Source organism: Siphateles boraxobius, unplaced genomic scaffold, assembly GCF_051911475.1.
Source record: "Siphateles boraxobius isolate OS27281-9 unplaced genomic scaffold, OSU_SipBor_1 25, whole genome shotgun sequence".
In the NCBI taxonomy this organism is placed as follows: Eukaryota; Metazoa; Chordata; class Actinopteri; order Cypriniformes; family Leuciscidae; genus Siphateles; species Siphateles boraxobius.
Window position 1 is genome coordinate 949,284 of NW_027508866.1, and position 71,266 is coordinate 1,020,549.

General features: G+C 42.7%; 5 protein-coding genes across 5 annotated transcripts; all 5 read right to left on the reverse strand.

The window, feature by feature from the left end:
- Nucleotides 1-1,191: 1,191 nt before the first annotated feature.
- Nucleotides 1,192-34,645, reverse strand: LOC143750707 (uncharacterized). The gene is made up of 3 exons (XM_077243885.1): nt 34,562-34,645; nt 4,035-4,226; nt 1,192-2,816 (listed from the first exon to the last, which is right to left on the reverse strand). Exons 2-3 carry the CDS (start codon nt 4,126-4,128, stop codon nt 1,192-1,194), a joined length of 1,719 nt encoding a protein of 572 aa, XP_077100000.1. The 5' UTR covers nt 4,129-4,226; nt 34,562-34,645.
- LOC143749626 (E3 SUMO-protein ligase ZBED1-like) lies at nt 21,603-23,891 on the reverse strand. Its single transcript, XM_077242043.1, has 3 exons — nt 23,492-23,891; nt 22,399-23,018; nt 21,603-22,278 (listed from the first exon to the last, which is right to left on the reverse strand). Exons 1-3 carry the CDS (start codon nt 23,757-23,759, stop codon nt 21,865-21,867), a joined length of 1,302 nt encoding a protein of 433 aa, XP_077098158.1. The 5' UTR covers nt 23,760-23,891; the 3' UTR covers nt 21,603-21,864.
- On the reverse strand, nt 24,161-28,722 carry LOC143749643 (uncharacterized). The gene is made up of 3 exons (XM_077242068.1): nt 26,492-28,722; nt 26,241-26,383; nt 24,161-25,367 (listed from the first exon to the last, which is right to left on the reverse strand). The coding sequence occupies exons 1-3, from the start codon at nt 27,146-27,148 to the stop codon at nt 25,364-25,366; spliced, it is 804 nt and encodes a 267-aa protein (XP_077098183.1). The 5' UTR covers nt 27,149-28,722; the 3' UTR covers nt 24,161-25,363.
- Nucleotides 34,646-39,023: 4,378 nt separating the features above from the next.
- LOC143749468 (uncharacterized) lies at nt 39,024-40,498 on the reverse strand. The gene is made up of 4 exons (XM_077241958.1): nt 40,416-40,498; nt 40,160-40,253; nt 39,496-39,583; nt 39,024-39,412 (listed from the first exon to the last, which is right to left on the reverse strand). Exons 1-4 carry the CDS (start codon nt 40,459-40,461, stop codon nt 39,050-39,052), a joined length of 591 nt encoding a protein of 196 aa, XP_077098073.1. The 5' UTR covers nt 40,462-40,498; the 3' UTR covers nt 39,024-39,049.
- Nucleotides 40,499-61,423: 20,925 nt separating this feature from the next.
- LOC143750708 (uncharacterized) lies at nt 61,424-63,338 on the reverse strand. Its single transcript, XM_077243886.1, has 5 exons — nt 63,136-63,338; nt 62,695-63,029; nt 62,081-62,500; nt 61,812-61,966; nt 61,424-61,688 (listed from the first exon to the last, which is right to left on the reverse strand). Exons 1-5 carry the CDS (start codon nt 63,245-63,247, stop codon nt 61,424-61,426), a joined length of 1,287 nt encoding a protein of 428 aa, XP_077100001.1. The 5' UTR covers nt 63,248-63,338.
- Between the last annotated feature and the right edge of the window lie 7,928 nt (nt 63,339-71,266).

The following is a 71,266-nucleotide window of genomic DNA, read 5'->3' on the forward strand; positions in this document are numbered from 1 at the left end:
CTTTAAAAATGTCTGGGATAAGAAAATCTAAAGTGTGGATGCACACCATCAGAAAGGATATTCTCCAAGGCTGGATTTAGCATCAGGACAACCATGATCGCACTTCTGCAGGCCAACGTTAACAAGTCGGTTTTCCTCGGGACATTCTAAAACGCTTAACGTGAAAAACTTTTACGTGTTTTAATGTATGTAGTACATATCTTATTAAGAAATCATGTGCAGATGAACCCAGAATATGAACGCAATGTGTTCCTCCTATATAAAGTCACGTAAAGCGTTTTCTATAACTGTTTTCAATGGGAGGAAAATTAACGTTTAATTAAACGCGTTGCTTTCATATTCTGGGCTCATCTGCTTTTCTGTAGGCTATAAAGTATTTATTAATAAGGTGTGTACAGAATTTAATCTTTTAATATAACTGTCTTATGACATTAAGCCGTTAAACATTTTTCAAGTTAAGCGTTTAGAATGTATTTTATCCACGCACATAATTTGAAAAGACTCAAATGGACACCGAGACACAGACAGAGTGAAAGACTAGATTTTCTTTCTCTCGATCAGGAAGGGTTACAAGTGATTTCAAAACATTTCAGCCGGTTCTGATTTGATTTTTGGGTGCTGTGAACAATTTTAGCTAAACTGTCAATCGAGTTTAGTGTTTAATGTTGTTTCTGCAGTTAAAAAGACAAAGTTGACAATTCTGGCTATACTTTCGTTATTTTAAGAATTTCTTTATTTTAATTGTATTTATTGATCACTCAGGGTTATCTAATTTAACTATTTGTGGCTTGTGTTTTGAATATATGTTCCCCTGCACTTTCCACACATTTGTTCTGGATCTTGTGACTTGATTCAGACTTATTTCTTTTTTGTATTTTTAATTATTAGAAAGGTATATTCTGTTCTAATTTAATTCTGTAAATTAATTGTTGATTATTTTTCGGTGCATCGATCTTGCGCTCTGTACTTAGAGCCTGCTCGTACAGGCAATTTAGGCGATTTAATCTGTCTGCAGTGTTGCCTTTCTGCAGTTATTCAAGTTATTTCTTAGTTTTATTGATCCGGAATGTTTTTATACATTTTCTTCTATATCTTTGTGTGATGTTCTGTACATCGCGGCTTTAAAATGTTAAAGCTCCGCCCCCTCCCCAACCCCACACACATATATATATATATATATATATATATACGTCAGTGTATGTGACTGTGCAAAACTCTCTCCACATGGAGGAAATGTGTGTCTCCTTTATCCACTTTCTCATGTTGTTTCAGCGTTCCAGACTCAGTAAAACCCTTTCCATAATGTGTACATGCGTATGTTTTTTCTCCAGTATGGATTCTTTTGTGTATTTTCAAGCTGCCAGCTCTAGCAAAAGCTTTACCACACACAGTGCACAAATGAGCTTTCACACCAGTATGCATTTTCTGATGATGAGTAAAATTACTAAGCCATAAAAATGTCTTGCCACAAAAAGAACACAAGTAGGGCCTCTCATTGGTATGAATTTTAAGGTGGGTCTTCAAATGTCTTGGCAGAGTACATTCTTGACTGCACTGATCACAGTTAAACGGCTTTTCTCCCGAGTGAGAACGCAGATGATTTTTGAGATATGCTGCCCGGGTAAAACCCTTCCCACACTGACAGCATGTGAAGGGTTTCTCTCCAGTGTGACTCCGTATGTGAGCATTAAGGTTTCCTTTCTGTGTGAAACTCTTTCCACACTGAGAGCATGTGAAAGGACTCGCGCCAGAGTGAACTCTCATGTGATCTTTAAAATATCCTTTATGTGTGAAACTCTTTCCACATTGAAGACATGCAAAAGGCTTCTTTCCAGAGTTAACTTTCATGTGATCTTTAACGTATCCCTCATGGGTAAAAGTCTCTCCATCCTGAGGGCAAGTGAAAGTAATTTCTCCAGCATGAATTCTCATGTGATACTTAAGGTTTCCTTTACGTGAGAACCTCTTTCCACACTGATGGCACACGTACGGCTTCTCTCCTGTGTGAATTCTCATGTGGTCTTCGAGATTTTCCTTACACGTGAAGCTCTTTCCACACTGAGGGCATGCAAAACGACTCTCTCCGGTGTGAACTCGCATGTGATCCTTACAGTATCCTTCACGCGTGAAACTCTTTCCACATTGAGGGCATGTGAAAGGCTTCTCTCCAGAGTGAACTCGTATGTGACCTTTGAGATTTCCTTTACGCCTGAAACTTTTACCGCATTGAGGGCATATGAAAGGTTTCTCTCCAGCATGAATTTTCATGTGATCCTTAAGGTTTCCTATACGTGAGAACCTCTTTCCACACTGATGGCACGCGTAAGGTTTCTCTCCTGTGTGAACCCGTATGTGGTCTTTAAGATGGTCTTTACACGTGAAGCTCTTTCCACACTGAGGGCATGCAAAACGACTCTCTCCGGTGTGAACTCTCATGTGATCCTTACAGTATCTTTCACGTGTGAAACTCTTTCCACATTGAGGGCATGTGTAAGGCTTCTCTCCAGAGTGAACTCGTATGTGATCCTTAAGATTTCCTTTACGGGTGAAACTCTTGCCACACTGAAGGCATGTGAAAGGCTTCTCACCGGTGTGAATTCTTAAATGAATCTTAAGGCTTCCCTTTTGTGTGAACATACTTCCACACTGATTGCACGTGAACGACGTTGTGGCTTCTATTCTTTTTTGTGATAAACTGTTGGCAAACACTGAGCGACTACAATTTTCTCCAGGGATAAAATTAAGCGTCTTTTGATACTGATGTTGTTCCTCTGCTTCATTCTGATATTGCTTTTCCTCTTTCACTCCCATCAGGTCTAAAATGAACATATTAAACTGTTATATATTCAGTTAAAGAGGGACAACCGTGAAATAAAGTTAAAACACTTTTTCAGAAAGCAACAGTGGTCAAGTTTCTAATTGTATGTGATTTTTTCAGGACCTTCAGTTTAGTTTATCAAACACACTTGAACAATCTACTCAAGGTCATCAAGATCTGAAAATTACAGGTCAGTAGTGTAAGATCAGGGTAAGAACTTAAAAACCCTGGCCCTCCACACCAAGAGTTTGGTTGCAGACTAGTTAGGTTCAGTCATTTGCATTTGCAGATTTGTAAAACTTTACAATAAACACATTGGGTTGAGAGCCAGTAGCCGGGCTTCCATTAAAGACTTGCGCAACATTTTTGCGAGATTTTCTAAAAGTCGCAAAAAAACTATAGCGGAATGACGGCGTTTCCATTAACCGATATTTTGCGACTAAAACATAATTTATTCCTCTCGTGATAACCATTTCAAAAATCATGGCAACGGACGTTGGTGGTTCACATATATCCCAGCAACTAGCCATTATTTTTAATGGAAGGAGACGTTGGCGTGTATCCAAGCATTAATGGCAAGGAAAACCCCTTGCACTTGAAAGTGGCACATATGACATATGTTTCTGGGTGTTTCTCCCTCATTTCTGCTTCGAGATCTTGATAAATTGTGCCATTTCTTTGTTGCTTAATGTCTAGTATTCATGTAATACTTTTGTCTTTTATGAGTTAATTAAAGAACTCTGTCTCGTCTTCTGTCTAAACACTGCGCCTTCTTTAAAGAATCATAAACTCGTACGTACGTCAGGTGAAATGAAAATGCGGAAAAACTGTTTCCATTGCAGTTTTGCAAAATATTCCTTCTTCGAATTGCCTGAAAAACCACCTCATGTGAGGGTAAAAACTTTTTTGTGATATGGGAGTTTTTGGAAAATTGATGTGTTTTCATTTGCCGTATTTTCAATGTGCAATTTCAATTTGCGCAAGGTGAAGGGTAATAGAAACGAGGCTACTAACATATAGTAGATTGAAGTGCAGCACTGAGGAAGATGTGGACTATTCAATTAATGGATTAAACAATAATAATCAATGATTGATTAAAACATTTTCCACCATAAGATCGCATAGTGTACAATTAACTTTCATCTCAAAAGATGAAAGACAATAGGATTCTCCATGATATGACAACTTTAGAGAGGAATCAAGAATGGATACCAACCTCTTTGTTCCTCAATATTTTCATTTTCCACTCTGGATGGTTCTTGATCACTCATGTCCCCACTTTCCACTTTAATAAACTCCATGATTAGCATGTCATGTAGATTCCTACAGTTACATCTGAGGTCATTTCTACTGCATCTTTATATGCGTTAGAATGACGGAATACTTCCAAGCATTTATCAGTGAGAGGCTGTGAAGAAGAGAAAAAAGAAAAAAATAATTCATGCATTCTTATTTAAACATTGTGCACACTGATAAAGAAAATGTTTCAAAAATCCCTGGTGCCAAATTCATCTCTTAAAGCCTCTTGCATCACAACAGTTAACATTTTCACAGATTTTAGTTATAATACAGTGGAGAAAATAATGATTTGATCCCTTGATGATTAGTTGATATTCGTTAAAATAAACCTACCATAAAAATGATTGACCCTTTTTTACTTTTTAAGTGGGCAAATGTACAAAATCACCAGGGGATCAAATAATTATATTGCCCACTGTATATAATACACACTGATGAGCCAGAACATTATGAGATTATATATCTTTGATAATTTGATAATCCACAGATTAAGATCTGGGTAGATTTGATGGAAAGCAAACAATCAGTTCCCAAAATCAACGTGTTGCAGGATGCAGAAGAAATGGGCAGGAATAAAGATCTGAGTGCCTTTGACAAGGGTCAAATTGTTGTGGCAAGGCGACTGGGTCTGAGTATTTCTGAAACGGAAAGACTTGTGTGTTGCTTCCAGTCAGAAGTAATGAGAATTTATCAACAGGTCTCAGGAGGGACAAACCACAAACCGGCGACACGCCTCGGTGGGACTGCACTGTTTTTACAGCACGCGGAGGGACCAACAACATATTAGGAGGTTGTCAATAGAGTTGAGCCGGATACTCGGCTGAAACGAGTATCCGGTACGGATAAAGCACTTTTGCCGAGTACGAGTATAATACGAGTAATACGAGTCAATATCTGTGCTCGGATTGAATAAAAATCCTCATTGGGTAGCTGACTGTGTCTGCGTTCTGTGATAGACTAGTCACAACGCCCCTCCCCTACACGCATACAGATTTGATTTATTGTGCTGCTGTGTCCCGCTCTGCTCACTCACACACAGAACACTCTCTCCCTCTGTCTCTCCCTCAGTCACTCAGGTTCGCGGGTCTTTTTTCCGTTAACGTTTAGGGTTTCTTCAGCTTCAGGTTTGTTTTTTACTTCGGTTTGTAGTACACTTACTTATTAACCAGTAGAGTTCTGGTAAACGTGGGGTTTGTTCAGACGTGGTGCTTGGTAGAATGCGACTCGCGTTGCGACTCTGCCAGTCGGAGTTTTTTTTTTTTTTAATCCGTTTGTTTTACTTCATGCACTGAGTGTCTGACATTTTTTGCTGGATTTCATTAAAAAAAATAAAGGAAGTAGTGGTATAAAACTATATTACAAATGAATTAGCTAGCAACACACACACACACTCTCTCTCTCTCTCTCTCTGCCGGTCATCTGAGTTTTTTTTTTAAACCGTCTGCTGGCTCTAACCAGTTTTTTTTTTACTTCACGCACTGAGTGACACTTTCTTGCTGTATTTTATAAATAAAATAAAGGTAGTTGTGTTATAAATAATATTACAAATTAAGCTGCTACACTCACAAAAACACAAACACCCCCCCCCCCCCCTCTCATGATCAGTGATACAGAATAATGAGTAAATAGTTTTCTAATCAGCAATAAATAACAATTTCTGAACAACCCATATCAATTGCATGCTTAAAATACCATACCGGTTAAAGCCCCGTCCATTTCAAGACAACCTGACCCACTTCCGGGTTAAATCCCGCCCACTTCCGGGTTAGGCCCCGCCCAGTCCGAGTACAGATACAGATACAGATAATTCATATGGTTAACAGATACAGATACAGATAATGCTGTACTCGCTCATCCCTAGTTGTCAATGTTTTGGCTCAAGAAAAATAAAATAAATAACGAAAATTCCCCCCATGTTGAAATGCAAGTGGTTGGACTATTATAACACACAAACAAATCATCCTCCTGGCGACTTTTTTGTCAAAAGTGGCTAGCCACAAGTCTAGTGACTTTTACTGGTGTTATTGGAGACTTTTGTGGTGTTTGGAGACTCGAAAGCGCGTATCACTCTGCAGTTACTGTGCTCAACACAGCACTCACAGGCGGTCAGTCTCTCAGTAGCCTCGCGCAGCAGTCCCAGCCTGCAGTCAGAGCAGAGAGACACACACCACTCCACGTCCAGGCTGCAAATGAATCGCGCATGGCCGCCGCCGTTCCCGCCCTGGCTTACAGAGCGGGGTGTAAATGTAAATGTTTCTTCACACAAAACAAATCACTGCATTAGACTCACATAGCTCTATTTACTCTAGTCTACTCTCTTGCCAAGTTCGCTTGTGCCAGCTCTCACTAGTCTATCTGTTATCAATCTCAATATCGATTTGCTTAGGCCTATACTTCAAAACCCAAACAGTCTTTTTAAAGACTAATCCCACAAACAGTCTTTTCAAAGATTATCCCCATCTCAGCCATGGCCAGTATTTTTTTAACTGATAGGCAGACTTAGCTAACTACCCCTCTGCCTTTTTCACCGTGTTGCAACACACACACACACACACACACACACACACACACACACACTGACTGACAAAGGACTACAATCGTTAAGTATTAAAATAAAATCTGCATCGTCCGCAAAATCGTTATTTTGTTCGTTGTATTAAAGATCGTGCAGAAATCCCAATTTATTAGCCCCCGATACTAGTCTCTCAACATAGCCACACACATCGTTACATCATTGCCTAAACTTTATTGAAAATACAACTAATCCACATCCAAATTATTTCAAAACCGAACAAAAATGGAGAGATTTCTAGTGAGGACCAACAAGGCAACCAACGCATCACCAGCTGCAAAAAGGCTTCGAAGGTACGATGATTTACAGTTTACAGTCACGGCTGATCTGAGACCTCAGTGTGTCATGTGTGCCGGGGTGCTGGCAAACGATAGCATGAAGCCCTGCAAACTAAAAAGGCACCTTGAAACAAAGCATGCTGGCATTAAGGATAAACCGGCTGTATATTTTAAAAGAAAGCTTGATGGCCTCCATCAGCAACAGGCAACCATTTCAGTGCACAGCAAATAAGCTGTCAATTGATATGCAGGAACAGCTTATTGAGCTGAAGAGTGACAGTAGGCTGAAGGAACTCTTCACCTCCTGCCCTCTTTCGTCATTCTGCGCAGCACTTATGCAGGAATACCCTCAACTCTGTGACGTCACCTTGAAGATTTTCCTCCCTTTCGCGTCAAAATATATGTGTGAGGCAGGATTCTCAAAAATCACTGCAAATACTGCAATCGTGCACACAAGGATGATTTGAGGCTATGTTTATCAGACATTGCGGCAAGAATTGAGGATCTTTGCAAAGCAAATCAGGCTCAGCTCTCACATTAACATCTCCTACCTGCAAGCTTCTGTAACAAATGCAGATGATATGCCTACTATTAGGCCTAGTAATTGGGGGGGGGGGGGGCCCAACTGCAATGTACCAGCTTTAGGGGGGCCCAGCTTGCAAGAGGTTGAGAACCCCTGGTCTATACAATAAAACTGACTGCATCACACTTCACTGTTATATTCCCTTTTTTTTGTGGACAAAATCAATAAAACAATGAAAAAAATGAGTATTTTCTTGAATCACAAGTGTAAATAGTGTTAGATGTTATTTATACTTATTATATTTGCAGTGTATTGTAGTACATTACAGGGCTCCAGACTGCGACCATATTTCCTGCATTTTTCCACATGTTACGGTTCGTGTCTCGTGTTTCCCTCTACTTATGATGACGTCATGACTCTGTGCTTCTTTTGTGTGTCTGAGATACTGATGGGTCTGCACCTGTGTATCATTATACACCTGCGCCTCGTTGGAGTCGTTGCTGATCCGCTATAAGACGGACGCTGACGCGGAGTATGGTAGGAGAGAGGAGAACCAGCAAACAAGCATTTCTTTCGTGTTTCATTTCTTTTATTTACTTTACTTGGTTGATCGTCTTGTTAATGTTTGTTGCCTTCATATTGTTTGAAGTTTATTAGTTATATTTATTTGTGATACGTGTTTCTTGAGTTTTGCGTGTTTGTAAGAAATAAATGTCAATGCAGCGCACTTGAGTTTCACGTGTCCTCCTTTATGTTGTGAAACCCTTACGTAGCCAGCTTTTTTTCAAAAAGGGTTCGTAACATAAATTGGGGACTCGTCGATATTTCGGATTACTTTAATTTTGTTTGATGAGCAGATAAAGATAGTGGTGCTGGGCGATCTCCGGGTAGGTAGAGTAAACCAGGGGGGCCGTGTGTAGCGCCGGTTCTCACTACGGTTTACTATTTATTGTTTTCTTTATTATTTTAGTTTGTTGTGTTTGGAGGTACTCCGGGGGGGAGGCTTGCCTCTCAACTGGTACCCTCTGAAGACTAGAGAGGTTTTAGTTAGTCTTGGTTAGGTAGGCTTAGGTCCGGAGTCCTTCGTAGCCTACTGATTTATTATGTTTGTGTTTTTGCTCATCAATTTATTATGGCGTTGTTTGATTTAAAGGAGTTTATAAGTCAACCTAGTGTTGCAGTGTTAGAAACATGTAGAAAGGACGATTTGTTCCTTATTGCTCGACATTTTGAAATACCTGTTTCGAAAACATTGCTTAAGAAAGACTTGAAAGCTTGTTTGTTAACTGGTTTAATTAATGTTGGGGTGTTGCCTTTGTTGGAGGATGTTCCTGAATCAGCAGAATCAGTTGCAGCTGTTATGGATGACGAGGAACAACCTCCGGTGCATTCTTCGACTTCATTGTGTCCTCTCGCTGGCAATCCAATTACGCCGGATGCCGGTGGTGGGGCGAAGGTAGGACCACCTTTTTCTTGGAAATGGTCAAGTACGTCCGCTTGACGCAAAAGTGACCGCTATTCTTGCATACCCTGTGCCCACTACTAGGAGAGAGTTGCGACGATTTTTAGGCATGGCTGGCTATTACAGGTGTTTTTGCAAAAATTTCTCGACTGTTGTCGCTCCCTTAACGAAGATGTGTAGCTCTAAAATTGTTTTTAATTGGACTGATGAATGTCAAACTGCATTTTTGTGTGCAAAGTCACTTCTTTGCAGTGCTCCGGTGTTGTCTGCTCCTGACCTGGCTCGTCCGTTTAAGCTTGAAGTAGACGCCAGCGCGACCGGAGTTGGAGCTTTCCTGCTTCAGAATGGGGGTGATGGAATATCCCATCCAGTATCTTATTTCTCAGCTAAATTTAATAGTCACCAGTTGAATTATTCAACTATCGAAAAAGAGACTCTAGCTATGTTGCTTGCTTTGCAGCACTTTGATGTGTATGTGGGATACAGCTCTACTTCTGTCATCCTCTACACGGACCATAATCCGTTGGTTTTTTTAAATAAAATGTACAATCATAACCAACGTTTGATGCGCTGGGCGCTTATAGCTCAATGTTATAATCTTGAGATCCACCACAAGAAAGTTTGAGCCTTTATCCCTCTCTACCGAAGAATCGCCTGTACATCAGGGAAGTGTGCGCTTGAAAGTACGTTTAGCTCGCTTACAGCTTGAGACGCAAGACAGAGCTCAAGCACGGAAGGATGAGTTGCACCATCAGCTTGAATTGCACCGTATCGATGCTGAGATGAAAGTTAAAATGCGCCAATTAGAGTTACAGTCTGTTCGAGATGATTCAAAAAGATTTAACAAATTTGCACGTGAAGATGGACCTAGTTCGGAGGTTGAAGCTGCTGTACTCGTGTCAAATATTCCTGTGATACCTACAGTTAACTCTTTACCTGTGGTAACGGATTCTCTTGATCATTCGACTTCATTTAATGTAGCGAAAAATATTGTAATTGTTCCACCTTTTCGGGAGAAAGAGGTTGAAGCTTATTTTCAGGCATTTGAAAGAATAGCATCTGCGTTGAAGTGGCCAACAGAGGTCTGGTCATTAATGTTACAATGTAAGTTAACAGGGAAAGCGCAAGAAATTTGTGCATCTCTTCCGTTGGAGGAAAGTGTTCAATATGAGACCGTAAAAAATGCGATTCTCCATGCTTATGAGTTAGTACCTGAACATTATCGGCAACGTTTTCGCTCAACGAAAAAATCCGCTTCTCAGACATATGTCGAATTTGCCCGTGAGAAGGGTGTACTTTTTGATCGATGGATAAAGGCGTGTAAAGTCGCGGATTATCAATCTTTGTGTGAACTTTTGCTCATTGAAGAGTTTAGAAATTGTGTTCCTGAGCGTACTGCTTTATATTTAAACGAACAAAAGGTTACTACTGTGCAGCAAGCAGCTGTTTTAGCAGACGAGTATGCATTTATTCATAAACCTGTGTTTTTAAAGCGTGCGAGTGAATCAGGTTACGCTCCGCAAAGAGAGAATGAAGTTAATTCTTCTGATTTTAAAGTCAGGCCTGGTCCATCTAGCCCGAAAATGCGTAAAGAGTGTGGCTATTGTCACAAGGTTGGACACATAATTGCTGAGTGTCGAATTTTAAAACGAAAGCATGAACGTCAGGATTTTCCCGCTCAACCTCGCGGTTCAGTTTTAGTGAAAACTGTGTCTCCACAGACCATGATTTCAGTAGCTCCTGATGAGTGTTTTCAGCCTTTCGTGTTTGACGTTTATGTATCACTGACTGGTCGTGTTGAGGACCAGAAGGCTGTGAAGATCTTACGTGATACGGGAGGATACGTGAAGCGCGACAAGAGTCACTTGGGTTTAGTCCGTCGGAATTGGTCTTTGGACATAATGTACGGGGTCCTTTAAAAGTACTAAAAGATGAGTTTCTCTCTACTGGTACGACTGAGAAACGTAATGTGCTTGATTTCGTTACTCGTACCCGCGAACGATTGCGAAGTGCTTGTGCAGTCGCGAAAGAAGCTCTTTCTCTTTCGCAAAAGAAAATGAAGCGTTGTTTTGATAAACGCGCGGTTGTGCGTAATTTTAAGCCTGGAGAAAAAGTATTAGTGTTGCTTCCTTTGCCCAGTTCTGCTTTAGCTGCGCGATTTGCAGGTCCGTATGTGATTAAGAGCAAGCTAAGTGGCACTGATTATATAATCCATACACCAGAACGACGACGAAAGACACGTTTGTGTCATGTAAAAATGCTGAAAAAATATGTAGCCCGAATTGGGAAGACTGATGAGGTGAATAGTTTGTCCCAGAGTGAGGCACAGCCGGTGTTAAATGTAGAACGAGTATCTCTGCTGTCCAGTACCATGGGTGCTGAGGATGTAGATGATGGGTTGAAAATGTCTATGGAGATGTTCAGCGGTGGTCATCTAAAGAATTCAGAGATTTTAAGAGTTTTACCATCTCGTTTGTCTTACTTATCTCGCGAAGAGCGTCAGGATGTGATGGACTTAGTAGAAACTTATCCTAACTTGTTTAGTGATGTTCCGTCTGGTACCTCTGTCATCCAGCATGATATTGAGGTGGGTAATGCAGGTCCAATAAAACAGCATGCGTATCGTTGTCCAGTAGGTAAACGAGAAATCATGAAATGTGAAGTGAATTATCTGGTTCAAAATGGTTTTGCCAAAAAGAGTAATAGCCCGTGGAGTTCACCGTGCATTTTAGTCCCTAAAGCGGACGGTTCGTTCCGTTTTTGTACTGATTTCCGCAAGGTGAATTCTGTTACTGTGCCGGATGCATTTCCGTTGCCTCGAGTAGAGGATTGTATTGACAATCTTGGCACTGCTCGGTACATTACGAAATTAGATCTTTTAAAAGGCTACTGGCAGGTGCCATTAACTGAACGTGCTTCTGAGGTCTCCGCCTTTGTGACTCCCGACTCTTTCTTTCAATATACGCGTATGGCGTTCGGTCTTCGAAACGCGCCTGCTACCTTTCAAAGGTTAATGTCTGCAGTTTTAGGTGATGTTCCGAACTGTAACATTTATCTTGATGATGTTGTTATTTTTTCTTCCACGTGGACAGATCACATCTCTACTTTGCACAATGTTTTTAGCCGACTAGCCGATGCCTCGTTAACTTTAAATCTGACTAAGTGCGATTTTGCGAAAGCCTCCGTTACGTACTTGGGGAAACAGGTTGGAAATGGTCAAGTACGTCCGCTTGACGCAAAAGTGACCGCTATTCTTGCATAGCCTGTGCCCACTACTAGGAGAGAGTTGCGACGATTTTTAGGCATGGCTGGCTATTACAGGTGTTTTTGCAAAAATTTCTCGACTGTTGTCGCTCCCTTAACGAAGATGTGTAGCTCTAAAATTGTTTTTAATTGGACTGATGAATGTCAAACTGCATTTTTGTGTGCAAAGTCACTTCTTTGCAGTGCTCCGGTGTTGTCTGCTCCTGACCTGGCTCGTCCGTTTAAGCTTGAAGTAGACGCCAGCGCGACCGGAGTTGGAGCTTTCCTGCTTCAGAATGGGGGTGATGGAATATCCCATCCAGTATCTTATTTCTCAGCTAAATTTAATAGTCACCAGTTGAATTATTCAACTATCGAAAAAGAGACTCTAGCTATGTTGCTTGCTTTGCAGCACTTTGATGTGTATGTGGGATACAGCTCTACTCCCGTCATCCTCTACACGGACCATAATCCGTTGGTTTTTTTAAATAAAATGTACAATCATAACCAACGTTTGATGCGCTGGGCGCTTATAGCTCAATGTTATAATCTTGAGATCCACCACAAGAAAGGAACGGACAACGTCGTCGCAGATGCCCTTTCTCGGGGCTAGGTAAATGTATTTACTTTATGTGTGTTCTGTCATTTTTTTGTTGTTGTTGTGATGTTCTTGTTTGCTTTTACTGTTCGTTTCGTCCAGAACCTGTCTAAGAAGACTGGTTCTTTCTTTAAGTGGGGGAGTGTTACGGTTCGTGTCTCGTGTTTCCCTCTACTTATGATGACGTCATGACTCTGTGCTTCTTTTGTGTGTCTGAGATACTGATGGGTCTGCACCTGTGTATCATTATACACCTGCGCCTCGTTGGAGTCGTTGCTGATCCGCTATAAGACGGACGCTGACGCGGAGTATGGCAGGAGAGAGGAGAACCAGCAAACAAGCATTTCTTTCGTGTTTCATTTCTTTTATTTACTTTACTTGGTTGATCGTCTTGTTAATGTTTGTTGCCTTCATATTGTTTGAAGTTTATTAGTTATATTTATTTGTGATACGTGTTTCTTGAGTTTTGCGTGTTTGTAAGAAATAAATGTCAATGCAGCGCACTTGAGTTTCACGTGTCCTCCTTTATGTTGTGAAACCCTTACGTAGCCAGCTTTTTTTCAAAAAGGGTTCGTAACACCACAACTCTCAGTTGCACTATATGAAATATTTTTTTTTAATATTTTTATTCTTTTATCTCATATTGCAAAACATAACATAAAACATATTGAAACTTTATTAGTAGTAATCTGCCTTTTATTGTATACGGCGAATGAGTTATTTTAATAATAATTATTTAATAATAATTTTAATCTTTGATAATAATACCAGCTGAAGGGTTCAATGTATATTTTACAGCATTAGTTGAGGGAGACTTATTTTCTTGAGAAAAATTGACATGTACTGTGCTTAAAGGGTCATGAAACCCCAAAACATATTTTCTGAGATGTGAACAGATATGTACAAGCTGCACATCACTGAAAACACTAAAAGCACTAATAAATGTTACCAAGTGGAAATTGGTTATTTTTGCGTTTTTCTGAGCAATTCAGTTTTTCTAGGTTGAAAGCAAAGTCGAAGCAACGTTACGGACTGTGCGGTAGAAGTGTGCCTTCGGAGTGTGCGATTGGCTGCCGGCACGATTCTACGTCACCTGACCCTCGAGTGACTCTCTGCATTTATTCATGTGAAAGAGTTCAATCCAATCACTGCACTGTATTGCGTATGAGATCACATTAAAGTGGAGAATTCAAACAACCATCGGTCGTGAGCATGAGAGCAGTTTTTTGCGGGGAACGCCACGATGAGTTCAACAACGCTTGGAACGAGGATAACATAGTTCATATACGGACTAGAGCAAGCGAGTTTCAAGTTTTTATGGACATATTTCATTTACCCTAAAGCAGTGGTCGGGAGCAGGCGGCCCGTGGGCCAAAACTGGGCCGCCAGCAAAGTTGGCTAAGTCACATAATTATTACAATAAGTTAAACTCCATTGTGTAACAAGCTAATTAAAATAATACACATTTATTATTCACAATATGGAAAGAGGAAATAAGAGCATGACTCAAACATGCCATTATTGGGCTTATTCAAGTCATTTATTCAGTTATTTTTATCCATTCCGCATCTCCCACATTAGTGTGCGAGTTGGTGAATGAAGATACTTGCCAGGTTACGTGTCACTACTGCTTTATTAATCTATCCAGTGTAAAACCCCGGACAGTCTTCGCCACCTTCAGCCATCCGTGCGAGCTACGCTATCCGGCAACGTATCCTTTTTTACTTATTATTCTAAAAGAGCAGCGAGCGTCTTTTTAAAGATGCCTCGCACTTCCTGTTGCTCGTGTAAAGCCCCGCTCAGCGCCGGAGACCGCCACCTGATCTGCGCTCTCTGGCTGGGCCTGGAACACGCAGAGCTCGCCCTCGCGTCCGGGGGCTGCGAGCTCTGTGAGGAGCTTCCGCTGTCGACCCTGCGGGCTCGACTCGAAGCTTTCAACACCACAGCAGTCACTCCGCCCCCTGTGGGACCGCCCAGAAAGAAGCGCCGTTCCCTGAGACAGCCGGAACCTGTGGCCACAGCGACGCGCTCGCCGGAGAACCTCCCTCGAGCCTCGCTCTCGCCTTCCCCACCTCTCCTCTCCCGACGCGCAGCTGCCGCTTGCGAGCCTCAATGCCGTCGCTTCGGAGGATGAGTCCGAGGGACATGTCACAAGAGACTGCTGCTCTATCCTGGCATCAGACAGCGAGGAATGGTCGCTTCACTCCGCCTCCTCGTCAATCCAGGAATCCACCCGTACCCGCGCTGGAGCTGACGCGGAACTTATGCGCCTGCTGACGCAAGCTGTTGACCGTCTCGGGCTCGAGTGGTCGCTGCCAAAGGAACCCGCGCCGAACAGGCTCGACGGCTGCTTCCTTCAAAGTCGCCGCCGCGCAGTTTCAGAAACTAGGCCCGCTCCATTCCTGCCGGAACTTCATGCGGAGCTGACGAAGTCATGGAATACACCGTTTTCTGCTAGACTTCAGTCACAGGCCTCCGCGTCGCTCTCCCGAGTGGACGGCGCCGCCGAGAAAGGGTACACAGCGATTCCCCCTGTGGAAGAGGCGGTCGCAGCGCACCTTTGCCCGCCCTCCGCGAGATGGCGGTCACGGTCAGCCCTCCCGTCTAAAGCCTGCAGAGCCACTTCCGCCTTGGTCGGCCGCGCTTATGCCGCCTCCGGCCAGGCCGCGTCTGCTCTACACTCGATGGCTGTGCTTCAGATCCTGCAAGCCGACCTCCTCCGTGAATGGGATGAGAAGGGCCGGGACCCAGCTGCGGTTACGGATTTGAGAAGCGCGACGGATCTCTCTCTCCGCGCCACCAAAGCCGCAGCCCAAGCCCAATCACGCTGAAGTCCGAGCACGCGAAGCCCTCCTAACAGCGAGAGAGAAAAGACGCGCGTGTCCCGCTGCGGCCGGACCGCCGTCAAAGTTCATTTCCCTGTCAGTCCCCTTCGAACAGGCTACTGCAGTGGTTCAACTAGCAGCCAACGAGCCGGTTTATTCACCCTCTCGCCTGCACACAAACGCCGTTTTCACGGCGACCCAGAGAAATCTCAAAAAGAGTATAATGTCTGGTCCGGCTCACGCCGTCAGTGTTTTAAGTGTAGTGAATGTGCCCACGCCCCAGTGTTCACCCCTACACATAAGCACCCCAAATCCCGTGTCACTCACAGAGCACACTCTCATAAAGTGCAGAAAAGCCGCTCGAGTGTTGAATGTAAGAAATGTGTCCACAGGTCTGTGCCCACTATCTGCCCGCTCTGTTACACGATCAAAGAAGCAGGTTATGAACGTAAGTCTCGTGCCCGCCAGAGAGCGCTCACGCTTGCTAACACAAACCTCCCCCCGGGCCCCGCCTGCGCGTTTAAGTGTTATCACAAAACACAGGGCGTTAATAAAGCGCTCCCCATCTATTATGATCGAGGCGTCAGATACAGTTGTAAGCCTCGTGCCCGCGTGCGCGCGCTCACGCTTACAGAGAGCTCTTCCGCCCAGAGCGCTGCTCGCGCGTCAAAGTGTGGTAAAAGTATGTTCCCCATCCCTTATGATCGGGACATCTCACATAAGTCAGCCGGTATCGGCTGTCAGCGAGCGGCCGCGCGCGCTCTCGGCTCCGGTTCAGTTTCACAAGCCCGCAAATGGCGGCGGTCTGAACCCGGAGGCCATTCGCCCCCTAGCGGCTCACATAGCTGCGTGGGAAACTATCCCAGGGATTTCAGAATGGGTGTTGAGCACAATAAAGCAGGGCTATACTTCAATTCATTCGCCGTCCCCCGCGCTTTCAAGCCCGGACCGCGACTATAGTGAATGCGGAAGTAGCACACCTACTTCACGCAGAAATAGCAAAGCTGCTGTGCAAAGGGGCTATAGAAAAGGTACCGCCTTCTCTGAGCGAGTCAGGCTTTTACAGCCGATATTTTCTCGTACCCAAGAAGGACGGAGCCTTCAGACCTATCCTAGATCTGAGATATTTGAACAAAGTGCTTGCAAAAAGACCGTTCAAAATGCTTATGACCAGGAAAATCCTCGCGCACGTTCGCCCGAGGGACTGGTTTATTTCTCTAGATCTGAAGGATGCCTATTTTCAGATTCAGATAGTACCCCGTCACAGGCAATTTTTGAGATTCGCCTTCGACGGTCAGGCATATCAATACACCGTCCTGCCGTTCGGCCTGTCCCTGGCACCCCGTACATTTACAAAGTGCATGGACGCGGCGCTCGCCCCCCTGAGAAGTCAGGGGCTGCGCATAATGAACTATCTGGACGATTGGCTGATATTGGCACAGTCAGAGACAGAACTACTATCTCACAGAACAGTGCTTCTCAGTCATCTGGAAAGCTTGGGTCTCACGGTCAATTGGACCAAGAGCTCATTACTGCCCAGCCAGTCAATTTCCTTTTTAGGAATAGAACTGGACTCGGTGACCATGACGGCTCGTTTATCGACACAGCGCGCGCCGTGTTCGCCACCTAGCCGCATCTTTCCAGAAGGGCAGCTTTCTCCCTTTGAAAACATTTCAAAGGATGTTGGGCTGTATGGCATCAGCTGCAGCGGTGCTCCAGCTGGGCCTACTGCGCATGCGCCCGCTCCAACGCTGGTTGAACGCTCGCGCGCCTCGCCGAGCCTGGGTGTCTGGCGGCCAGAAAATCAGAGTGACTCAGACCTGCATAACAGCTCTGCAGCCCTGGTTAGTGGCCGACTGGTACCAGCAGGGAGTAATGATGGGAACCATCTCTTATCGGAAGGTCATCTCGACAGACGCGTCCAACTCGGGTTGGGGCGCGCTGTTCGAGGGCAGACCGGCCTTTGGCCAGTGGTCAGACCAGGAGAAGGGTTTTCACATAAACTGTCTGGAAATGATAGCGGTCGAGAACGCGCTGAAGTGCTTCCTCCGCTCGGACAACACATCTGTGGTATCCTATGTAAACCGTCAGGGCGGTGTCAGATCCAGAAATCTCTGCAATCTGACGGAACGCCTCCTTATTTGGTCACAGATGAACCTGCGCTCGCTGAGGGCGGCGCATGTGCCTGGCCATTTGAACGACGGCCCAGACAAACTGTCCAGGGACAATGTTCCCCCAGGGGAATGGTCCCTGCACCCCCAAACGGTCCAGAAACTGTGGCGCCTATTCGGCAGAGCGGAAGTCGACCTGTTTGCGTCAAAACACAACGCTCAATGCCCGACGTTCTTCTCGAAGGACGAGGACGCGCTGGCCCAGGTTTGGCCCAGCCTCCCGCTATATGCTTTCCCTCCGGTCTCTCTGTTGCCACAGGTGATCAAGAGGATCAGGGAAACGCGCCACTCGGTGCTCCTCATAGCCCCGCGTTGGGAGAATCAGACTTGGTTCCCGGAACTGGCACGGCTGTCACATACAGCTCCGTGGCCGATTCCGGTGAGGGCAGATCTCCTCTCTCAGGCTCTCGGCACGATCTGGCATCCCCATCCAGAGCGCTGGTCTTTGCATGCATGGTTGATCAACGGGTACTCGTTGCCCTGCGAGAAGGAGTGATGAACACGATCACGCAGTCTAGAGCCCCTTCCATGAGAAGGCTCTACGCATCTAAATGGTCGGTGTTCTCTGGATGGTGCACCGACAGAGGTCTGGACCCGCGGACATGCGGGGTGGCGCAGCTGCTCACCTTCCTACAAGAGCTGTTGGATAAGGGAAGGTCCCCATCCACGCTCAAAGTATACGTGGCGGCCGTGGCAGCGTTCGCGGAATCGACGCACGGCCAGTCACTGGGAAGACATGAGTTGGTCATCCGCTTCCTTAGAGGAGCTAGAAGGATGAATCCGCCGCGCCCGCCGTCGGTTCCCATGTGGGATCTTTCATTGGTCCTCGAGGCCCTGAAAGCTTTTCCATTTGGACCACTAGACTCCGTGGGGTTGAAATATCTATCACTAAAAACCGTTTTTCTGACTGCACTGTCGTCAGTAAAACGTGTAGGGGATCTGCACGCGCTGTCTGTCAGCGCGTCGTGTCTTGAGTTCGGACCAAATGACTCAAGTCATCCTCAGACCTAGACATGGTTATGTCCCTAAAGTGATGGGCACTCCATTCAGAGCGCAAGTTATTTCGCTTTCAGCTCTCCCAGCATCTGACAGCGAAAGTGATGTGAATCTCATCTGCCCTGTCAGAGCGCTGAGATTTCACATTACGCACTCCGCCTCCTTCAGGCGTTCGGAGCTTTTCGTTTCGTTTGGTGGGCGCGCCAAGGGGCTCGCCTCCTCGAAACAGAGCCTGTCCAGATGGATAGTGGACGCTATAGCGGCAGCTTACGCGTTAAAAGGTCTGCAATGCCCTCTCGGCATCAGGGCTCATTCCACGAGAGGCGTGGCCTCGTCGCTGGCATGGTCCAGTGGAATTTCTATCCATGACATATGTGTAGCGGCGGGCTGGAGCTCCCCGTCTACCTTTGTCAGGTTTTATAACCTAGAAGTTCCTGCCTTGCAGGCTAAACTGTTGTCAGTCTGAAAAAGAGGTGTATTCTGCCCAGTGTATTCTCCTGCTCAGATCACTTTCATGACTCAGCTCTCCTGGTTGAGCTGCACTAAGTAGGGTATGTGCCATATGACTATACAGACCGGCGCGCTGCTCTGTATTCCCTATGTGTGCTTATGTACAAGTGATGGCCCGCGTGGCTGGCCACCTTATTTTTTCCACTTATGGGGTTCCCCTCAAGCTCGGGGTCTCATGTGGATGCTTGACGCGCACGGCGTTGACAAAGTGTTCCCGTAGCGTAAGCTAAACTTACGCAATACGAGAGAACCTCTCGTAAGAGAACGATACTCGGTTACTAACGTAACCTCGGTTCTCTCTAGAGAGGGAACGAGTATTGCGTAACCGGCCGTGCTCGCGCCACGAGCGACTTCGCTTCAGTCGTCGAAAAACCAGAGAATTCAGCCTACAGCCCCTATTTTATACGCTAAGCCACGCCTATCTGGCGGGCTGTGACGCTATTAAGTCGCGGGCGCCCTTCATTGGGCGTGACGTCACGCCGGGCTCACTGGTAGGCTGCAGCAGTTGCCCGCAGGGCAGCCAATGAGCACGCGAGATGGCCTGCTCTAGGTCTGCTAGCTGCTGCACTGCGTTGACAAGGTATACAAAATTAAGGATAATTTTTTGGCTTCAGTATCTCGAGAAGATGAATCTTTCCCGTAGCGTAAGCTAAACTTACGCAATACTCGTTCCCTCTCTAGAGAGAACCGAGGTTACGTTAGTAACCGAGTATCGATTTCCTTGCTATGCTACTTTTGATGGGTGTTTTCGACTTCCCGGCCATGGAGGACTACTGGCACCCTGCATCATGCTTCAACGTGATTGCTGATATCATGCCGCAGAGGAGATTCAAGCAGTTACGTCGCTACATTCACTTCAATGATAATCAGCAGTGTGATGGAGCCCTGACCGATTTTACAAAATCCGACTCCTTTTTGAGATGCTTCGTAAGCAATGTCTCCTCATCCCATCAACCTACAAGCACAGTGTGGATGAAGTCATGGTGTCGTATAAAGGCACAAGGGCTGGCAATCTCCGCCAATACATTGCCAATAGACCTGTCAAGTGGGGCTTTAAAGTGTTCTGTCGTGCCAGTTCATCTGGCATCATCCATGACCTACTGCTCTATCAAGGGCCGTCCACATTGGCATCGGCGTGTCATCAAGACTCCACTGTATGGGACTGACAACCAAGGCTGGAGGGAGAATGGCATCATCCATGACCTACTACTCTATCAAGGGCCGTCCACATTCTTCAATGTTGATCTAAGTGAGGAAGAGCAGGAGCTACTTCTAGGGAGCAAAGTGGTGACAACATTATGCAAAACCATAACACAGCCACGGCTTTCAGTTGTCTTCTTTGACAATAACTTCGGTAGTTTCGACCTGATCCTGAGCCTGCACGCAAATCTGGGCATCAAGTGCCTCGGCACAGCCCGTTCAAACCGCATCCGTGGAGCTCTGATAGAAGACAAAGAGCTGATGGAGAGAGGACGTGGAGCTCTTGACTGTTAAGTCTGCTGAAGGAGTACTCACAGTCAAATGGTATGACAATAAATGTGTTACCCTCCTGAGCAATGCCTGTGGGATCATGCCCCTTACAAGTGTCCAACGGTGGAGCAAAGACGAGAAAGCGAAGATTGCTGTCCCATGCCCTTCACTCATTGCTGCCCACAATCAGCATATGGGTGGCATTGATCTTTCTGACATGCTGGTTCACCTGTACAAGAATCCTGCCAAGTCACAACGCTGGTACTTCCCCCTGTTTTGATACGTCCTTGACCTGTGCATCTCCAATGCCGGGCTGGTCTACAAGAGAGACTGTGGCCTACTGAAGGAAAAAACAATGCCTCTCAAAAGATTTCGCCTGGCTGTGGCTCACAGTTTGAAACAAGTCAACAAGCTAGCACCCAGAGTTGGCAGACCATCATCTGCCTCTCCACCACAGATGTCCTGTGAGAAGAAGCACCTCCCCCCAAGACCCCCCCCAACCACAACCAGGTGTACGCTACACCATTATGGACATTTGCCACTTCATACTGACAACCGGGGGAGGTGCTGCCTCTGCCCAAAGGGTGTGTCAAGATGGAAATGTGGGAAGTGCAATGTTTTCCTGTGCTTGATCGGAGAGAGGGAATTAGGGCTGCACGCTTATGTTTGTCGATTCATAATTGTCGATTATTCCTTTGAAATTGTAATTGCGATTATTAATTACGATTATCATAATTTACATTGACTGATGTTTTAAATAGCTTTATACCATGTTTAAAGCAACTTCATGCCATATTTTTATATAAAAATAAATAAATAAGCTGAAAATACTCTTCCTGAAAAACTTTTATTGCTTTTCTCATTGTCACAAATGTAAACGATACATTGGTTTGTTTTCTTTAAATAAAAAAAGTACAAATATGCAATAGTATGCATGGTATAATTGTTATACTAAAACTAAAATTAAAACAATGGAAAAAATCAAGATAACCTGTAGAAAGAAAAAAAACTGAGATTGCCTCATCAAGTATTTTGGCCTAGAACACAAGCCATAAAAATACTTAGAGTTTTCAGGAATGAACAACATCAAGTTAGAATTTTAAAGATTTTTGGCAAGGAACACAAGCCTGTCCACACTTTCAGGTTTTAGGGATGCACGCAAACAATTCACAATGTTTCCTCCAGCACTGAATACTCTTTCCGAGGGAGAGCTTGTGGCAGGAATGCACAAATACTTTTGTGCCAACTTGGATAGTGCTGGGAATTGTTTTGCATGTTCCTTCCACCAGACCAAAGGATCCTCCTCACTATCAACAGCAGCAGAGAGAAAATAAGACTGTAACTCAGCAGTAATGGTCATGTCTTGGACATTGGAGAGAGATGGCGATGCTGGCCTCTGGTCCTCATCCACTTTAAAGAAGCTGCCCAGTGTTTTTTTGGTCTTCTTTAGTGCTGGTGCAATGGGTGCATTTTGGTCATCTGCTTTCACTCTAACAGTCACAGATGGTGGAGGCTTTTAATTAAACAAAGGCAAAAAATTAGTTTAACTAATAAAATATAATGTTGTATTCTAGTATAGTAAGGACTAACTATTAATTTTAAATTAATACTGAGAATGAAACAAGATTATTACCTTTACTGTTGATACTGATGCCCTTTCAGTTCTCAAACGAATCTTGACAGCTTCAACTCTGTTTTCATTGACGTACTTGAGCTTGAATCTGGGATCAACTGCAGAAGCCATGTCAAGCAACTCTTGAGTCAGTGGATCATCAAGTTTCTCATTCAGGTAGTCCAGGATATTTTTCTTGATGCATTTTGACTGTTCTGTTTCTCCGTCTTTCTCTGCCAAGATTTTGTTGTTGAACAAATGAAGAACAGGCTTCACATATGACACACTTACATATTGCTCTCCTGAAAGAGCATCCGTGAATTCAGCAAGTGGAGAAAGGGAGTTGTTGACCGCCTCAAGGACTTCTACATCCTGCCATGTGGGGACAAGGTGTCTAGGTTTTCTGTCCGCAGAGAGAACAAAAGAAATGGCACTCTGTTGTTCCAATACCCTGGCAATCATTGATTGTTTTGAGCCCCATCTTGTCGGACACTCAGTCTTGAGCTTGTGTTGAGGTAACTTGAGCTCTGTCTGGGCCTCGGACAACTCACTCCTTCGTCTCCAGCTGTAGGAGAAGCACCCTACCACCTTTTTGCTGACATTTAGTGCACGGTCAATCCGTCCATCTTTCAAAGAATGTTCTAAACACACACACACGCACACACACAAACAGTTTACTAATGCTATACATTTTAATTACAATTATACAGACAAAATTTCTAAATTACAGTACAATTACATATTACAATACATATTACATTATTATAAAATAACATATTACAATTTATATTAGTATAGTTATAAACACATTTTTAGTTATAGTTAATATAGTTAACTTATTTATATAGTTCACTCATCTATATTTATAACATTATATTAATACAGTATATATATATATATATATATATATATATATATATATAAAACACTGAAGTTGTTGCATGCTAAACTGTACAATCACTGAATGGATTATAATCCAGGAATGGATTTAAAAAACCCTGGTCTCCATATTATTAGCCAAGCACATATGATATTGCAATGAAATAATAATGGTATTATCATGTTTACATTTTTAGCTTAATGAATAAATATTAAGTAATAGCAGGCTACTCACCAATTGCTAAGTGCAGCCTGTGTCCAAAACACTGAAGTCTGCTCCACTTATTAATAGCAACAGCTGTCACTATATTTGCTCCGTTGTCTGTTGTGACACAGACTTGTTGCTCCTCCTTTAAATTCCAGCCATCCAGCATCTCTTTCAAACCTTGAGCAATCGCATCCCCGGTATGATCTTGCGTAAAATAGGACGTTTGCAAGCATCTGCTTTTGAGTTGAAACTCGTCGTCAATGTAATGAACTGTTAAGCTCATATATGGTTCCATAGTTCTACTGGACCATAAATCAGTCGTGGTGGAATAGAACTCAATTTTCTGCAGATCTGATTCAACGCTTTCGCGGCATTTTGCATAAAGTGAAGGTAGCGCAACTTGAGAAAAATAATTGCGGGAGGGGATGACATATCTCTTGTCCAGTGTGCTTATGAGTTTTTTGAACCCCGCGCTGCAAACTGTGTCAGGGTATATGCAGGAATCATAGAGATGAATTTACTACCTTTTACTACCTTTTTTACCACCTCCACAATATTTTTTACTACCAACCCGACATCAAGCAGCAGCCCTTTTTGGGGGGTTTGGGGGGTGTGGGGGGAGGGGAATGCAAAGCACCACTTACTATAAGGTATAAGTGTGACACTGTCACACCCATCATACATATTAGGTATTGTTTAATTGTGATCATTAAGTAAAGTCATTGTCAATTATGTTTTTTTTTTTGTAGTGTCGAGTTGAGTTTCAGTTGTCCTTATCTTAACCCTAGCCCTTGAGTTATATCCTAACCATAGCCCTTAGCCCTAATAAGGTGAATAATAACCTTGGCACTTCTTAAAAACAAATGACACTTAACAACCATAAACATCAATAAAGATTAATAATAAAGTGTGTCACATCACACACACACTTACCCACAAACACACATTCTCACACACGCAGACTTAAGCAGTGAATTACTATCCCAAAACAGCAATTTATTTCATCACAAGGGGTAACTTGTAACAATAACTTACACTGGACTCATTCATTGATGAATGGCAGTTTGAACATGTCCCAAAACAAATTTACAAAAAGAGAAGTTGTAACAATTTGACTTCATTCATCAGCTGATAACTTTAGCTGGCAGACTGAGAGAGATAGAGAGATACAGAGGGAGGGAGAGAAAAAAGGGGAGGGAATGAGAGAAATTGTGAGATTAAGACGGAGGGGAGAGGCACAGTCACAAAAGTCTCCGTTGTGAGGACTTCTCTTCAATTCTTTCCTCCAATTGGCGGAGCTCTTCTTTTTTTTCTTTTTGCCTTCTGCGAAGTGTGTTGGACTTGATGATAAATTCAGCCATTTTGGACCCGGCCTTTCCCTCAGCCTGCTCGGCCAACTTGTCCGCGTCATTTTCAAGTGACTCACAAACACGGCTTAGTACCTTATGCTGGGTTCTGAGGTCCAAAAGCTCCTCCTCCACTGCCTTCCTCTTTAGAGCATGTGCGGCACTCTCCTTGTTTTTTCTTTCATTTTCCAGGTACAGTCTATACTGAGATCTTGCAGATGAGGCAGAGGCAAGGAGCTCCTTTGTCAGAGGCACCTTTAAAACACCCCCACAACTGCTGATCCGGTCACAGACTAATCGAAGTGATTCCAGCGTTCTATCCTGGAGATTGCATGTTTCCACCTCTTTGTTAATTGAAAATCCTCTTTCAACAGTGGCTTGGCCATGGGATAGAAGAAGGAGACTCTTGCAAAACTGTAGTAAGTCAGGGTAAGGTGTGCTGAGAGCTGTGTAAAGAAACACATCAAGGCGGTCCTTCATTGTTTTGAAGGCCAGGAAACGTTCATCTCGTCCTTCCACTGAGGTCAAGGATACAAACTGCTGAATGATAACATCACCTACAATATTGACAAAGATATAATCATTAATGACATTTAAGTACATTTCATTCTGCTTAAACTGCCCATTACCAAAGTAGAACACCCTTAGAACATGGCCTTCATTTGAATGACCTTTCCACTTCTACTGTCCCTACACATACTGTATTTTCTTACCAGCTGGAATGCCACCTGTCAATTTCTTTCCCTGAAGGAATGTCTGCACTACACTCTTCATTTGCTTGATGCACAACTCCGGTTCTTGGTGGATTCTTGTGGGATCAAGGCATGCAATGTGCCTAACCATAGGAAACTTTAGGGGGGATTTGTCCTGCAATTTCCCGACCACCTTAACAAGGCACTGCAAACATTCTTTCCTGAAGGTTAGCACAGAAAGCTCCCCTATCTTGCCTCCTGATTTGCTCTGAAGGGCCTAACAAATAGAGAACATTAATCTTCATACAAGGATATTCATTGGTCACATACATAGATCTACTATGTGTGTGTGTGTGTGGGGGGGGGGGGGGGGGGGGTGATGGGATATGTGAGTATAGTTCAGGATGAGTTCAGGATGCATATACAGTACATTCACAACATTGATTGGAAATGAAACTATGACAATTTACAAATTTTAAACAATTCTAACAATTTAACCAGAGTGAAAAAGAGGTGTGTTCAGTTTAAGCCACAATACCAAAGGCCTGGTGGTGAAGACAACTAAAGTTTGGAAGGTAACCATTACCAACCACACAATTACGACAGCTATATTGCTTACCACAGAGGTGGTTAAATCATGCCCATTGTTACTCATTCATTTTCTACCGGTTTAAAGTAACTCTTTATGCCGACAGCACAATTCACGCATGATATTGAAATGATCTGCACAGTAATTACCTTGATGGCAGATTCAGCACCCAGGCCAATTTCCACATTTTTAAGAGAGACCAGTTCTTCTCTTCAGATACCTGGATTGTGATAATTTGCAGTGCGCTTCGATCCTGTAAAAGTTCCCTTTTAACAAATCGCCGCAGTAAAGCCTTAAAAGTACAAGAAAAACTGTTAGCAATCAAGCCACACCTGTCAACTGATACAGTTTAATCACATTCAAATGAAGACAGTAACTCTACAGTAATTACATTTCTTACCATCAGGAGTTCTTTCAGATCTTTAGCCAAAAAGGGCAGCACAGGCTCATCGGTCTGATATTTGGTCAGGAAGGGGTTGAAGCTTCGTGCAACTGACAAGAAGAACTGGAGCTTTGGAATTATTAAATCATCAACCCGTGCAGCCAGAATGGTATCATATGACGCCGTGTTGGGGTTTGACACCTTCTTCTTCTGAACTGCATCAACGTATGTTAAAAGCATGGGCCAAATGTCGACAGCTCTCTCAGCCACAGGGACATTTTCCACCCATCTGTGGCCACAGAAAGATAGGGGAAAGGTAGAAGATCCTGTGGTGGCGGTGTAATCTTCTCTACGGGCAGGAACATTGTGGAAGATGTAGTGCATAGCTCGCAACAGTTTGTCTACCTGCCATGTTGTGAATCCTGCCTTCATGGCATTGTGGAGGGTGTGCAAGCCACAGCTGCCAACACCGATGAGTTGTGCATCCCCATGAAGCTCTGAATGTTCGTTCTGAAGGAGCTTCAGCAGCTTGAAATTGACATTTGGGCCATCCATACTGACAGACAGCAGGTGTGTCAAGTTGAGTTGTGCAACACATTCCTGTGAATTGACAAAAAAAAAAAAAAAGTTTATTAAAAAATAATAGAGTACCGAAGTGTGACGTTCCATCTCCATAACGGCAGTGTCACTGGATCTAAACAAACTTTCGAAGTGGCTTCATAGCATTGAATGTAGACATGTGGGATCGTTTCTACCTAATAAATTGTTTTAAATGTAGGCTTAAGCCATTTAAACGTGTTTTACCTGCTAGGTAGCAACTTATCCACATAACACGGATTCCCTGGCAGGTGTAATAGAAAGAAACAAAATTCCAGTGAATATTTCACATCTTATTAAAGACTGGCGGCTGTTAAAAGTGACGTTTTTGTCTCAAAAATAAAGACAAGACACGTCCGTGAATTTAAGGATTTTAACCGCATGCTATGAAGTTACATGCTGGTCTCTTTTACGGAGGAAATCCATGCTAAAATAAAACTATGTAGTCACAAATTTGATCGTGTTGGTATGAATATATGTTGTAGTATGTGATTCATTCCTACTGTGTAAATCAAATATACGAACGTCTTGGAAACATTGCAAAATTATTTAAATAGATTAAGAAAGCCACCGCTATGGTGAATACTATGATAAGATTGATTTGTTTAGATCCAGTGGAATTGCTGCCTTGACAACGCTACATCATGGCTTCGTACTCAGTTATTCATAAAATAGACAGTAGATAGACAGTAAATACAGTCCCAGTAAGTGTAAATTTTTTTCATTTGTAGTATTCATCTTTCAAATCATTCATCTGAAAATCACCCCCAATATACAAATGTTGAGAGCTGATCAAGAGTTTTGTGCAAACAATTTAAGTACCAAAAATAGCAGGATACATTCAGTGATTGAAACAAATTATTAACATTAATTGAAGTTGTACAGTAGCCTATATAGAACCGACATTGAACGCTCCAAGCGAGCTATACTGTGGTAAACATACTTTATATGTATACTTATAAGTATACTAAATATACTTTTCCTTGACATGAAACGATAAATAATCAAACCAGTGGAAGCCTGCAGTGCATGAAACTGCTGTATCTAACCTACCTTATTCATGCAACATCTTTTCAGTCAGTATAGTAGCCTTACACTTTAGTAATGTTTCGGTTTAACGTTAAATAAAATGAGGCACACTGTCACATTTGTGACAACAAAGACCCCTCAGGCAATTCAAAGCAGACAGCCGCGCCACTGCTACTGCGGGCGCGTTTTTTTTCCCACATTCGAATATTAATTTTCACCTTCGAAATTCTGTTTTTTAAAACTATTCGAATATATATTCGAATTTAGAATATTCGTTGACAACCCTAGTCACGCTGAAGGCTAAGCTTATGACTATGACATAACTATGACATAAAAATGTTCAAATGGGAATATAACGACAATAAGAAAGAACAAACAAGAAAATATCAACTTACTTTAATGCTTTGCAGCAAGTCTTCAGCCCTTGCATGTCCAAGGAATTGCGACCCAAAATATGAAGACGTCACGCGGTCATCTTTCCAGAACCGAACGTGAATATCCATTTGCTTCTTCTTCGCCGACTGGTTCAGAGACTCGTCAAACATGAGAACATATGGCCCAGAATCATTGATGCTATTTATAAGAAGCTTCTTAAAATGTGGAGCAATGCCGAATCCAAGAATGTACGCCGTTTTATCCTTGCCACACGTAAAACTTTTGGCTATATCGGAGTCAGTGAACATGGTTCCGAACAATTCCCCAATGCCCTCATTCGAATTATATGAATGATGGTTGGCTGCGATGTTCAGGCACCAGAGAACCTCAGCCCTGTGGGCTAATGTTTGTGACGGTAACGTCTGCTGTTTGGCTATCGCTGCCGTGGTGGTGCTGGTGGCACTGGTTTGCTGCTGAGGTGGTGCGACGACGACATGATTTGCCGCGATCTGTGTAGTGCTGCAAAATAACGAAATAGGGAGCTGCTCCCCCCTCACGCGAATCCGCTGCTGGTGAATGTTCGATTCACTGTGTGACTTGATAGACTTAATGCCGTTCCAGGTAACATTTATAATTTTTTTGCAGACAGTGCAAAATGCTTCCCTTTCATTCCCCATGACGGGCTTAAGCCAGTCTTTAAATAACGGGTCGTCGACCCAAGTTTGCGAAAATTTACATTTCCCCATTTTCACACTAAGTTTTGTAGAAAATAGAAGTGGCTAATAACTGAGGTAAAAAGGCGGTAAATGTTGTTGGCGACGCTGATAGGCTATCAACCACGAAACTCACACAGTTTACTTCTACGTCATTGCTATCAACTCCGACTCACTCAGGTCCTGTTAGCACCCTATATATTTTTAAAATATGCTAGATGAAGTTAAAACATGGAGACACAAATATTAAGCAAAAAAAATGGAAACTCGTATATTGAGGTGGTGATGAAAAATTTACTACCAAGTCAAATTGCGTTTGTTACCTTTTACTACCTTTCAAGGGCCTTAATTTTGGTAGATTATTTTTACTACCTTTTACTACCGCGCGGACACCCTGTGTGTTAATCGGTACCATGTCTTTTGCAATGAAATGCGCGATCACTTCAGTTACCTCGATCTGCTTTTGGGAACCTGCCGGGTACGGAGAAGCACAAAACAACGATTTTGTGATGGGTGTCTGTGTTGCAGTTCTCGCATCACTTTGTGCTTTTTTTTTTTACGCTGACACACTCCTCATATTGCACTCTGTGAATTTTAAATGGTTGAATAAATTTGTGGTGTTGCTTGATGGAGCAGAAACAGTTGTTCGACACAACTTACACAGTATAACACGCTGCTCGACGTCATCTCTAGTGAATCCGAAATAATTCCAGACCACTGATGTAGCTTTTCTTTTCGGTTCAAAGGGTGAATTCTGAGCAACACTTTGCACGTTATCGGAATCAGATGTTTCTTTATCAGCAGACATATTCATGAAATAAACATTACACGAGTTACAGACGTGACAGTCAGATCGTTGATAAGGACACGCCTACAGACTATTATTAAAAGTGTTGATTTGCCTGTCTGTCACAACGTGACATGATCTAAACACGCCTCTAAAGAACGCAGATTTGTTTTTTGTTTTTTTTTGTAATCGCGGCTTTGGACGATTACGTAATCGCGGCATCCATAATCGTGATCACGATTAGAAATTCGATTAATTGTGCAGCCCTAGAGGGAATGCTTCGCAGCATACCATCAAAAATAACGTGGCCAAGGTTCCCATAGGTCCTTATTTTGTTTGTGCATTTTATTTGAAAGATTTATTTCATTCATTGCAAGAACAAAAGTTCTTTGGAGATTATACAAAGCAGAGCTGAGAAGTTGGAGAGGGCCCCATATGTTTTTGACTATACAATTGTCGTTAAAATTGTTCGAATTTTATGCAGAAAATGGGAGAGAAGTTCTTTTGTTGAAATACAATTTACTTGACATGAATTGTTTCCTGGTATTTTTACATATTCAACTTTGTTTTTTGCTTTGCAGGTATTAAATGATCATTTAAATGCTATTCTACATTTATAATTATGTAATAGGTACTTTTACCATTAAGCAGCATCTCAACCATTTGGTAGAGGCCTTTATTTAAAAAAACTGGGGGGTATATATTTATTTATTTTTATTAATTGTGTCATTAGTGCCACAATAACTTAAATGCAAACAAGTAATCATTACATTGTTTTTTTTCTTGGAGTGAACAATAAAGGGTTAATGTAGACAATGTATTAAAGGACTAATTGAATATAATTACAGTATTTAATAATGTATTAATAATTAGTCATTTAATACATTGTGACTCTATGGTATTTGTATGAAAAACAGAAACCATAAAGTTACATTTTGCCATGATAGTGAGGTGCTATAGGCTATGCCTGGTTTTATCTGTGGTTATCATGATCTAAAGCAGTGGTCTTCACTATTTTTTTCATGCGAGCCGCACTGATAGGACAAAGTCAGTAGGAGAGCCATTTTTACAGGAAAGTATAAAAAGTTACATCCAGTCATAAATACCATGTCTGTTTATTAATATGTCACCCCTGAACATTCAATATGCAATGCAATAAATATATATTTTTTAATGATTTACCAGTCAAATTTGTAACTGAGACAAGATGATTTCCCTTAATGACAAAAAAAGCAGGATTTCCAGAATAGATTCATCCCAGAATAACATTAAGTTATTTTTTAACCATTAGCCCCTCATGTATCTAATCATCCAAGAGCACTTGCGGCGTCAAGAGCTGGAAATACCGCCATAACTGGCAACTCCGCAGGGACTGGATACGTTTACATGCACAACTTTTGTTTCAATCGGTCTGAATTCATTGTGATTGATTAATCTGAATGTATTGTAGTTTACATGAATGCTTAACATCGTGATATGATGCATGATCGGGGTGATGTGCACCCCGTTTATAAGTTTTATACTTATATAAAGACTAATATAATATAATATAGTCTAATATAAAGACTTTGTTTATAAGTCAAAAGATTCAAATTGGGAATAGGTTTTTTGACGTTCGCACACTGCACAAATATACAAAGTTTCCCGCTGTGGTCGCGTAATAACCATTTTCCTACACTGGTTCTTTATTTGTTTTAAACAGCAGACTTAGTCTCCAAATTATGACCAGAATTTGATATTATGATGAACCGTTATTAGGGGTGTAAATCGGAGCCTTCATGACGATTCGATACGATACCGATTTCTTAAGCCAACGATTCGATTATTTTCGATACTTCAGAATTCCCCGCGATACGATTCGATACGATTCAATAATCGATATTTTTACATGATATCTATTAAGTTTCAAATAAATCAACAAAATTTTTTATAATTTGCCTTTTATTGAGAATACAGGAACAGTATTCTATTCACATAATGTGTATGTTGTGCTCAATGCACTGCAAATAGAACAGCAAATATAACAGTTACTGCATTCAGTTCAAAACTTAATTCTATCGAATCCTGGTGTGTTTCCGTGCATCTTACGTCATCGCAAACGTGCACGACACATGATAGAAAACAGAACGCGGGTCAATATATTGTGTTTTTTTTTTATTTGGTGCTATTATGCACAGCTGAGTGAACAACACCGGTTTACTGTGTGCCGCATTTGGCTTTCTGCTGATTGCAAACGCAGGAGACAGTGGATTTCCATTAATGTGTTGCCCTGAGTCCACGCGCTATGTGTGTGTGAATACACTGCAGACTCTCTCTCGCTCTTATCCAAGGTAAATTATCAACACTATCAGCCCTTACATGTGTTTTATTTAACTAAATACATCATAATCAGCTAAAAAGCATGCGCAGGTCACTTACTTCCTGAACAAGTGCGCACCCGAGTCCGTGATGCTTTCACATTCACGTGAGCCGCGGCACGGTTCGAGTGCAACCGAACTCAGCGCACCTCCTCCAGGCAGTCTCGGGTTTGGTATTCCAGTGCGCACCAGGGTCAGCGTGACAGACAGCGTTTACATAATTAGCGATTTTTCATGCGAACCGTGCCCGTTCCGTTCCGAGTTGGTGTGAAAGCACCCTAGACTTTTCAAGAAAGCTGTTGAAGTAGCCTTTTGTACACGTTAGCGCCTGTTTGTTTACGTTAGTAACTGCTAGCTTGGAATTCGCCGACTAAGTGACTGAAGGTGCTTTCACACTGGCACTTTAGTTACGTTAGCCCAGTGCATAACAACAATCGTTTGTACGCATATGAGCGGATGCTGAAAATAGACAGGCGGCAAAACAAACACATTAATCGATACTCTTGCGGACGGATCGATGCATCGAATCGTCGGCTGTATAATCGATGCATCGATACGAATCGATTAATATTTACACTCCTAACCGTTATGCCGTGCTGTTTGTATTGATCACACAGTAAAAATGCCCAAAATCAGTCGTCTGTGGATGAGAATCTGAAACAAGGACTGGTGAGCCGTTGTCCTGCTTCACTTCACAGATACTGAGTGAAAGGAGAATGATAGAACGACGTGACACTCGTTTATACGACACTTTATTCATCAGAAGAACAGCGCGTTCAGCGCGACGGACGGCGTCCTTTCAGTTTCGGTTTTCAATTGATCAAGTGAACATGTTCTCTCGATAAACCACCCCTTTCAATCCGATCAAAATTATTTGAAAATAGAGCTGACACTTTGAGTTTTTAATGGGTTATGTTATAGTCCTACTTCTTTTTAAATGTTTTTATGAAATATCTGTAGTGACTGCTTGATCATATCACTGTATTATTTACCGCCATGCGAGCCACAAATGAAAGCTTGGCGAGCCGCGCAATGAGTAACACTGCTCTAAATGCATGTTACTGGATGACCAATGGTTAATTTTAATACAATTCAAACAGACAGAATATTTCATTTTACCAAATAAAATTGAGTTCATTAATTTTTTTTAACAGATGTTACTGTTTTTGTGAATGAACATAAATTTAACATAGTAAATCTGCATCCTAACTCAAGCTTATACCACTGTCAACTCGCTGTCAAATATGCATTTAGAGACAAAACATGTAATATTAATATTGCAGCCTGCACTGCAAACTGAAGATACGTGTCATCAAAGTCAGGCAACACAAACCTGTTTCAAGACTTAAAATTAGCACCATTAGCACATGCAGAAACTAAGAAATTAAAATTTCTATTAAGATATTTATTTTGTTAAGGAAAAATGACAAATGTTTGAATGTTCTACCTCAGATTTGTGAAATGTTCTGACGATAAAGAGTAGTTTAAAACCACAATTAACGCTATGGTTTCTACAACTTTCACTTAGGAGCAAAAATCTGCCTTTAAACTTGAAAGAAATAAAGATTTGATGTTTATTGTGATAATTATCGATATCGACTGATATAAAATAATTATCGTGATTTTTTTTTTTTGGCCATATCGCCCAGCCCTAGTTTGGAGCCCTGCATTATAACAAATAGTTATAGTATAGTATATTATAGTATGCAATAATAACAAGTTATTGAGTGTACATTTATAAAATCATAAATAGATGGGACCTACTTGTCCCTATCCCTAAAGCACACCCCTATACATTTATAAAGCCCAATCATATAAACACACTGAGCCTGCTGATCTGTAAATGTGTCCTCGAAGGGCCAGGAAGGGAGCCATGGTTTTGTGGTCGGTAACAATATGAGCTTCACATGTCACTGTCGTTGTGTCAGCCAGTTTACATGACTGAGTTTATTACATTTCGTCTGCGCACTCTGAGGAGTTATATATTATATATGAAAATTATTATATAGGCTACAGTGGCTTCTACTGCATCAACTTCCAATTGTCTTAGTGATATTTATCGACAGTTTATCAGGAAGTGACGATTTTGTTCTCTTTGCAAAATGTCTAATGCAAAATTCCAATTTTGCACATAAGTTACATTTGCAACTTTGGATGGAAACATGTCTAGGGAGATGCATGCGCACCTTTGGAAACATGGCTAGAGAAGAAATAAGGAGAAAATACTCACATCTTAATATGATTTCTTGCAATACATCATATCTTCAGATATCGCAGTGGAACTCCTCGATATCATGGTGGAAACTGATGTGAATAAACAGATATTTTGTTATACTTATTTGATAAAGTAAGAGAGCAGAAAGTAGTTCCAAACCAAGCGTACTCACTAAACAGAGCAATGTAGTGTGAAACTCTGTATCAAGTGTCCAAAATGCCAAACTAGAGTAGAATTGACATACAGGAAGATTAAATTATCCAGTCATAACTTCTTGTTACAAAGGAGAATAAATATGAGGAAATAGACCAAATTCCCTTAATCATCCATCACAATGAGTAAAATCACATAATATAGTTCTGATGTGCAGCAAAAGATCGTCGAGCTTGTTGTGCAATAATCAATGAGTTCCCATCAACAGGAACTGTTATAAATCTTCCAGGAAGAGGATGTGTGTCTATATCGTCCTAAAGCACGGTGGGGAGGAAAGTCTGAGTGGCCAAAGGCTCTCCAAGGATCAAAGCTGGAGAAATGCAGAGTTGAGTCTCGGTACTGTATATCACGTATCAAACCGCATCTAGGCCTACATCGCCACAAGTTGTTTGTGAGTGTTTTGCTCTCATCCAAAAACAAACTCCAGCATATTAAGTTGTCAGACACGACTGGAATACAAACGTGACTCAGTTCTGTGGTCAGATGAAACTTAAAAAAGTCCTTTTTGCTAACAAACCCACCAGATGCAGAATATTCATCTCCAATGCAACTCTAACCCTCGTAAACACACGTTGGAGATTCATATTTTGTAAAAAAAAAAAAAAAAAAAAAAAAAACATAAAGGACAATCCTTCCAAAACTGTTTGTGTTTAAGCAACCCCGAATAGAAATAGCTATTAATATAATAAAACTTTACTAAAGTTTTAATTAAATCGATTTAAATTAAATACTTTTGAATTATGAACTGAAACGAGATCATACATTAACGATGAACTTAATGACAAGCAGCTTATCATTCAGTGATCATATTACAGAATGTCTTTTTCCATCTAAAATGTTGACGCAATGTCATGACAGATGCACCAAATCATCGTATCAACCCTCATGTAAAAACAGGAAATGCATCAATATGATCAGCAATAAATGTGAAATGTATGAGATCAAGCAGCTCTTCGAATGAAGCATTGCTGTATTCAATGAAAATATAATGTCCATTCATGTCATCATACAACGCTAAATGTTTTCAATGACTGCATTAAGTCAGAAATGTGATGTTGTTGCAGCGCATTTTTACGACTTCAAACGGATTATGAACGCGTTATGTTTGTCAATAGACCTTAAATGAAGCCCTTAAATACAAACCTTCTCGCAGCCGAGGCGAAGCCATGTGATCATGACGTCACGTCACATCATGACCTAAACGCCTACAGAGGCGAAATAAAAGTCTGAGTACTCAAAAATATGATATAAACATGTATAAACTATCAATGACTCAAATCAAAATATTAATACAAAAATATCTATAAAAATAAATATATATTATAAAAATCAAATACAATCTGTTTGGGTGAAATGCAAAATTATTGTAATCTGAATTTCACCCACACTCTGTTCAATTTACTAAACAATGCAATGCAATTACAATGGAATGAGCTCAGAGAGAAGGGAAGGGAAAATACACTGATATCATGTGTTATTTCTTATTTATGTTTCATTATTTTTCTATTAATATTTTTCTATTGTTGATTGTGACTGGGCTTTTGAATAGCTTGATTAGCTAAAAACAATAATGCAAGTAAACAAATAAAAAAATATATTTTTTTACAAATGGCAAACAATATAACAATAACAATAGAGTCGTCCTGCCAGATGTGTGATTGTTCATTTCATTTTGTGAAAAAATCAAAGTGAAAACCTTACGCTAAAACATTTGGTTTGTCAAAACATTTGATCTCTAAATTTCAATTTAAAGCCTAACTCTAAGAAAATGAAGATTTGCATTTAAGCTTTAAGGTAGGCCGTTTTTTCCATTATTTTCAATTATTCTCATTAATACAGTAGTTTTTAATGTAGTATCATAAATCTTGGTGTGCCCTAAAAAAAAAATAAGTTAATTTACCATGGACTGGACTCTTTAAGTCCTGGAGATTCATTTATGAAGGTGTGTATATTAACGACTGTAAAAGTGTAAAGGAAAAAAAATCCTAAAAATCATATCTGTGTCAAAATTATTAATTCAGTGAAATCTGAGCATTACTCCCAACAATCAGTTCTGGCTAACTTTGATTGGCATTGTCCACAATTAAACACATTAAATCTTTAAGAAGCACTATAAAACCAAACCAATCTCTGTTACCTTAAATGATATGTTTATCTCTGTAAAAGCTGCTTTGAAACTATCTACATTGTAAAGCGCTATATAAATGATGATGACTTGACTTGAACCGTGAACACATACAGAAGTAAAATGCAACATGCATAGTAATGCAGCAGTAATATTTAAAATAAAATCGAATAAAAAAGTAAAACACTGGCAGAATACATGCTTTTGATATTTTAAGTACATATTTAACTAAGGTTTTGAGTGTATGACTTGTAGTGTTTTTACAGTGTGACATTAATAGTTTTGACTTAAAATATCTAAATCTAGATTACTTTGTTGTAGCTTTAGACCAGGGATGTCCAAACTCAGTCCTGGAGGGCCACTGTCCTGCAGAGTTTAGCTCCAACCCCAATTAAACACCTGGACCACCTAGAAACTTCCAGGCAGGTGTGTTGAGTATGGCTAGGGCTAAACTCTGCAGGACAGTGGCCCTCCAGGACTGAGTTTGGACACCCCTGCTTTAGATGGATATATAGATACCTAATATCAAGCTATTGTTTATTTAAACATATTTATTTTCTCTTCCCTTAAACCAGCCCAGACCCCTATACTGCTAAATAAATTTGAGGGTCCCTGTGCTGGAAAGATTTTTTAGAGACACAACCCGATTTTCAGCTGAGCAGGGAGACCCTGACAGTTCTGCAGGACCTTTTCAAAAGTAAACGCAGACACTGATTGGGTGTCACAATTGAGACCCTGTCATTTCTTTTCTGGCTGGCGAGTGGGGCATCATACAGCGTAGTCTCCAGAGTGTTAACAATGCCTCGTTCCACTGTCCACCACGTTGTCCACAGAATCACAGAGTAGGTGTAAGTTAATCCACCTTCCGAAGACCCCATAAGACCTGGAGGCAGTTTGCCATGGGTTTGCAGGGCTGGTGAGACACAGAGGGTTTTCTTGAAAGCAGCAGGAGCTATTGGCGCTGCCATGTCCACATTAAGCCACCAAGCGGAGGATGAGCATGAGGAGAATGTCTGCCTTGGAGGAGGTACACATCAACCACGACTATTTGTAACAGACAAGTACGAGAATTGTAAAACTACGATGCCTAAGAAAACAATTGGCATAGAACGGATTTACATTTTCAAAATATTTTTTTAAAGGTTAATTTCATTTAATCTTCCCTCTTTCTGAAAACATCTCAGCGACATGGAAGCAAACCTGTTGGTAGACAACACAGTGTAAATATGCACTCATCCCCGAGTGATGATGTCACAGTAGCTACGTTTACATGGACACATTTTGGTTCAATCGGAATTAAATCAATCCGATTGATGAATCCGAACACGGTGTTTACATGAACGATAAATAAAGTAATCGGGTTGATGTGCACATTTATATGTCACAAGCTTCAAATCGGAATTGATTTTTTCGCGCATAACTATTCTCCTCTATTGGTTCTTTGTTTGTTTTAAACAACAGACTTAATATTTATCCGTCTCTAGTCATGATTTGGAGACAATGAGCATATGAACTATTTTGCCACTGCTTATATTTATCACGCAGTAAAACCCCGCGTACAAAACAAGTCGTCTGTGGATGAGAGTCTGAAACAAGAACTGGTGGGACGTTGTCCTGCTCCACTTCACAGACGCTGAGTAAAGGAGAATTTTAGAATAACGGGACACTTATTTAGATGACACTTTATTCAAAAGGAAGAACTGTCGTTCCGTGCGTCATACGTCATTACGCTATTTCAACGTCATTGCACTTTTGTTTTCAATCCGATCAAGTGTTTACATGTTCTCTCGATCGGATTACAAAAGGAATAAACCACCCCTTTCAATCCGATCGAAATTCTAATCGTATCGAGCTCAATCAGATCGATTAAGTTGTTTACATGAAGGTTTTTTAGTCCGATTGAGCCGTCAATCCGATTATAAGGATCCATGTAAACGCAGCTACTGACAACCTGAGCCCATCCATGTCCAGCAGCACCACCAGAATCCCCCGGATCAGCTTAATAACAGTGTACAGAAATGTTGTTTTCTTCCGTAATGTTAATTTAAAATTTATTTTGTTTTTCTGATCTTAAAAACAAGATATGTTGTAAATAGTAGTAAAAATGTTGTATAGAACAATTTATTTTGTTTCATTTACACATTTTAACTTGTATAACAAAACTGTTATTTCTCAACCATTCTCTCAAGAAGAGAATACAGTCTGTCCATTCTCTCCCTGCGCTCCTCTGATCTCCTCTCCTCCGTCTCTCTCTGAAACTTCATGTCCTCTCTGATTAGCTCGATCAGCTCAACCTCTCGTTCTCTTTTCCTCTTGGCTGGTGTTGGTGCTGGCTCTGGCTTCTCCTCATCTTGGTCATCCATTAATGAACTTGGCCCTGATGTGTCCTCAGGGATAGAGGTAACGAGGACAGGGGGGTTGGTGGAGTGGCTCGGTCCCAACACCTCATCCATGAGGACAAACCACGGCCAAGTTTCAGCAGTGGGTTTCCCACTCACTCCCTCAACTGTCCCAGGACACTTGCAATCCTAAGTTAGAGCAAATAAACCACACCTGTTAACAACAACAGCACAATAAATTTCAGCAAAGATGTGTCTATTAATTTGCATACTTTGTATTTTCTTTTTAAGTTCTCCCATTTCTTTTTGGCCTGAAAGGCAGTGACCTTCCCCAGCAGGCCCATTTTCTCCAGTATGGTCCTAAAACAAAAGAAAAAGGAAACACTTGTGACAAATACTAAGACAGGGGTGTAATCTTAAACATGAAAATATAACAGCAGGATATGCATACAAAATATTCCAGAAATCATATTTCTGGATCCTCAAGTTTGGTTAAAACATTTGTAGACATGTATTGCATGACATCACTACAAAAAACAACAAAGTGAAAAGACTATTGCCTTATCTACTGGTTGTCTTATTGTTGTGAGCTTTGAATAGGGTGAGGGCTTATTGCTATAATTGTAATGATGTGGCTGAAGCAGGATCCAAGTGCAGCAGTTTTTATTAAACTCAAACTTCACAAATGCAGAAACAGAGTCAGGCACAGGACAATCAATGTACAATATTAAGAACTCACAAAGACTGAACTAAACACAGGGCTTAAATACACAGGCAAACAAGCTAAACAAGATAACAAGAGGTGTGGTTACTCAGAAACACCTGGGAAGACTAATAGACATTAAACATCACGGGGAACTGCTAAACATGGGACAAGACAGGGGAACACAGACTGGAATCACTACAATAAGAGAGCCTAGTGGAAACAGGCCTTACCTCCAAGCCACGCTGGCTGAGTATTTGGCCCCGGTAAATAAATCATCGTTTTCGGCCCTCATTTTAATAAATTTAGTTGTCTGCTCCTTGTTCCCTGAAACAAAACTAAATATTAGAGCAAGTTTTGCCTCAGACCATCTAACAAATGAAGTCGCTCATTGGTAACATTTTAATTTAAGTTCACGTTTTTAAGAAAGAAATACCACTGGCTTTTAACACTTGTTTCACTAGCTATTTGAGTTAAAACAATACTTACATTTATAAGTGTATTCTTCGCCCGCCACAGAACTATCCCCTGCCATTTGCTTTGAAAAAAAAATCCTGTCGTCAACGGCGCAATGAATCTTCGGATATGCTAGGCTGTGAAGGATCGACTTATTCTATCCTTCGTGGCCCGGGGAAAGAAGGACGCATTTGAAGGTGCCTTCGAATTGGGATAGCCTTTATTGTGCCGGTGTGACGCAATCAACCTTCAAATGCAGCCTTAGAAGGATGCGGCCTCCAAATTGGGACACGGATAAGGACACATTTGTAGGTCACATGAGCCTTCGAATTGGGACAGCCTTCGTCACGCCGCGGTGATGCAATCGGCCTTCGAATGCAGCCTCTGAATTGGGACGCAGCTAATGCATCCTTCAAAATGAGCTGAACGAAGGACGCAAAATAAAAGCTGCTTTCCAAAAATCCTTCAAATTGAGATGGCCTTTGGTGGCACCTAATGATGTTGCAAGAGAGTTATGCAGCCTTACAAGGACACAGCCTTCAATTTGAGTTTTTGATTAGTGTTGGAGCTAAAATCTGGAGGAAAGCAAACCTTGAGAAACTCTGTCCTACAACATCTGTTAAAGAAGTGGTTCCCCAAACTAGTGGATGAATGGGCAAGAATTTCTCCTTGTCAAAGGGACTGCAACAATTTAAGAAATGGTCCCCCATTGGGAAACAACCACATTGTTACTCATGTTTTTTAATGAAATGCTACAGCCATTTGCTTAGAAAGTGAATTGTAGGTTGAACAGGAACACTGAAATATTAAAAGTCAGAAAAAGATTAAAAAGTGTGATGTACACTATTTAGTTAATATAGGGACAAACTAAACTATTCTGGCAGTAGGACTGAGCTATGAGTTCTAATAGAAAAAAATCACTAGAACATAATGACATGAGTGTAACTGATAGCTTGCTGCATAGTTTATGGAGGTTCAGACTTCAAAGTTCTTGATTCTGCTTTGAATTACAGCTTTTACAATATCTGTGTATTTGTGAAGAAGGCCACTGCATCCACATGTAAAACCATACATGGCTTTATATTAGCAGGGTGAATAAAAGTGTGTATGTTAGTTTCTAAACATATCTAAATGGGGTAGATTGGTAGTGTCTAACTTTCACAGGGATGTAATAGAATTTTGGACACAATTGAAAGCACTTCACACTAGCTATGTTTACATAAACAACTTTTGTTTTAATCGGACTGAAATCATTCTGATTGGTGAATCTGAATGTAGTGTTTACATGAACGCTAAAACAACTGATCGGGTTGATGTGCGCGTTTATATGTCACACAAGCTGCAAATCTGAATATATTTTTTGACGTTCACACTGCACGAATATACAGTTTCCTGCTGTCATAATAACCATTCTCCTACATTTGTTCTTTATTTGTTTAAACAGCCGACTTAAAGGGCATATTGCAGGTTAGACCCCACAGTGAGTCAATGTATAGAAAAATAATCGAGAAACTAGATTTTCTTTAAATATATACTTATAAATACACTATTAATGCTCCTGGAGTCATTTTTGTGAGAAAATTTTACTTCCGCATCTGAAAAATGCAAAATCGCAATGACAGTTCGGTTGCTGAGGAAAATGTTTACTCGTAGGACGAACCACAGCCATACAATTATAAGTCTGCTATGCAGCCAAGAGAACAGGGACAGGCCAGGATTAGACAAAACAACGGTCCGAAGAGACAAATTGAGTTGTGGTGTAAGGAGAACCAGTGGATAACAGGGCAGGTGTCTTGGTGAGAGACAAGTGTTATCTTATAGATACACGTTAGCTGACAATATGTAACCCTACACTCAGATCACAATATTGTACAGATTATTATCATGTATTAGGCAATAGCAAAGCTAGTATTGATCATCTAGGAGTATTGATACTTACCAATAACATAAACTAATAAGCTTTGTATGTCACACTTGTTAATATCCTTCCACACTAACGTAAATATATATATAGCGGTTTCTCATCAACGTAAGAGAGGGAGAGATAAACATTTTCCAGATACACATTTTCGTTTCATAGGTGCTTATGTGCGAAATACGTGGCCATGGTGACAGCTGAGGAAAGTCAGTGCTGCAGGGACTGAAGGACTGAACTTACGTTTTCTTGTAAGGAATAAGACTGTGCTGGTAAACTTGACAACCGCATCACCACCGCGGTCGCTGAGTAGCACCAGCGGTTGTCTGCCAAAACACATTTTTTTGTATGTGAATGCTGTTTTACATTAATATTATGACACGAGTGAAGAACAAAGTTTTGTTTATAAAAGAAATAATAGGTTAGTAATTAAATGGTAAAATTACACAGCCATGAAAACATTTGGATTTGTGCGAACGAGAGAGTTGTGCGTGAGCCCATAAATTTAAGCTTTGTATTCTGTTTTGCGATCTGGTCACCCGATTATCAGCGAATTTAACACTATTCCATTAGTTATTCCACTGGACATGGAATCTTGTTTCTTTTCCCAAATCTTCACTTGTTATTAGACTTGGTAAGGCGCGTCAAGTTTATTTGCAAAGCGGGTTATTTTAGTTTCGCTTTCTCTGTCAGCGCAAAATCAAACATAGCCTAAATGTATTGCCCTTGTGGAGGATAAAATTTGCTCTTCAGACGAAGATATCAGAAAAGAAATGGTCTTTTTCCTGCTCTTGTCCCGCATCCCTCTCAAAGCGCAGAGCGGTAGGCGTAGGCTATATAACGCGTCTTTGTGTGGAGATATAAAACTAATGTTTTTTTTATATATATTTAACTTAATCATATTATTTAAGTTACTATTATTTACTGATATTTATTTCAATGCTTTACAGGCTTTTCGTGTGTTTCATTGACGGAAGTGCTGCTCGATTGCTCCTGTCTGCCTTGATGTTGAGTGGTTTGCGTCTGCAGGCTCCGTATAGCTTTCGGTTTTGAATCTCAATTTACTATCATTCCTTGTTGTTTCTATTGCTAAATATATCTTACTCATCACCATATATCAGACATTGCCTATCACATTAATCTGACATCGCTAGCTTTTATCTAAATCATTATCGGTAGCATTTTGCTAACCTGTTAATCTGCCATCAGTGTTTGCCGCCTTTTCCACTCGCGCCTTTTACGAGTCAATCAAACGACTGTGGTGAGTCGGATCAGTCAACAAATACAGTGAGTCATGTAATCTTCTCCTGTTATTGTCACTTGCACTGCCTACCACATGTATAGTATAGCCTTCTCTGTCAACACCGAGTGCTTTACATGTCATAAATGCAGAAAATTAGTCAGGCTGACGGAGAAGATTTCAGAATTAGAGACACGCATCCAAACTTTAATCGAGGATAGTAAGAATCCAAGGGCTTTAGATGCGACTAGCTTAGTGAACTCTGTATATTGTTCCGTTCCGGCTGTAGAGCCCGTGCAGCAGGGCAACTGGGTGACCGTGAGACGCTGCAGTCGCGGGACAAAACACCGGTCTCTTAGAAGTGCTGGCAAATGCTTATCGTAAATTCTATAAGATTATTGTTCACGTCGACACTAATGTTGTCTGACTTTGCCAGTCGGAGATCACTAAAATAAACATTAAAGAGGTGTGTGAACTTGCAAGTACGATTTCAAACACTGTAATTTGCTCTGCCCCCAGCTTCCTATTCGCTACAGTGATGAGATACTTAGCAGACTGTCATCACTCAATGGCTGGCTGGCTAAGTGGTGTCGGCAAAATAACATAGACAATTAGAAACGTTTTTGGGGCAGACCTGACCTGTTGAAAAGAGATGGTATTTATCCCTCCTGGGTTGGTGCCGCTCTTCTCTTTAGTAATATGGCACATTGTCTCAGAGTTGTTCCTAGACTAACTGGGATTCAGATCAGGAAGCAGACAGACTGGCTAAACCGACCGTCTGCTAGCTGTCTCACGTCACAGAAGTCAGATAAATCCCATCACATAAAGACTCTTTTATCTAGATATCATCAGAAAGAGGCGCTGTCTGTTCCCTAAATTAATAAATACTAAAAACCCTCAAACCAATTTAAGGGTAAAAATGTAATTGATGTTCAACAAATTAAAAAATATATATATATAATACAGATGAACAAATGACAAAGCTCGGGTTGCTGAATATTAGATCCCTTTCTACAAAATCACTTTTTTTTAAATGATATGATTACAGATCATAACCTAGATGTGCTATGTGATAAAGTGATAAATCCCACTTGCCATTTGTGCTAAATACTGTATACAGGCCACCAGGGCACAATACAGGCTTTATCAAAGAATTTGCTGACTTTCTATCAGAGTTAGTACTGGATAAAGTCTTTGTTGTTGGAGATTTTAATATCTATGTAGATGATGAAAAAGACGCATTGGGATTGGCATTTAAAGGCATTCTTAACTCTATTGGAGTTATGCTGCGTTCACACCAGACGCGAATAGAGCGTCAAATTCGCGCCTGTCGCGTCTAGTTATACGCTTGAACACTTTGAATCCATTCAAGCGTCAAGAGCGAAATTGACGCGCGTAAAAAACAAAAGTTTGAAGCGAAATTTAACCGCATCACGTGCGTCGGAGGCGAAATCTGTTGGCGGCCATCTTTTTACAAGATGGCTAATATTGGTGGAGCATTCATCGAGAGAGTCACCGCTCTGTATTTGATCTGGAGAGCAGAACAGCAGCGTCGCCAGGGATCATCGTCGCCATATTTGGGTCCACCAGACCCTTCGGAGGCGAACCCAGTTTGGCGAGTTTCACCATTTGCTCCAGGAGCTGCGCCTGGATGACTTTCAGCAGTACTTCTGCCTGTCCCGCGGCCAATTTGATGACCTCTTGTACGGCATTGGAGTGAGGATCACCCTCGCCCTCACCCACCTAATCTGTAATTTATTTTTGTTTTGATGATAAATGGAGCCAGCCTATTACAAAAGTGATTAAACTGTCCTGTGATTTTTTTTGTCTCACACAACACTGTCCAGAAACAAACTATGTTCTTGCACTAAAGTATGTTGGTTGTCTTAACATTAGAATAATAATAGTGTTTCATATAATCTAGATTAGATATGGAATAAATAGCATTCAATTCAAAATTAATGTCTCATATATTAAAATCAAGTTTTTATGTGATAAAATATTTACTTCACCACGTGACAGCAGCAAGCAGGCTCCTGATTGGTTAAAGCGGCACAATGCAGTTTTTTTAGCTTAACTGAAAAGCTTCGGAGTTATTGGAATGGTTATATGACTCTTTTCGGGTTGAATTGTGGCCGTCTACAAACTATTATGGTAAATTGCAATAATCATGTCTAACAACATCATAACGGACATTGTTACGAAATAATGCAACGTACATGTAACTTTATTAATGGCATTAATTTTTAGTAACTTTATTTTCTGGCATTTAGGCTCAGGTAAGCCTAACGCGGTAGGCTACTTTATTATTATAAAGTGCAGAGGCCGTGAGTGCAGATATGCTCTGCGTGAGTGGTATTTACAACTATAACGTTAAATACAAGTACTCTACAGCGACTCTAGGGGTCGCTTTTTGACAAACTCGGAAATCCTACATAGTGCCGCTTTAACGCGGCACGAACTTACGCAGAAGTTCAGATTTTTCAACTCAGATGGCAGACGCGAATTCGCGTCAAACGCGTGAATGCACAACAAGCACTAAATAATATAATTCGCGGATAACGCGCCAGACGCTCAACTCGCGCCAACTTGGCGCACGAATGAGGCGTATTTGCGTCTACAGCACTGCAGGAATTTTCACCGCGTAACGTGTCATTTCATTGACTTAACATTGAAATCACTCCACCAGACGCTCTATTCGCGTCTGGTGTGAACGCACCATTAGACAACACGTGTCAGGGCCTACTCATTGTCATAATCATACTCTAGATATCTATTGTCACATGGAATCAATGTTGATGCCGTTGAAATTTTGCAGCAGAGCGATGACATCTCAGATCATTATCTAGTCTCGTGTAAACTTCATTTAGCCAAGGTTTTAGGGCTGCACGATTTGGGAAAAATGTCATATTGCGATTATTGTTGTCAATCTTGCGATTGCGATATGCGATTGCGATACAATAAACAAATGGTATCATGAGTCAACTTGCTTGGTTCTCAAGGAAAATGCACACACAGATTAGTTATAATGCTAAAATGTAAATTTATCAACTCAAAAAAGCAACAACAACAAATAAATGCACAGTGTTTTCAAATTAAAATAATATTTTTACAAAATTATATAATAACATCTTTGCATTGCTGCAAACTTCTTATTGTCGCAATAGTACAGCTAAATAAAATAAATAGAACAATGAATAAGAAAATTAGTATGTTCATGAAAAAAATTTTTTGGAACATTCTGTCCAAACAAACAGAGACATTTAACCAGGATGTAACATGCTTTGTACAAACTTTCAAAAAGGAAATTGGATTTAAGTGTGGTTCACTCAAACAAACCACTAACACTGTTGTTAGCCATTTAAAAAAAATTTTTTTAAAAAAGCAACAACTGGTACTTCCAAATCCTCTTTCTAAAAAGCTCTACTAATCACTTGAGAGGTTCTTTGCCAAAAAAAATAAGCATATCGATGTTGTTTTGGTTTTAGAAAGGAGCGATGATTCGATACAATATTACCACTAGTGCTAAAAGCTCTCTCTGATGCAGCGCTTGTTGCTTGTATGCACAGACATGTCTGTGCTAGTTTGCATAGCCTAGGGAAGTTTATTTTGTGAAACTTCCACCATTTCAGTGGGTCTTCTCGATGGTCTACACTTGGCATATATATGTCAGCGTTAAGCTCAGCATGCTGCTATACATATCATTCATCTCCATCGAATCATTCTTTTTTGTTTTTGCTCTTCTGATGATTTTCAGCTTTCACTTTCTGCAAATTGTGTAGTTGTGTATAGCGATATGACCCAGCACTCAAAATACAATCAAAACACTCCAAACCAGCCTCCATTCTTCGCGAAAGATGGATAAAAAGGCGCACATGAAACAAAAACCTTGAAAAAATGATATACGATCTGGCCAAATCACAGAGATGCCGATTCGCACGGGAATAATATTATCACAGGACCTCGGTGTTCGGCGAAATATAGTAGGTAATTTGCGGGGGATTTTTACTTTACAAATTACAGACATGGCCGATTCACACAGGATTAAGATCTCAGACAAACTCCGCAATTATTACAAATGACTAGAGGTCACCAGGTAATACTTATCCCGTGCGAATAGGGCTTTTAGCCCTAATATTAGTAATATTAGTCCCGTGCGAATCAACATCTCTGTGATTTGGCCAGATCGTATATGATTTTTTCAAGGTTTTTGTTTCATGTGCGCCTTTTTATCCATCTTTCGCGAAGAATGGAGGCTGGTTTGGAGTGTTTTGATAGTATTTTGAGTGCTGGGTAGGGTTGCCAACCGTTCCGTATAATATGGAATCGTCCCGTATTTGACACATAAAAGTCTTGTTCAATATTGAACTGATACGGAACGCACTTTGTTCCGTATTTTTGGGAATCAATTAAGTGCAAATCCATGACAGGCACATAGCTTCTAATATATGCCAGACAGACTATGAACGAAGACATTTGTAGGCTATGATAAGAAAAAAAAAACGATGGTGAGTAGATACTAATTTCTCCCCGTTTTTCTATGATCAGCCGCGTAGCGTTTTTAACATCATCAGAGAATGCCCTTTTAATTGGTCGTTTGTCAGTGTGAGTCACGTATCGTAGCAACGATGACGACAAGTGACAACAGCGGGAAATATAAAAATGACTACCTCCGAGCAGCCGGCGAAAAAGAAAAGAGCACAAAAATACAGAATTGAATGGGAAAAGGACTGCCCGTGGCTGGAATGCGCGATGGAAAATGAATACAAGGCCAATTGTACCATATGCCGTCGCGTTTTTTCTGTTTGTCACGGCGGAGTGTGTGATATTAAGCAGCACGCATCAGGAGATAATCACAAGAGGAGCGAGTGTCATGATCCTGGTACTTTCTCTCTTGTTTTCTTTCTCTGTCTCCATCTGCTGGTTACACATTTACATTTTACATTTTACATTTACAATTATTCATTTAGCTGACGCTTTTATCCAAAGCGACTTACAATTGTTATATTTCAGAGGTCGCACGCCTCTGGAGCAACTAGGGGTTTTAGTGTCTTGCTCAGGGACACATTGGTGTCTCACAGTGGATTTGAACCCGGGTCTCTCACACCAAAGGCATGTGTCTTATCCACTGCGCCACCACCACCCGCACACGCACACACACCCGTTATTACTCATCTCTTAATTGCTATCCAACTTATAAATAACATAACCGTGAGATTTTATAAAATGTTTGCGAAAGAAATCTCTTACGCTCACCAAGGCTGCATTTATTTGATAAAAAAACAGTAATTATACTATTATTATAGTATTCAATATTATTACAGTTGTTATCTTCCTTTGATTGCAAAACTGAATTTTTTGCATCATTACTGTACTTCAAGAGCAGGTGAAACAAGTTCAACAAACAATGTTGAAGACGTTTGCTTGCACTGAGCAATTAGGCACAACTTGCAAACAGCACCTGTGGTTGTCGGTTTAATTCCCACTGGGGCTACCTGTACATGTAGTAGACCTAGATATAAAGTAAAATTTAAGATTGTATACTGCATATATTACAGTCTGAATCCTTAGCCTTTCACATTTTTTATTTATTTATGAGAAGCTTCAGAGAAATGTAATTTGTAACACTTTTTCGGATTTTCAGCTTGGTGTAGGGGATAAAGCATGTTTTAGAGACATGTTCCTGAAGACCATTGTTCAAAGTAAGTTGGATATTTTTTTTAGATTTAAGTAGATGTGTATGTCCTATTGTCCTCATGCAATTCAAATTAAATGACAGATCTGTATTTTCTATATTAGCCATCCGGAAGGACCCGGCAACCCAGGATGCACTGATGAGGCGGTCCAGGTTAACGTTACGCGTTACCTGAAAGGAGCATCTGACCGTGAAGGCAGAAAAAGGCGCCGCACAGCTGAGAGGGACCCACAGCCGACCACTTATAATTGCCGTTATAATGGCCTATTCTACTCCAGAGCTTTACTATAAATTACTACCACTTATCATATTGTTAGAAATGGCTTGTAAATGTAGTTATACTTTTATTTATTTGGTATCTTGCACATTATTTGGTATCAAATATCCTCTTTACTTGTCATAATGTTTACTGGTAATTTTTTACCCTAGAGCTGTCCTTTTTATATGAACACTTATTGTAAGTGTTGTAATTTGCTTGTAAGGCTGTTTAACCAAAATTGAATTGGAAACCTGCATGTTAGTATATTGATTTATTTATTTTTCTGTTATGTTTCAGTGATCTGAAATATATTGTTTAAATGACAGTTACTGTACTTTGAAATGTGGAATAAAAATGTTTAAGGTTGTCATAAATCGTTTTAAATACCTGGGGATTCAGGTGACTCGTAAATGCTCTGACCTATTCAAAGCCATTATTAGTCCTCTTTATAATCATGTGAAGTCTCTCTTCATGTCCTGGAAATGTCTCCCTCTTTCTTTGATAGGAAGGGCTTCCTACATTTTTATATCCCCTGGGACCCTTCCTTCCGAGGTGCGTGCCGTCCTGTCGGGCCCCTTTTCTCCGGGACCGGAGCTCAGGGGCGGGCTCGCCGGAAGGGACCCAAAGAGACCCTGCTTTGACCCGAGTTTGGCGTCTCTAGGAGGCCGGGTCCCCGAGTTACAGCTGTCCAAAGTCGGGGCCCCTTTTCCGGTCCGAAAACGTCGCCGAGTCCAAAACCTGCAGCGGATGGGGACTTCCAGGGCCCCGGAGGCTCCGGTGGCACGCCGGGGAAGTTTCACCTTCCTCTGGCACGGTCGGATCGTCCCGGCGGTCCCGGAAGAGTAAACGGCGGGACTAACCCGGAATCTCTTAATGGCGGGAGTAACTATGACTTCTAAAAACATAGTTACACGGTCTGGACGCCTCCTCGTGGCGCCCGCTGGGGAGGACCTTCGGTCTGAGCTAAGATCCAGACCATCCCCCGAGAGGGATAACTACCCTACCGGGGATATTTCGCTGGCGACAGTAACTGATAATGTAATGAGAAATCCTGGACCCTCTGGAATCCAGGAGATCAGTGAAGGAGGAGAAACAGGAGGCAATGGCAGTATGGACAATGGAACATCTTGCAGAGACTGTGGAATGCGCTTCCCCTCATTGAGGAGCCTGGGGAGGCACCCGGTTGAACTCAATGAAGAGAGAATTATGCTTCTGCAAAAGAAGAGGAGGTTTTGGAATGCAGAGGAAGACCAACTGTTGATTGAAGTGGCGGATCGGGAATGGAGAGAGGATATGGAAAAGAGAGAACATCTGGTGAGAGTGAGATTACATCTTCCCCATAGATCCATTGAGGCTCTGAAGAAAAGACTTCAGTTGCTGAGATGGTCGCCGGGGATCTCCTCCCAATCGGGCTCAGCCATGTCAATCCATTCTGCAACGGCCAAGAAGAAGAGGAAGGAGAGGGATGCCACTCCTGAAGGCGATGAAGAGGACAGAAATCCTACGGAGGATATCCACGGATCAGTGGAACCAGATTACATCTCGACACTTGAATGATCGTCAATCATTACCATTACCGGGACGTTCAAAGGTCTGGATGGTGGAGGAAGATAGGGAACTGCTGAAGCAGGAAGGGCTGGTTTGGAAAGCTGGGATGTTGAAGAAAGAGCTGATGAGTGCGGTGAGCGCAGCTCTTGATCATTGTTCTGCTGAGGCCATCAGGAAAAGGCTGCAAAAGCTGAAGTGGCTGCCTACTCAGGAGCCTGTTATGGAGGACCCGACAGTAGTGGAGGAGCCGCCCCAGGCAGTGCATAGTACCCACCACCCTATGGAGAGTGAAGATCTAGCCCCAAGTGAGAATCAACTCCAGGAAGAAGGTTGGAGAACATCTATGCTGGAAGCGACCCTTGGGAAACTCATTGAACCGAGGATGGGGGCGGAGGAAATGATTGGCCTGGTGGAAGATCTGAGAGCGAAACGGGTCTCTATTAAAGAAGGAGGAGAGACGATGGAAAGACTGGCAATAAAATATTTTCCAGATATCTGGATACCCACTGCACCAAAAGAAGGGGCCGGCCAGAAATCCTGCTCTAACAAAAAGCTACGCAGGAAACGGTACGCGTATATCCAGCGCCTATATGTGACCGGTCACGGAAACTAGGGACACAAGTCGGTTCTGGGGCATTTTGAGTTATTCATAGATTCTGAAAGTGTAATCTCCAAGCTTTCCAACGATGTGTAACATGTGGAAATCTGATAATATTTGGAGAAGTTGTGGCCATTTTAAAGTAGGCACTTAAAAAAGCTCAAAGAGGAGAAAACAACCTCTAAAGATTGTGCAGTTCTCACCTCTCTCTGCTGCTGGGGGTGACAATAGGGCTCATTTACATCTCATTTAGATAAGCCATACCCCCTGTAAAGCTCCTCCATGTGCTTTACAGCTTTTTTTGCACTTCGAATGAGTGCACTTCTGCCGCACAAGGCGAAAAACAATTGTGCTGCCCCTCTATTTACAACGTACCAGCAACAACACACAAAGACCAATATGCCTTATAGCCTGCATATAACGCAAAACCAGCAACAACACACAAAGACCAATATGCCATATACATATAACGCAAAACCAGCAACAACACACAAAGACCAGTATGCCATATACATATAAAGCAAAACCAGCAACAACACACAAAGACCAATAAGCCATAGGCCTACATATAACGCAAATAGTGCGCAACGCTCGTGTGCCCAAAATGTCAACAATATTAAAGTTTATGCAGGAGGCAAATGCCTGCTGGCATTTTTCTTTAAGCAGTCATTTCTGGAATTTTCCAAATAATCACATTTCACCTCCTCAAATTACTGTTGCAAATCTCTTTACACCACTTTCTTATGTGCGTATACACACACAAATGAAATGTCCGCTGGCACATTATATCATCAGCAGGTTCAGCATCTTAAATAACGACTAAAGAGCAAATTAAGCTTAACTTACATTTCAGAAACACGCACGGCAGGCCTTCATCGCAGCAAAGGTCTTAACTGCATCCTCTATTTCGATTCTCTGTGCCAGTTCATGTTCTATGGAGATTGTTGCCAGTCCATTAACTCTGTTCCCTGTTCACAAAACGTTCCCCATTCAAAGCAATCGGGACGTCACATATGAAACAGCCTGCCACCGCTGTCAGCGAGCCGAGCCGCCGTATTCAAGCACTGAGGGCGCGTGCACAGCGCCCATACCTCCGGTTCAGTTTCCCGAGCCCACGAAGTGCGGCGAAAACATTTTCGGTGTACCTGCCAGACGGTTCAGCTTGTCTGCGACAATCTTTGCAGCATCCATCTTCATTGAATTTTGATATCAGATAGAGCCGGCCAGAGCACAGCATAATAAGTAGCCATGTGGTTCACTTGGAGGGCGGGGGCAAAAGCGCCGGGTTATTCAGTATGGAAATACACACAGACAATGACACGCCACGCCCCTACTGCATGCTAGAATCTCCGAAAACAAGCCGATTTCAACCTCAAAATGTAAGCTTTTAAATATACCAATACTGCTATTTCAAACATGGAGAGGCTTCTTCGTGATTTCAATTAACAGATTCTCCAAAAAATTGAAAATCACCAATTTTGAAAAAAAACTCTTCTTTCTCATTTTGCTCAAAAGTTGTGCTGCCGACTTGTGTCCCTGGTTTCTGTGACGGGTCACATATAGAACAAGGCGGAGGGAAGCGGCAAATACCATCCTGAAGGGGGGCTGGCGAGACGCCCATTTGGGCCCCACAAGAAGGTTGGAAGGATTGGAGGATTTTTGGGCCGATACCCTGGAACAGCACTCCGTGGTGGAGGATGAGCCGGTACAGGAAGGTGGAGAGGCAAAATGGGCGGTCTTAGTACCAATAACAGCGGAAGAGGTAACAGCGGCCATTCGAGGGCTGAAACAATCGGCAGTGGGGGTGGACAAAATATCTGCAATCGATCTGCTAAAGTGGCATCAATCTTCTCTGGCAAGTTTCTTCAACATTCTGCTGGTGGTTGGGTGTCTCCCTTCTACACTGGCCAGAGCAAGAGTTACTTTAATACCAAAAAATGATGCCCCGAGTTCACCAAGCGACTACAGACCGATTGCAATTACCTCGGTGCTTACGAGGGGCCTCCATAAGATCTTGGCATATAGATTGAGGGATGAACTTTCCTTCTCTTCTTTGTAGCATGCTTTCTTGAAGAAAGACGGGTGCCTGGAGGCCACGGCACTATTACAAACTATTCTGAGACATGCCCATGATGAACTTAGACCCCTGTTGATGGTGTTCTTGGACTTGTCGAAAGCTTTTGATACTATCTCCCATACGGCCATCTTGGGAGCGGCGAGGCAGGCGGGAATACCACCCCCGCTTCTGCATTACCTGTCCAGTGTCTATGCTTCGGCTGAGATGAGGATGGGGGACAGGTTAATCAGATGCGGAAGAGGAGTGAGGCAAGGGGATCCACTTTCACCCCTTCTATTTATCCTTGCAATGGAAGCAGTGATCAGTGCAGCAATCCCCAACATGGGCGCTCAGCTGGGGAATCAGTGCATCCATTCCATTGCTTATACTGATGATCTGATCCTCCTGGCTGAGAACCAGGCGGACCTGCAATTAAAACTTACGGGTCTGTGCAAGGCGCTAAAAGGAGTGGGGATGTCTCTGAACGAGAGTAAGTCTTCAAGCGTAACTATTGTTCGAGACGGAAGGAGGAAGACACTTGTGCTGCTGCTGGAAAGATACTTTGCTCCAAACGGACCATTAAGAGCGATGGGCGTCTCAGATACCCAAAAATATCTTGGGCTACAGTTTGGTTGGAAGGCTAAAGTTGCGCCAAAACACCCTCGACAGCTGGAGTTTATGTTGTAACAGCTAAAGGAAGCCCCACTGAAGCCATACCAGAGACTGAAGATCCTTCGAGTATATATAGTCCCAAAGCTAATGCACGAACTGGTTCTGGGAGGGGTTCATAAAAATACACTGAAGAAACTGGATGTTATGATTCGATCTGCAGTCCGCAGCTGGATGCGCCTGCCGAAGGATACGCCGCTGGGATACTTACATGCTGCTATAGCAAATGGGGGCCTGAATATCCCGAATTTGTCTATAAGCATCCCCTTACAGCAGAAGACTCGTTTTGAGAAACTCTTGTATAGCGGAAATCCATTGTTTCGAGCGCTGACTGACCAAGCATCGTTCAGCAAGATGATGCGATGGATGAATGTGCCCAGCCGGATTGGAGGTATGGCGGTTTCATCGAAAGTGGAGGCCAAGAACCAATGGGCAAACTTTGCTTTATCAATCCGTCGATGGGCGAGAACTGGCCCAGCAGGACATCGACAGAGCCAGCCATCGATGGATTGACCATCTGGAAAGAGTCTTTCCAAGACTTCACCTAAGTGGGATTCAGCTTCCGCGTAGGGGTCCTACCAACGAAATCGAGAACCTCAAGAGGTAGGAAAGATCCTACAATGGTTACAAAGTGCAGGGGCATATGCAATACACCAGGAACAATAAGCCACATCTTGCAAAGATGCGAGATTACACGATACACGGTGTGCACGCCACAACCGAGTCACAAGATTGCTGGAGAAGCGGTTGCGTGAAGGGACATCTAAAGTGTGAAAATGAACCTATCATTCCGACACTGGCATCATTCATCAAGCCCGACATTGTTCTTGATGATGGGCGCAAATTGATTATCATGGATGTATCAGTTGTGGCTGGAAACAGAATGGAAGAGACATGGAGACTGAAGTCTGAGAAGTATGGTTCCCCCCTAAATACATCTGCCATTCTACAATGGGCCACTTCGCCGAGGTCCATACAACACCTGCCAATAATAATATCGAGCTGGGGTTTGATGTGTGGCACTTCGGGCAGAGGGATCCGTGCTATGGGATTGACAAGTAGAGATCTCATGGATATATGTTTGTTGGTAATCATGGGGTCTCTGAAATGTTATGACTTGTATATGAGAGGTTCATGAGGGTGTCTTTGTATTTATCTACTGTCATATTAAAGTGATTGCCTTGTATCTGTTTCCCCTTGCGTCTGCGGGGACGCTGTGATACCCGGGTGTGTACCTTGGGCTTTCTTGAGTCGTTCTGTGTGCGCTGTGTCGCTATTAGAGGACTCAATAACTTCTGTCAGTAGAGAAGAGTGATTTAACGACGACGGGAATCCGTTTTTTCGCGACTATCTAAAAAATCTCACAACTCGGGTCTCCTGTAGGGCTCGAGGGCACGGTCAGATCGCCCCCCCGCGGCCCTGGAAGTCCCGTTGGGGACGCAGGTGTCTGCCACGAGCACAGAACGATGGGAATTTGGTTTTTCGCGAATATCTCGAAAACCACGAGGCGAAAAATAGCCGTTCAAAGTTGGGGGCCTTTTCCTGGTCCGAAAACGTCTCCAAGTCCAAAACCTGAAGTGGGCCGGGACTTTCAGGGCCCCAGAGGCTCTGGTGGCACGCCCAGGAAGGTTCACCTTTCTTGGGCACGGTCAGATCGCCCCCGCGGCCCTGGAAGTCCCGTTGGGGACGTGGGTGTCCGCCACAAGCACCGTGTGACGGGGGGATTTGGTTTTTTGTGAATATCTCGGAAGGTACACGGCGAAAAAATTCCAAACCCGGCTCACTTGTAGGGCTCGAGGGGGCCTATCCAACGAGCCCACCCCCGTTCCAGAGGGCGGTCGGGCCAGGGAGTTACGCCCGGTCAAAGGCGCACCTTTTCGGGCTTATATCTCGGGAACCCCTTGCTCAATATTCCCCAAACTCTAAGCTCGGTGCTCGCCGAATCCGTTGAGTTTTCGCAGAGATATTTGCGTTTTTCGCTTTCGCGGCGCTGTATCTCGGGCCCCCGGGGGCCCTCGGAGCTGCGGGTGATCTCTTTGGAAAGCTCTCGTCCCGCTCTAAACACGTCGATAGGACGCGGCTTCACCGAGTTACGGACGTTTAAAGCCGTTTGCAGTGGGTCACCATCCTGCAAACTGCATGCGCTCGTCGGAGCCCGCCCGCGGGCCGAGCTCGGTGCTTCATACCCGGCTTAAAGCGCCCAGCCCCGCAGCTCTGGAGAACCTGCCGGAGCAGAGGGTGTCCTGCAACGGGCCATTTGGGTTTTGGGGAGAAGGGGAGTGTGCCCCCTTCTCCCTGGGAGTGTGGCTTGGCTCTGGGGGCTCGTCTCTCCACGGAGGTGCACCATCTCCCCTACAAAGGAATATTTCTTCTTTCATATGGGATAAGTCAAAACGAATTAATCAAAGTCATCTTATGAAACCAAAGTGTTTGGGTGGCCTGGCTCTACCAAATTTTCAAACATATTATTGGGCAGCAAACATTAGGAATCTGTTATGTTGGTTGCAGCAGGATTTGCAATTAAAGAAGTCTCAGTGGGTACTATTGGAATCTGCCTCTTGTACTCCAGCAACTTTGACATCTTTATAATGTGTACCAATTCCCTATAAGCATACTACTTTAGTAAAAAAACATTCATTAAGGATTTGGTCTCAATTACGTTTGGCGTTGGACCTTAAGGACCCTTGTACTACAGCGCCTGTTTTTTGTAATATATTATTTCCACCCTCTATGATGGATGGGGCTTTTAATATCTGGAGGGAAAATGGCCTATCTACAATTGATCAACTATACATAGATAACAATTTTGCATCCTTTACGCAACTCCAAGAAAGATTTGACCTACCCAATTCACATCTATTTAGATACTTTCAGATACGGAACTTTATGCGTAAGCAGTTTTCAAACTTTCCCTCTCTGCCATCTAAAAATATACTTGATAACATATTAGATCTCCATACTTCTTTGAAGGGGGTTATATCTAAAATATTTACTGTAATCAATACAAAACAGCCCCCCTCAATGCATCTGCTGAAGGCGCTCTGGGAGGAGGAACTGAATTTGACGCTGGAGGAAAATGTTTGGGATCTGATTGTTGCCAGAATACATTCATCATCTATGAATGCAAGGCACACCCTCATTCAATTTAAGGTAGTGCACAGGGCCGATTGGTCTTAAACTAAGCAGAATATTCCCAGATCTTGACACAACCTGCCTCCGCTGTTTAACTGAACCAGCTACGTTATCACATTCTTTCTGGTCTTGTCCGAAATGGTCTAATTTTTGGGGGGAAATCTTTGGATGCTTTTCTGTTATTTTTTCTTTAACAATAGACCCCAACCCGTTAACAGTACTATTTGGTATCTTGCCAGAACCTGTTCATCTAAACACATTGCAGGCTGACAGTGTAGCCTTTGGAACTCCACTGGCCAGGCGCCTTATTCTTATGAATTGGAAGGCAACAGCTCCCCCTTCTTATCGCCAATGGGTTTTTGACCTTTTGTATGCTCTTAGGATGGAAAAGATTCGGTTCGCAATGAAACAAAAGCCAACATTATTTCTGATAGTCTGGGGGCCCTTTCTGGAGTACTTTAAGGAGTCAACAACTACACAATTTGTGGTGATTTGTTTTACCCCTTTTTTATTTATTTTTTATTACAAAACTTAAAAATAAAATTCCTATTTGATTTGTGTGTGTGTGTGTGTGTGTGTGTGTGTATGTATGTATTTAATTAGGTTTGTCTTTTTATTTTCATAATCTGAATTAATGTATGTTACATCACAAGTGTATATGTATCTTTATTACTTACACTACTGTATATTACATGTTATTGTTACTTTCTGTCAGACCCAAGATCACCTAATCAAGATCACCTAATAAAAAAAAGTGAACAAAAAAAAAATTAATGCACTGTCGATATCTTCTATACGCACTGCCGGCACATCCGGGAACTTAACTGTTAATTTCGTTCCCGCCCCTTTTTAGGGGAAAACAAACCAGATTTCCCATAGACTTCAAAACAAAATAACGGCACAAACCAAAGTCCGTACACAGCCGGCAGGAGTGAATAACTTAAGAAATCATTAATATAAAATATGTCAAGTAATTATAAGTCCACACTGCCTGCCATAGAGCGTGAAAGATACATACACAAACTTAATTTGGTCAATTTAAAAACATGTCCCTTCATTCTCCCAGCGTCAAATTGATGCAACAACCCCACCCAGTGGCCAGAGGTGTCTTACCTGGACATTTACTTGTACCTCATCGAGTAACCAGGTAAGCCAGTGAATGATTTTACTTCGTTTTTGAAAGTAAAAATCTCTAAATGTATATAGTATGTCTTTATATTTAGAGTAATGAGTAAACTTTTCTGTCCCGCCATACAACTTAGCTTTCGATAGCATCATCTGTAATTCATGATATTTCCATAACTGCAAGACATGGATGATGATGATGGCAGGTAGCTTGGGCTAGTTGATAACGGACATACACTAAGACAGCCCAGCAGTTTTCTATCTAACACCATCACAAACATTAATCAATGACATCTGTAGTAGTCACTCATAGGCCACACTGAGAGTGCCGTCTTTGCAGTGGGGAAAGGACCACGAGGTGGATGCCATAGAAACCCATTTCCGTCAGGACCACTATTGTCAAATACGATTGACAATTAGCATACAGTTAGGATTGGCGGTATGGTTCCGTTCTGGGCGAGAACTCCCTGCGCATCCATGCAGCCGAGCATGGATAATAGCAGGGAGAGCAGCAATAACCCCCCTTAGGGTAAACAGACCAGAACCAACATGAATGTATGCAATATCGTTATTTTAAGATTTAAAGTACAACATAATTCGAGAATTTATTCTGATTCAAGGGGAAAACAAAATCCTGACTGAAGAGAGGAGGGGCTGGGGATGGAGGAGGGTAATCAGCATGTAGGGTGACCACCATCAAACAAACCAAATGTGGGACGATCATAAGTTTGTGTGGGACATGTTACCAACACTAAATTATAGCCTGAAACTGTTATATAATGTTTATCTAACTTAATAAAAATATTTGTATTCTGCCTTTCAGCTGATCAAAATTCTTTGTTCTTTAGTCCCTTCCAGAAAACACCATTACATCACAATGTAACATTGCATGTCTTTATTTTACATGACATTTAACTTCAACATCACTGAGCCCAAAGGCATCATGCAGAGCACTATTTTTGAAACAGTTCTGACCAAGTCCAACTACAATCCAACAAAATAAATGAACTAATAAAATATAAACCAAAATTTAGATCATTGACAGTCTTATATATTAAGAATATATTAACCCTCAGGGGACGGATTGGGCGGTACCGCCCAAAATGACATACTTTTACAAATGTGCAATTATCTTAAAAACTATTAATGATAGAGAGGTGCGGTCTTTTTTTCCGTCTTCCTCAGATTCCGCTGAAAACAATGATAACAAACTTACCCGGCTTGTATACACACTTCCTTGTTGCGCAATACCACTTCGTCAAAGTCCAATGAAATCGATGTTGTTTGGCAGATTCACGAGCAACAACCAATGGAAAAATTGGCGATGGAGGAATATTTTTCTTACCCAATCAGAGGAAGGTTACAATGACGTATTCTAGCAAATCGGAGGACTCTGTAGCCTTGCAAGGGGTGGTACTATATACTATTACGCAAACAGCATTGAGTGGCAGAGATGACAGAAAGCAAACGGACGCGTCGAGTATAAACAAGGCTTTAGGGAGCGAGAGCGCACAGAGATATGAGAGAGAGACAGAACAATTATAATATATATATGTGACCGATCACGGAAAGTAGGGACACAAGTCGGTTTTGGGGCATTTTGAGTTATTCACAGATTCTGAAAGTGTAGTCTCAAAGCTTTCCAACGATGTGTAACACATGGAAATCTGATAATATTTGGAGATGTTGTGGCCATTTGAAGGTAGGCACACAAAAAAGCTAAAAGGGGAGAAAACAGCCTCAAAAGATTGTGCAGTTCTCACCTCTCTCTGCTGCTGGGAGTGACAATAGGGCTCATTTACATCTCATTTAGATAAGCCATACCCCCTGTAAAGCTCCCCCCTGTAAAGCTGTAAAGCACAGGGGGGAGCAAAAAGGTCAGGAAAATGTGCCATCAAAGAAAAAAAAAAGTTTGCAAACAGGTAATAAATAAATGTCTCTTAGCATCTACCGATAAAACTGTATAGGCAACTCTTATGTACACTGAATAAAAAATAAGATAAACTCTAGAGAATGTTAAAATCAGAAACAGGATGTGCTATGTGATTTTATATATATATATATATATATATATATATATATGCTGGGCAGTAGCTAATATTAAGAAATATGTTGTGCTTTTACTTTTAAAAATGTTGGTAACGTTACAGTTAATGCTTACAAACATTGAAGATTTTGAATACAGAAGTTACATTTGTAATGGTGTATTTTCATTTAGATGTGGTATTATTATTTGTGCAGTAGCTAAGATTAATTACTGCATAAATTAATTAAGATTATTAAGTAATAAATTCATTTTAAGACAGCATGGAATAGATTGTAGAATATGCTGTTAGCTATAATTTGGATGGTATAGTACCATGAGCCACAATTAAAGTCTTGTGACACTCATGGCAGGCGTTATTGTTGTTGTTGTCGAGTTTCTGCGCGCCGATTGCTTTGGGCCGGGCCTAGTCAAAGTCCAGGGCTGTTTTTTAGTCCCCGTCCGTCCCTACATACAGTATAGGAGTATGCATCAGAATAGATTTTATTGCCATTGTCAATGAAAGGTTTTACAGACTAGGAATTTTCTTCGGTGTACTCATGCAACATGAAACACAAACTTTTGCTAATGATAAAAAATAAGCAATAAACTGGTTGATTGATATATTCTTTTTTTATTTTCCATAAGCAAATCAATCAAACATTGTTTAGAGTGCTTTTCATACAAGAATGTAAAACTAAATTCAGGTGGTTGGTTGATAAAGTGACATTGCAGGTGTTGTAAACAAGAAAAAAGGTCTTTGTGACACAGTCCAAAGAAATTACATTCGCATCCTCTTCTGTGGACTCTTCTGTGTTGTGACCCTTGGCGCTGGGCATGTGATGTCTCTTGCCTCGTCAGCACAGAATGGCCTGATTTTTTCATATAGATAGTTCTGCCTGTCAATTTTCAGTCCAGGTGGGGCCAGGACAGGAAGACCCTCGACAGGGGGCAGATCTGCTCCGTCGCGCAGTAGCTGATATTCGACAGGTTGTGCATCACGGTGACTTTTTGCAAGCACCACACCTGGTCTCTTGGCTTCAAAGCTGTGACAGAAAAAGCACATAAGACATTTTAAACATGGCAAAGTATTTTCTTATAAAAAAACTGTCATGTGTATGTTGTTGCTATGTTATATTGTATGTACACAATGTGAAAGTTTCAATTACCTGAAGTGCTGATAACTCTTGATCTGTGGGAGTCTACGGAAGTGGCGAGTCAGATGCTGCTGCCAGTCGAAGGTCTGGACTAAAACTTTGCCCTCTGCCGTTCCAACAAGCTGTGGGATATTGAGGCGACTCACAGGAGAGCTGTTTTCCACAACCTGATGACAAAAAAGAGAAGAGAGGAAGAAAAAAAAAATCTTCAGTTAAATGTTTCATTGAAGCAGAACAGAAAACAGCACTGAAGTCATTAAAGCAAAGTAAAGTTAAAGTACCTCAGCGATGTCTGCCAAAGTGTTGACTCTTGTCTTCATGTAGGCTTGCTTGATGAGTCCCAAGCCACAGTCAGGGGAAAACTTGGTGTGGCCAGCAATAAGGAAGTGGATTTCAATTTTATCGTGAAGCTTGTGTCCAACCCGCCAGGCAAGGTACCAGAGCATGAAGTTGTTCTTGTTCTGCCCACTGCAGTTGTCACAATGAAGATCCACCTCTGTTTCTCCAACTCCAAAGTTGCAGAAGAAATGATGCATGTAGCTGATGACTTCATTGCTTCCCTTAGTAGATGACATGCCTTCATCAATCAGGTAATTCACCTGTTTCTGCAGCCCTTCACATGAAACACCAAATAGGCCACATTTCCGTGGGGTCAGGAAGTACATTGGTCCTGGCTGGAGAGGGTTTGAGGGAAAGTGTAACTGTAGGAGACAGAGGGAGAGAGGGAACTTGGATTAGATTAAATTAAATTTGCATCTATTCATAATTGTCTAATAAAGATAAACCTTACTATATTGATGCTATTCTGCATTTGCACTATTTATTCTCATGCACCAAATCGCCCTTTAAGGGACATTAATGAAGTAAAGTGAAGTAAATGTGTGTGAAATATTACCTGCTGAGCAAAATCAAAACTGTAATGCATCCTAATCTTCTTGCTTGCTGGTAGGGATGGTCCAAAAGACAGGTTAGAGCCAGAGCAAATCTTTCTGCAGGCAGCAGTCATGTCGTTGTACACAGCCCTCTCTTTCTGCACAAGGGAAAGATGATCTTGTTGCTTCTTTACTGCTTCAGACTTTCTATCATCTGGGAGGTTTGCACTTCGTATCAGCTGCTCGTTATTGCTTTGGCACTGCCAGCAGAGATCTGTGCGTGGCCGGCAACTTTTGATGTGTGGGAGAAGTCGGTTCCACAGTGCTTTGAAGCTGGTTTTACAAACTGCACGCTCACCTGAAAAACAGATATTGCTTATGGTTAATTGTATTGTAATTGCTAATAGTGCTCCGCATTATTTCACTTTATAAGCACTCAATTTTAAATCAATGTTTACACATACCAAGCTCCTTAGCAGACTTCACGTAGAGACGCCACACTGAGGCCTTGGACACATGAGTTGGCAGCAACTTCACATGCCAATCCTTATGCCCAGGCTGTCGGCCAGGCAGCATGATGGCATTGTCTTCTGCATAGTTTTTTATGAAGTCCACAACTCTGTTGATATCCTCAGGGCTGATGAACCTGGCTGGTGGACGTGGCAGTGAGTGCTTCTTCCTCAAACGTGGTCTTGTCCCATTCTCCTCATAGTGTTTGACTATATCAGCCAGGGTGTCTCTGCCAATGCTGAAAAAAGGGGGGAAAAAGAAAAAACGTTTAACATCATGGTCTTGCTAACAGGCATCTTGTCACCTATATCAAAATGTATTGTACAAATTATAGGTACTTTTACTTTACTGAAGTAAATTTTATGATGAATACTTTTTACTTTTACTTACTTTAGAGCTTGTATCTGTACTTCCTGGTTTAGTCTTGTTTTAGTCCTGGTTTAGACCTCACAGTTAGTGGTTAGACCTGGTTCGAGTCAAAGGATTAAAAAAATCCTGTACATTAAACTCTTCATAAATACTTTTACTTTTGACTTATAATGCACATTTTACGGCTACGTATACTTTATACTTTTACTTAAGTAGGAATTTAATCTGATACATTTACGATTACGTTAGTAAATCCTTGGTAAGAATATTAAGTAGTACTTCCTCCACCACTGGCTAAAATTATTAGCATCACAATCAATTCAAGAATGCTAACAGGCAGGTTTACCTGGGATAAGTTAAGTCATTAACACCAGTCAATTCAAGCAATTGAAGCATTATTCAAATTAATAGCAGAAGCTCACATTACCATCTTAAAGCTCATTATAGTAATGGGGGTTTTGGCAAGTGATATGGTGCTAACGATTAGCAGCTAACGTTACAACTAAAACGACAGTCCTGAGCTAGCTAAAAACAATAGGTAGGTATTGGAAGGTCTAAACATGGACTAAACATGAGCTGAACTTAGAATGAACTTAAAACGACTAACTTTGATGTTTATGGAAACTCACCCCATAAGAAACAGAAAAGTATTCTTGCAGATCTCGTTGCCTCCAATGAAATAAGTCGTTCGGGCACACTTTCTCTTTGTCGGGGTCTTCTTTGTGGATGTAACCATCTCCGAAGTTTGCACTGTGCGTCTGTTTGCCTCTAAATGTCCAATAATTCGCATGTCCTGCCACTCTTTTTCCGCAGCTAAAGAATCCAGCCGTATGTTGTACATAATGTCTGGAGAAAGCTTCTGGCTACAAGACTGTCTCCCATGCAGAGAGTTCTCTTTTCTCCTCGTGTAACATTTACAGTCAAAGTTACGGATTTTCCCCATTTCTCTATCTATATCCCCATCAAATGTTACTATCGATATAGCCTCTGATATCTTACGGTCCAACTCGTCTGACGCCAGTCCGATACATTCTTCCTCGTCTTCATCTTCGCTCAGTTGTAGATTAGGGATATTATTCAGTCTTATCATGCCACTTTCATCGTCGCTCAGATCGTCTTCAGAATCAGTGAACGCTTGTTCATAAGCATCCGGCTTGTCGAAGAAGTACTTCAAAACATTTTCATTGTAACGGCCACGGTTCAGCTCGTCTGCGACATTCTTTGCGGCGTCCATCTTCATTGAATTTTGATATCAGATAGAGCCGGCTAGAGCGCTGCATAATTAAGTAGCCACGCTGTTGGGGGGCGGGGGCAAAAGCGCCGGCGGCTATTCAGTATGGAAATACACACAGACAATGACACGCCCCTACTGCATGCTAGAATCTCCGAAAAACAAGCCGATTTCAACCTCAAAATGTACGCTTTTGAATATACCAATACTGTTATCTCAAACATGGAGAGGCTTCTTCATGATCTCAACTAACAGATTCTGCAAAAAAGCGGAAATCACCAATTTTGGAAAAAAACGCTTGTTTCTCATTTTGCTCGCAAGTTGTGCTGCCGACTTGTGTCACTGCTTTCCGTGACGGGTCACATATATACACACATACAATTATAGCATTATTTATTGTTTTAGCACTTTTATGATGGCAAGCAGTAAACGATTTACGGTGGAACAAGCTCTGGAACAATTACTGGAGAGTGACGAGGAGAAACCATTGCTTAGAAAATTCTAAGCATTCCTAAGAAAAACGCCTGGGACTATTTGTAAATAAAGTTAAATTTTTCATTGTTCTTTACACATTTTATTGAACAATTACACATGTCTGTCAAGCAAAGGCTTTGACAAATATATTTTTTGTTCAAAAACTGTTCACTATTGTTGTGTGATGTGTGATTTACAGAAAAATAAATGCCAAAAATCAAATTTCCATTTTTGAAATTCTGTAGTTTATTGTACATTTTCACTCATACTTCCTTTATAAACATATTACATGTGTGCTTATGTTAGCTTAGGGTCTTCTGAATCCATAGATACCAAACACATAGTGTTCCATCTCCATTACATATAGTTTATAAGCCCAAATGTAAAAATAGAGAAAACGGACCAAAAAGAGCTTAGTCCCCAGAGGGTTAAACCAAAACTGTTCATATTTTTTAGAAAGAATGTCAATTAAAACAACCACAGCAGGCAACAAGTTGATAAATTCTGTTAAATTTAAATTTAGGCTACCGAATTATCCATTTGTTCTCTTACGAGAGTATCTCTCGTACTGCGTAATATCTTACGCTATGGGGAAAACCTCTTTTCCACGAGATATTGAAGCCAAAAATTATCCTTTAATTTTGATTAATGTAAAACGCTGTGCGGCAGCGTGCAGACATAGGCAAGACGGCTCGCGCGCCTATTGGCTGCCCTGCGGCAACAGCAGCAAGCCTATCGAGAGAGGCCCTGCGTGACGTGACATCCAATGGGGGTGCTTCGCGCCCATTTCGTCGCGTCCCGCCAGAATAGGCGTGGCCTTGGCCTATAAATACGCTCGACAGGCTGATACAAACTGATTTTCAACTCTTCAGCGAAGCACTACTGCATCGCTGGATCCGGAGTGAGAAGCCGCGCCGTCTGATTGTAAGCCTTCTGCGGGACGAGCCTTCGAGCCTGAAGTCGCTGGCCTACACCTCGCCGCCTTCAGCCGCCGTACCTGCTACGCTTTCCGGCGTTCATATCCTTTTCACTGCTGAGTGTGTGTTCGCCGCTGCGACTCACACTCTATCTCTGTTTTGTATCTGTTCTAAAAGAGCAAGCGTCTTTTTGAAGACGCTTCGTTCCTGTGGAACTATTGCCATGGTGACTCTGAGGACTTGCCTGGCATTTTCTCTCCGAGTCTGCACTCCCGCCCGCTGTAGTGCCGCGCCGCAAAGCGCCGTATTCAGCGGGTCCTCGAGCCTTCTCCAGCCCGTGAAAGCTCGCCGGTTCGCCCGCCAGCTTCACCAGCTTCAATCGAGTCGCTCACTGACGGACAACGGCCGCCGCGCGCCGCCGCTTCCGCCATTAGTGACGACAAGATAGCTGCATCGGTAGAGGAGGCCAGCTATTGCCATGGTGAGTGAGACTCCCGCCCGCTGTAGTGCCGCGCCGCAAAGCGCCGTACTCAGCGGGTCCCTGATCCTTCTCCAGCCGTGAAAGCTCGCCGGTTCGCCCGCCAGCTTCACCAGCTTCAATCGAGTCGCTCACTGACGGACAACGGCCGCCGCGCGCCGCCGCTTCCGCCATTAATGACGACGAGATAGCTGCATCTGTAGAGGAGGCCAGCTGCTATATCCCCGCGTCGGACAGTGAGGATTGGGCGAGCTCTGTGGATCTCCCCCTTCTGCCCGCGAGTCGTCAGGGAAACGGGCCAGCATTAAACCGCGGCTAGCTTTTCTTTACGTTATAAGAAAGCTACCCCGCCCCCCGTGGGCATGCGTCATCGGCGAAATGAGGATAGAGTGTATTTTTAGTCCCGCCGAGGCCGGACCAATCTCCATTCCTCAAACATTTCTCAGTTCCTCTTAGTTTGAGCGGCTGAAAATGTCAATATTGCAGCTATGAGCCTGTTGTATAACACGCACACATGCAAACAAACGCCAACACACACAAAACTGTGATGACGCTCTATTATGTGGTCGAGCTATTTTAGGCTTTTGTCGTTTCCCCCTGTGGTTCAGTGGCGAAACATACAGCAATCGCACGGGAGACCCGTGTTCGATCCCAGCTCTCGCAGCAGATAAAATTTAGTCTCGCCCGGCCAGACTTGCACTGATACTTTTCGCTCGTTCAGTTCCAAGAAAATGTGACTGTTCCAGTGTATTTTGCAGTAAACAAGCCGGTACCATGGCCCGCTTGCCTGCACACAAATGCTGTTTCCACGGCGACCCAGAAAAATCATATAAGCAATGTATTGTCTGGTATTCCGGCCACAGCCGATGGTGTTTTGAGTGTAATGAAAATGCCCACAGCCCAGTGTTCATTTCTACACACAAACACAGCCCGCCACAGTGCAGGGCTCGCACATATGAAATCGACTCATGTCAATTGTGCATTAAATGTAGCGAATGTGCCCACAACCCAGTGCCCACAAACACTACACGCTGCATGTGCCACGTTTTCTGTAAAACGAAACCAACACACATACAGTCAGCTAAGACCCACGGTGTTTAAGTCTCGCCGCGGCCAGACTCCACCGAAACCTCTCGCTCGTTCAGTTCCAAACAATGTGACTGTTCCAGTGTATTTCGCAGTAACCAAGCCGGTACCACAGCCCGCTTGCCTGCACATTAACGCCATTAAAACCCAGATAAATCCAATAAAGAGTGTATTTTCTGGTGTCCCGGCCATAGCCGATGGTGTTATGAGTGTTGTAAGAATGCCCACGTCACAGTGCCCATTCCCACACACAGACACAGCCCGCCACAGTTCAGGGCTAGCACAAATAAAATCGACTCATGTCGATTGTGCAAACGTAGTGAATGTGCCCACGACACAGTGCCCACAAACACTACACAGTTCGTGTCCCACGGTTTCTGTAAAAACGAAACCAACACATATTCAGTCAGCGCAAGCCGACGGTGTTTTCAGTGCAGTAAATGTGCCCGCTGTCCCGCGCCCACATTCACTCACAGACACGCTGAACCCTACGGGGTTTGTCCCGCTCGTTCTCTCTCCACAATTTGTCATAGAGAAAGCGAGTGCGAACAGGCTGCCCGCCGTGATCGGCGCGCCCCCCGCCTCGCGCACTTTAAACACAGTGTTCATGTCTCAGCACACCGAAGCTCTGCAGCCGCCGCTGTGCCGCGGCCAGAGCCCGGATATCATTCTGCCTCTAGCTATCCACGCGAATGCATGGGCAATGCTTCCCGGGGTATCAGAATCGGTGTTGAACACTATAAAGAGAGGCTATTCGCTACAGTTCGCTCGACGTCCCCGCCGTTGCACGGCGCGTGTCGAAACCACGGTGGACAATGAAGTATCTCATCTACTTCGAACCGAAATAGCGAAACTACTGAGCAAAGGGGCCATAGAACCTTTATCTCAGAGCGAAGGGGGTGTATACAGCAGATATTTTCTGGTACCGAAAAAAGACGGGGGTCTCAGACCCATTCTAGATCTGCGACAATTGAACAAAGCGCTTCTGAAACGCAAGTTCAAAATGCTGACAACCAGCAAAATCCTCGCGCACGTGCGCCAGGGAGACTGGTTCATGTCAATAGATCTGAAAGACGCCTATTTCCAAATACAGATTGCGTCACGTCACAGGCGATTCTTGAGATTCGCCTTCGAGGGCCAGGCATATCAATACACAGTCCTACCGTTCGGCCTGTCTCCAGCACCCCGTATATTCACGAAGTGCATGGACGCGGCTCTCGCACCCCTGAGACTTCAGGGCATGCGAGTTTTGAACTACTTGGACGACTGGTTGATTCTAGCTCGATCACGATCAGAGCTCATAGAACACAAGACCGCATTACTCGAGCATCTCGAGAATTTGGGTCTCACAGTCAATTGGGCGAAGAGTTCGCTGTCTCCCAGCCAGGAAATCTCCTTCCTGGGAACAGTGATGGACTCCCTGTCTATGACAGCACGTCTGTCGCCGGAGCGAGGACTGAACATTCAGCGCGCCGTGAAATCCTTCCGCCGCGGCTCTATAGTCCAGCTCAAACGGTTTCAGAAAATGCTGGGCCTTATGGCCTCAGCATCTTCAGTACTTCAGCTGGGCCTGCTTCGCATGCGCCCACTGCAGTTATGGCTGAAAGCACGAGTTCCGCCCGGGGCTTGGGCCGCTGGTCTGTTTCGCCTCAGGGTCGACAGGAAATGCGTCTCGGCTCTGAAACCTTGGAAAAAAAGCCGACTGGTACCAGTCAGGCGTGAGTCTGGGGACTCCCTCGAGTGTGATGGTGGTGTCCACGGACGCCTCCACCTCGGGGTGGGGAGCACTGCTCGAGGGCAGACCGTTCTTTGGCCAGTGGTCAGAACGGGAGAAGCTCCTACACATAAACTGTCTAGAAATGCTGGCAGTAGACAACGCGCTAAGGCGTTTTCGTCCCCAGATAAAAGGCCGCCACGTCTTAGTCCGGTCGGACAACATGTCAGTGGTGGCATACATAAATCACCAGGGCGGCACCAGGTCCCGAAGCCTTTACAGGCTGACGAAACGCCTCCTGGGCTGGGCTCAGCACAACCTGCTTTCACTGAAAGCAGCGCATGTGCCTGGTCACCTGAATCTGGGACCAGACAGACTGTCCAGAAACAATGTCCCAGCAGGGGAATGGTCGCTGCACCCGCAGACGATCCAACTGCTGTGGGAGACATTCGGCAGAGCGCAGGTGGACCTGTTCGCGTCCCAGGAAAACGCTCACTGTCCGGACTTTTTCTCCAAGAGCAGGGACGCGCTGGCCCACGTATGGCCCCGACGCCCCCTCTATGCTTTTCCCCCCGTCTCGCTCCTGCCCCAAGTGCTGGAACGAATCAGGGAAAATGGATGCCCAGTGCTGCTCGTGGCTCCGCTATGGACGAACCAAACCTGGTTCCCAGTCCTGATGCAGCTGGCCAGCACTGCCCCGTGGCCGATACCGGTGAGGAGAGACCTCCTCTCTCAGGCAAAGGGCTCGATTTGGCATCCTCGCCCGGAGTTATGGTCCCTACATGTGTGGGCCATCAACGGGTACCCGCTAACCTCCCGGAGGGAGTGTTAAACACGATCACGCAGGCTAGGGCCCCGTCTACTAGACGGCTCTACTCCTCGAAATGGTCAGTGTTCTCTACCTGGTGTCAAGCTCAGGGCTTTACACCCGTAGACTGCGGGGTTACGGAAGTGCTCTCCTTCCTTCAGGAGCTGCTGGATAAGGGTAGAACCCCGTCCACGCTCAAAGTATACGTGGCGGCCATAGCGGCGTTTGCAAAACCGACGTCTGGCCAGTCACTGGGGAAGAACGACCTTGTCGTGCGATTCCTCAGGGGAGCGCGGAGGCTGAATCCTTCCAGACCTCCCTCAGTCCCTATGTGGGACCTTTCTACGGTTCTGGAAGCCCTGAAAGGTGCCCCATTCGAGCCAATCCATTTGTCAGACATGAAGCACCTGTCTTTCAAAACGGTATTTCTTGTGGCTCTTGCTTCAATGAAGCGCGTGGGGGACTTGCAAGCGCTTTCAGTAAGCGCGTCCTGTATTGAGTTTGGGCCTAATGACTCAAAAGTCATACTCAAACCAAGGCACGGGTACGTGCCAAAATCCCTCAACACACCGTTCAGGGCCCAGGTTATTTCCCTGTGCGCCCTCCCGGTGAACAATGAGGAAGCGGATGCTAATCTCCTTTGCCCCGTCAGGGTGCTGAGAGCTTATGTGTCCCGCTCGTCTGTCTTCAGGCAGACCGAGCAGCTCTTTGTTTTGTTTGGCGGACGCTCCAAGGGACTGGCCGCATCAAAACAGAGCCTATCCAGATGGATAGTCGATGCCATAGCGCTGGCTTACACCTCTAAGGGCCTGCAGTGTCCTTTGGGTGTCAGAGCGCACTCCACGAGAGGCGTGGCCTCTTCGTGGGCGTGGTCTAGTGGGATTTCCTTGCATGATATCTGTATGGCGGCAGGCTGGGCCTCGCCGTCTACATTTATAAGGTTCTATAACCTAGAAGTTCCCGCCTTACAGGCCAAGCTGCTGTCGGTCTAGAATTCAGTACTATCTG

What these genes read in the sequence shown, in the direction of transcription:
- LOC143750707 (XM_077243885.1), bottom strand. Translation starts at nt 4,128, where the DNA reads ATGCTAATCATGGAGTTTATTAAAGTGGAAAGTGGGGACATGAGTGAT. An exon ending in AAATATTGAGGAACAAAGAG is followed by an intron (nt 2,817 to 4,034) that starts GTTGGTATCCAT and finishes TGTTCATTTTAG; the next exon opens with ACCTGATGGGAGTGAAAGAG.
- LOC143749626 (XM_077242043.1), bottom strand. Translation starts at nt 23,759, where the DNA reads ATGGAACCATATATGAGCTTAACAGTTCATTACATTGACGACGAGTTT. An exon ending in CAGGCTGCACTTAGCAATTG is followed by an intron (nt 23,019 to 23,491) that starts GTGAGTAGCCTG and finishes GTGTGTGTTTAG; the next exon opens with AACATTCTTTGAAAGATGGA. An exon ending in CATCAGTATCAACAGTAAAG is followed by an intron (nt 22,279 to 22,398) that starts GTAATAATCTTG and finishes TTTAATTAAAAG; the next exon opens with CCTCCACCATCTGTGACTGT.
- LOC143749643 (XM_077242068.1), bottom strand. Translation starts at nt 27,148, where the DNA reads ATGGAGATGGAACGTCACACTTCGGTACTCTATTATTTTTTAATAAAC. An exon ending in ATCTGAAAGAACTCCTGATG is followed by an intron (nt 26,384 to 26,491) that starts GTAAGAAATGTA and finishes TGTACTTTTAAG; the next exon opens with GCTTTACTGCGGCGATTTGT.
- LOC143749468 (XM_077241958.1), bottom strand. Translation starts at nt 40,461, where the DNA reads ATGGCAGGGGATAGTTCTGTGGCGGGCGAAGAATACACTTATAAAT. An exon ending in CGAAGAATACACTTATAAAT is followed by an intron (nt 40,254 to 40,415) that starts GTAAGTATTGTT and finishes GTTTTGTTTCAG; the next exon opens with GGAACAAGGAGCAGACAACT. An exon ending in TCAGCCAGCGTGGCTTGGAG is followed by an intron (nt 39,584 to 40,159) that starts GTAAGGCCTGTT and finishes CTTTTGTTTTAG; the next exon opens with GACCATACTGGAGAAAATGG.
- LOC143750708 (XM_077243886.1), bottom strand. Translation starts at nt 63,247, where the DNA reads ATGCTGCCTGGCCGACAGCCTGGGCATAAGGATTGGCATGTGAAGTTG. An exon ending in GAAGTCTGCTAAGGAGCTTG is followed by an intron (nt 63,030 to 63,135) that starts GTATGTGTAAAC and finishes TCTGTTTTTCAG; the next exon opens with GTGAGCGTGCAGTTTGTAAA. An exon ending in AAGAGTTATCAGCACTTCAG is followed by an intron (nt 61,689 to 61,811) that starts GTAATTGAAACT and finishes TTTCTGTCACAG; the next exon opens with CTTTGAAGCCAAGAGACCAG.